Source organism: Dendrobates tinctorius, unplaced genomic scaffold, assembly GCF_039654945.1.
Source record: "Dendrobates tinctorius isolate UK_male_01 unplaced genomic scaffold, ASM3965494v1 ptg000199l, whole genome shotgun sequence".
NCBI lineage: Eukaryota > Metazoa > Chordata > Amphibia > Anura > Dendrobatidae > Dendrobates > Dendrobates tinctorius.
In genome coordinates, this window is record NW_027361866.1 from 8969187 (window position 1) to 9041275 (window position 72089).

A 72089-nucleotide genomic window follows, 5' to 3' on the forward strand; every position below is an offset into this window, starting at 1 on the left:
TGTCTGCCTCCTGAAATAAATACGGAGATTTTGAATGTTGAAACTATACTATATATACCTTGTATATGGTGATACTGTACCCTTTTTCTACTTTTTAGATTGTTGTCGAATCCATACTGGCCATGACAGCGTCTGTGTCTGCCTCCTCAAATATATACGTAGATTTATAATGTTGAAAAATCTTGTCCATGCTCCTAGACTGGAAGGAAGTGGTCCTTGGGGCACAGGAAGTGCAATAAGCCACCTGTGAAGCTGTTTCTGGAGAAGGAAGGACCAGGCCTCATTGGGGAAGGTGGCTCCTGAAGGTAGTGGAGAAATACAGGGCTCAGGTAGAAAGACAGAGGCTGAGGTAACTTTAAGTGCCTCAGTCGCAGCCGCATTCAATACTGAAATAGGCAGCAGTTGGAATAAAGGACCCCGGAGCCTGACCCACGTCGCCCGGTGTGATCAAAGGCTGCCGGCTTGGGACACTGTTTGCGAAGGCGCACAGCAAGAAGGAAGGGAGACATCAGCGCAGAGACAGGGCCTAGAAAGGATACACGAGTCTTGAACAGGTGTTCCTGATCTACCTTGGAGTTTGCCAGACCCCTCTCTTGGATGACAGTACCAAACGGGTCATCTGGTGCACAAAACTTTTGAGGAAAAACTCAGAAAATGCACCCAAGTGCGAAGCTTTCCGAGAGCTCATGGCCTATGCTGTCCCACGCTATGACCTACCCAGTCGGCACTTCTTTTCTCGAAAAGCCATCCCTTCCCTCCACTGGCCTGTAAAAGACCTCATTGTCCATGCACTAAAACAGTCAGTGATTGGAAAGGTGCACCTCACAACAGATGCATGGACCAGTAGGCATGGCCAGGGCCGTTAAGTGCCCATCACTGCGCACTGGGCTAATGTGTTGGATGCAGGCTCCACAGGGGACAGCGGCGGTGGAACAGTGCTGCCTAGCCCACGGTATAGGAAACAGTTGGCTCTAGGTGTTCGACCCTCCTCCTCCTCCAGAAGCAAAAGCTCGTCGACAGAGCGCAGTCGCATGAGCACTCCATCCACATCTGTCAGTGTTGCACACGAGGTGTCCCACTATCGAACAGCTAGTGCTAAGCGGCAGCAGGCTGTTTTAAAAATGATGTCTTTGGGCGACAGTAGACACACCGCGGAGGTACTGGCTGACTACTTTGATCGACAAACTGAGTCATGGCTGGGCAGTCTACATCTTGAGCCAGGGAAGGTAGTCAGTGATAATGGGTGGAATTTTGTGGCAGCCATAGCCCTTTCAAAACTCACACATATACCTTGCCTGGCTCACACCTTGAACCTGGTAGTGCAGTGCTTCCTAAATAAATATCCGGAGTTAACAGCCGTGCTCCATAAGGTGCGAAGACTGTGCTCGCACATCCATCACTCAAACGTCCACTCCAGTCGTATGCAGAAGCGGCAGCGATCACTCAACCTCCCCAAGCACCGCCTAATCATAGACGTTGCTACAAGATGGAACTCCACCATGCACATGGTTGAGAGGCTGTGTGAACAGTGGCAGTCTGTAATGCATTTTTGGGAGGATACACGGGCAGGCAGTTTGAGGGCAGACATCGAATTGTCGGGTGTGCAGTGGTCAAAGCTGAAAGACCTCTGTAAAGTCCTTGAGTGTTTTGAGGAATGCACACGGCTGGTAAGCGCAGACGACACCATCATAAGCATGAGCATACCACTTATGCGTCTGCTCATGCAAACTTTGTCGCATATTAAGGATCAGGCGTCTGCAGCTGAGGAGCAACAGGAGGAGGAGGAGGAGGAGGGAAGCCTTGATGACAGTCAGCCATTGTCTGGTCAGGGAACTAGCGTGGATGAGGTGGAGGAAGAAGAGGAAGATGAGGAGGAGGAAGAGGGGGATGATTATTTTGGGGAGGAGGATGCTTCTCAGGGGGCAAGAGAACATGTGGGCGTGCCATGGTCAGGTACAGGGTTTGTGCATGACTGGAGGGATGTGGATTTGCCAGAAAGTGCTCCTCCACCCTCCACTGGCAGTGCAGCATTGACACCTGGAACATTGGCCCACATGTGTGACTATGCCTTGCGGATCCTAAAAAAGGACCCCCGCATTGCCAAAATGATGAGAGATGATGACTACTGGTTGGCCAGCATCCTCAATCCACACTATAAAGGCAAATTACACAACATCATGTCACAGGAGAACCTAGAGCTAATATTGGCTGACAAACAAGCAACTCTGGTAAACAGGTTGTTTGAGGCATTCCCAGCACACAGCAGCGGAGCTGGTTCTCCCACGAGCCGTAGTGGGAAAAATGGAAGAAGTGTTCGTGGTGCACACAGCCGAACTGGCGTTGGAGACAGGGGTTTCCTGACCATGTTGTGGTCTGATTTCTCAAGTCCCGCGCACACGACAGCTAATACAGAATCGATTCCAAGTGACAGGAGACAGCAGTTGTCAAGTATGGTTACAAACTACTTCTCCCATATCGAGGTTCTCCCTCACAGGTCATTCCCCTTTGATTATTGGGCCTCAAAACTGGACTCACGGCCTGAATTGGCACAATATGCCTTACAGGAGCTCGCTTGTCCTGCTGGTAGTGTGCTATCTGAAAGAGTCTTCAGTGCTGCTGGATCAATCCTGACAGAAAAAAGGACCCGTCTGTCGACCCAAAATGTTTATGATCTAACCTTCACTAAAATGAACCATGCATGGGTTTCAAAAAATTTTGTCCCACCCTCCCCTGATAACACATAGGTTGCCAGAAAAAAGGCTCGCTTTTGTCCTCCTCTTCCTCTGACTTCTCCAATTCCTCCATTTGCAGCAGCTGAAAGTCCAGCCTACATATCAACATCTGCCATTTTTTAAACCACCCTAAATGGGCTGCCCCCCCACCCCAGGCCCAGGGTCAACACCTGCCGCACCCGGGCAAGTGCTGTTGCCCTGAACAGGTGTGTGGGCCCACCCTTGGGCGACGGCACTGGCACAGGGCCTCTCATAGTACAATAAAGTGTCTCTGACAGTGGGGGGGCCCACTCGCCGTCAGACACACTGGCGTACTATGAGGGGCTCTGTGCCAGTACCGGCGCCCATGAGTGGGTCCACCCTGCTTGCTCAGGGACACAGCACTTGCAATACTTACCTCTCCCTGCTCCACTGCTGTGTAGTCTGGCAAGTTAAATCCGTCACAGGGACGGCCACTACAAATTTGGTGCACTGATCGATGATGGTTAAGATGTAGCTATGTCCTGTCCTGCTGGCCTCTACCTTCAGATTACCAATGGCTACCGTTTGTAATGGACGTCAACTCCCAATTGGATGCAGTGGTGCTTTATGATCACCTTTCACATTTTTCATAGTCACAGACGTGACATTCCTGCCACCATTTTTCAATGTCTCCTCTCATGCCAATCCAATAGAATCCCCTACGGCCTGTGGCTTGTGTGTTTTGCACTCCAAAGTGACCAAACAGATCATGATAGGCAGTGAGGACCATGTCTACAGCTCTCCCTGTGATCACAATTTGATGGAGACGAGTAACAGTGATGGGATCGACGCTACTGCGATACAGCAACCCTTTCTTCACTAATTTCCGTTTTAGCTGTATCCACAGTTAAAGTTATTGAGGGTCAGCATCGCCTCTGCGAATTCTCCAGGGAGGTTTTCCCATGATTACTAATTCCAAAACATCTAAAATCACTCGACTTTACGTCTGTACTTTTATCCATCTACCTTCCTCTAGCGGACAGTCTGGACTGGCTGACTGACACTGAAATATAAACAAAGATTTCAAAGTACTCCAACACTGTATACTGGTGTACGTTTCGAATACATTTCCCTTTTTTATATTCGGGTGTAATCCATACTGAGCCAGTGAGAGTCTGTTTCTGACTCTGGAAATATATACTGAGATTTACAATGCCCCCTACACTGTATACAGCTGTACGCTTCTGATCCATTACGCTTTTACTGCTTTTTATATTGTGTAATCCATACTGACCCTGAGAGCATCTGTGTCTGCCTCCTGAAATAAATAGGGAGATTTACAATGTTTACACAATACTATACTGTATGTACCTTGTATCTGGTGATACAGTAACCTTTGTATGCTTTTTATATTCTTGGCTAATGCATACTGGGATTAAGAGCATCTGTGTCTGCCTCATGAAATGTCTACAGAGATTTAGAATGTTTAAACTATACTATATATACCTTGTATCTGGTCATACTGTACCCTTTTTCAACTTGCTACATTATTGTCAAATCCATACTGAGCGTGTGAGCATATGTGTCTGCCTCCTGAAATACATATGGAGATATTTGTGTATTTTAAGTATACTATATATACCTTGTATCTGTTGTGCTCAAAATTCATCCTCCACCCACCACTCAAAGTGCATCATTGACACCTGGAACATTGGCCCACATGTGTGATTATTTCTTATTTTTATATTATGGTGTGATTCATACTGAGCCTGTGAGAGGTTGTGTGTTACTCTTGAAATATATATGTAGATCGCCAAATGACCACAACACTGTATACAGCAGTATGCTTGGGATCCATTCTCCTTTTACTGCTTTTTATATTGTTGTGTAATCCATACTGGGCCTCAGAGCGTCTGTGCCTGAATCCTGAAATAAATACGGAGATTTTGAATGTTGAAACTATACGATATATACCTTGTATATGGTGATACTATACCCTTTTTCTACTTTTTAGATTGTTGTCGAATCCATACTGGCCATGAGAGCATCTGTGTCTGCCTCCTCAAATATATACATAGATTTATAATGTTGAAACTATACAATATATCCCTGTTATCTGGTGTTAAAATGAACGCCATGCAGGGCTGGGGGTTCCTCAGTACCGGGCCTTTCAGGCTCTTTTAAGGGGGAAGTATGTCACGGTGGTGATTGGGACCCGGTCCATGGCCCTGGGTGTCCAATAAAGAAGATGACAGTTCAGATGAGAGGGAAGATAGCATGATAGTTAATATGGAAAAGGGGGATCGTGACGCCACCCGTGGTTCTCGGCTAGGGTAGCCGACGCTGCAATGCAGATCCTCTAGCCCGGTGTTAAAGCAGCCAAGATGATGAAGCTCTCCACGGGCAGAGCTGTATCCCAGGGCAGTTGAGATGGTGTTTGTGAGCCGTTGACGGTGATTGTGAGTGTAGCGTGTGTAGCAGGCGAATTGTAAAAGACACCATGGCCACACTTGGGTGCATTTTCTGAGTTTTTCCTCAAAAGTTTTGTGCACCAGATGACCCGTTTGGTACTGTGTCATCCGAGAGAGGGGTCTGGCAAATTCCAAGGTAGATCAGGAACACCTGTCCAAGATTCGTGTATCCTTTCTAGGCCGTGTCTCTGCGCTGATGTCTCCCTTCCTTCTTGCTGTGCGCCTTCGCAAACAGTGTCCCAAGCCGGCAGCCATGGATCACACCGGGCGACGTGGGTCAGGCTCCGGGGTCCTTTATTCCAACTGCTGCCTATTTCAGTATTGAATGCGGCTGCGACTCAGGCACTTAAAGTTACCTCAGCCTCTGTCTTTCTAGCTGAGCCCTGTATTTCTCCACTACCTTCAGGAGCCTTCCCCAATGAGGCCTGGTCCTTCCTTCTCCAGAAACGGGCTTCACAGGTGGCTTATTGCACTTCCTGTGCCCCAAGGACCACTTCCTTCCAGTCTAGGAGCTTGGACAAGATTTTTCTCTCTTCTCTGACCCTTAGCCCTCTCACAGAAATCCTGCTCTTACTCTGTCCTGTCACCGACTGACAACTCTCTAGAAAGATATATTTACCTCAGACTAGTTCCACCCATCAACTGTCAGCTTGCTCTCTCTGATTGGATGCCCACAATCACTCCACTACCTAAGCTCCTCCCACTGTACCTACCTTCCACACTAACCCCCAACACCCTTTCCTAGTCAGTCTGGGATGAGGCCATCCTCCCGCCGGGTACACCCAGAAAGCTCTGACTAACTAGTGTGTGTGCTGAGTGCAGGGTTAGGAGTCCTGAGTAGTGATCCCTCCTTACCTGAGGGTGGGATACCACACCTTTGGATGAGGTGCAGTACCTCTGTGGCAACCGTACCCTCAGGGGCGCCATAGTACCCTTTCTCAACTTTCTTTATTGTTGTCGGATCCATACTGGGCCTGAGAGCATCTGTGTTTGCCTCCTGAAATGTATATGGAGCTTCAGTATATTTAAACTATATTATATATACCTTGTATCTAGTGATACTGTACCCTTTTGGAAATTTTTATATTATTGTCTTATCCATAGTCAGCCTGTGAACTCCTGTGTCTGACTCATGAAATATATACGGAGATTTACTATTATCCCTAGACTGTATAGAGCTGTCCGCTTCTGAAACAGTACCATATATCTGCTGGTATTTTGAGTCCATTTTCACAAAAATTATTACGTATGGTGGAAGAGGCCACGGACGTGGGTGTGAGGGGGTCAGGTGGTACTGATGGTGGTGGTGCATCTGCTGGCAGTGCCAAAAGCACAATAGCAGCTAAGGCTGGATGTGTTGAGCCTGCATCATCAGCTGGCACAAGAAGGCCTTTAAGGTTCCCTTTTCTGGGAGTAGGTAAACTGCTTTTAAAGCCGGAGCATCAGGAACTGGTTTTGTTTTACATTGCCGAAACAGCCTCCAGCTCTATCGCCTCCTCTTCTGAAGTTAAAAAAATGCAAGCACTGAGTCGTCAGTGCAGGCTTCTGGTCAGGAACCACCCCTTTCCTTGTCTCCTTCAACCCACTAAAAGTGAAGGATGCGGCAGCCCACACTTCAGATTACTCCATGGAGCTCTTTTCACAGGCCATGCCTGTGTTATCAAGTGAAATTCTGAATTCCCCAGTCCAACATGAATCGAAGATGGAGTGCACTGATGCACAGCCACTGCTAGATGATTCTGCTGGTACATTGACCACAGCACTACATTCCCCTCGCACTCTACAGAGCCAGAATGTGACACTGATGAAACTCAGGTGCCCCTTCACGCATACTATACCACCTTACACGGTGACACAGAGGAAGGTGCAGATGAAAGTACCGGTTCCCTGAGCAGGTGGGGGGGTCCTACTCGTGGGCGACGGCAGTGGCACAGGGCCCCTCAAAGTACGCAAAAGTGTCTCTGTCGGTGGGAGGGCCCACTTGCCGTCAGACATACCGTCATACTATGAGGGGCTCTGTGCCAGTGCCGTTGCCCACGAGTGGGCCCCCATGCTTGCTCAGGGCCACAGCACTTGCAATACTTACCTCTCCCTGCTCCACCGCTGTGACGTCTTCCGCCTTTCCTGACAGTGACATTCAGGTTACAGAGCGCGATGACATCATGTCTGTATGCCCTTTCCCGAAACAGTACAAGTGCAGAGAGCTTTAAAATGGCAATGCTGAGGAATCCAGAGTAGAACAGTGCCCAGCGAGGAGAGGTATTTAATTTTTCTAAATGTTGGGAGCATTTTTTAAGGAGCAATATACACTGGAGAATGATATATGGGGCCCATCATATACTAGTGCATCATCCATTTGGCCCATCATATACTGGAACATTCCAAATGGGGGACATCAGACACTGGAGCAGCATTTATGGGGCCCATTATACACTGGAGCATTAGAAATGGGGCCCATTATATATGGAGCATAATTTGGGCACATAACACACTGGAGCATCGTCCATGGGGACCAACATATACTGGAGCATTCCAAATGGTGGACATCAGACACTGGAGCAGCATTTACGGGGCCCATTATACACTGGAGCCTTAGAAATGGGGCCCATTATATATGGACTCGATGGAGCATTATTTGGGCCCATAAGACAGTGGAGCATCATCCATGGGGACCAACATATACAGTAGCATTATGTGGAGCTCATTATATACTGTATGGAACATTATATGGGACCAATTATTCTGTATGGAGAAATATATGGGGCTCATTATTATTATTATTATTATTATTATTATTTATTGTTATAGCGCCATTTATTCCATGGCGCTTTACATGTGAGGGGGGTATACATAAAAACAAGTACAATAATCTTAAACAATACAAGTCATAACTGGTACAGGAGGAGAGAGGACCCTGCCCGCGAGGGCTCACAATCTTCAAGGGATGGGTGATAATACAGTAGGCGAGGGTAGAGCTGGTCGTGCAGCGGTTTGGTCGATCGGTGGTTACTGCAGGTTATAGGCTTGTCGGAAGAGGTGGGTCTTCAGGCTCTTTTTGAAGGTTTCGATGGTAGGTGAGAGTCTGATATGTTGTGGTAGAGAGTTCCAGAGTAGGGGTGATGCGCGAGAGAAATCTTGTATGCGATTGTGGGAAGAGGAGATAAGAGGGGAGTAGAGAAGGAGATCTTGTGAGGATCGGAGGTTGCGTGCAGGAAAGTACCGGGAGACGAGGTCACAGATGTATGGAGGAGACAAGTTGTGGATGGCTTTGTATGTCATGGTTAGGGTTTTGTAATGGAGTCTCTGGGCAATTGGGAGCCAGTGAAGGGATTGACAGAGGGGAGAAGCTGGGGAATAGCGGGGGGACAGGTGGATTAGCCGGGCAGCAGAGTTTAGAATAGATTGGAGGGGTGCGAGAGTGTTTGAGGGGAGGCCGCAGAGCATGAGGTTGCAGTAGTCAAGGCGAGAGATGATGAGGGCATGGACTAGGGTTTTTGCAGATTCTTGGGTGAGGAATGAACGGATGCGTGAAATATTTTTGAGTTGAAGTCGGCAGGAAGTGGAAAGGGTTTGGATATGTGGTTTGAAGGAGAGATCAGCATCAAGGATTACTCCGAGGCAGCGAGCTTGTGGGACTGGGGAGAGTGGGCAGTCATTTACTGTAATTGATAGGTTCGTAGGGGGGGTCACGTGAGATGGGGGAAAGATGATGAATTCTGTTTTGTCCATGTTGAGTTTCAGATATCTAGTGGAGAAGAAGGATGAAATAGTGGACAGACATTGAGGGATTCTGGTTAGTAGGGAGGTGATATCTGGTCCAGAGATGTAGATCTGTGTGTCATCAGCATAAAGATGATATTGAAAGCCATGAGATTCTATGAGCTGTCCCAGGCCAAAGGTGTAAATAGAGAACAGCAGGGGCCCTAGGACTGAACCTTGTGGGACTCCGACAGATAGGGGGCGAGGTGAGGAGGTGGTGTGTGAGTGGGAGACGCTGAATGTCCGGTCTGTTAGGTATGATGAGATCCAGGAGAGGGCCAAGTCTGTGATGCCGAGGGATGAGAGGGTCTGTAATAATAGGGAATGGTCCACTGTGTCAAAGGCAGCCGACAGGTCCAGGAGGAGGAGGACAGAGTAGTGTCGCTTGCTCTTGGCAGTTAAGAGGTCATTGGTGACCTTAGTAAGGGCAGTTTCAGTGGAGTGGTGTGACCGGAAGCCAGATTGTAAGCGGTCGAAGAGGGAGCAAGAAGAGAGATGGGAGGACAGTTCAAGGTAGACGTGTTGTTCCAGTAGCTTGGAGGCGTATGGGAGAAGTGATATAGGGCGATAGCTAGATGCAGAGGATGGGTCAAGAGAGGGCTTTTTGAGGATAGGTGTGATGGAGGCATGTTTAAAGCTTGAGGGGAAAACACCAGTTGTTAGTGATAGGTTGAAGAGATGGGTTAGGGTTGGGATGAAGACTGTGGTGAGGTTTGGGATGAAGTGGGATGGGATCGGGTCGAGTGCACAGGTGGTGAGATGTGATCTTGAGAGTAGAGTGGAGAGTCGATCTTCTGTAATGGTGGAGAAGTTGGTTTTGAAGGTGGAGGGCTGGGAAGTCGGGAGGAAGGGCTCTGGGGGTTGTTGACCAAAACTGTCCCTGATGTTATCAATTTTCTGCTTGAAAAATGAGGCAAAGTCTTCAGCTGAGATGAGTGGGGAGGGAGGAGGTGCTGGGGGGCGGAGGAGAGAATTGAAGGTGTTGAATAACTGTTTAGGGTTGTGAGACAGGGAGGATATGAGAGATGAGAAGTAGGTTTGTTTAGCTGTGGCGAGTGTGGTCTTGAAAGTAGTGAGGGACTGTTTGAATGCGATGAAATGCTCGTTGGAGTGGGATCTTTTCCATCTGCGCTCAGCAGCCCTGGAAGCTCGCCTCAGCTCTTTGGTCAGGCTGGTGTGCCAGGGCTGTCTGTTGATTTTGCGAGTTTTGGTATGTGTAAGTGGGGCAGCGGATTCCAAAGCTACAGCTATTGTGGTGTTATATAGAGCGGCAGCGTCATCCGCATTGTGTAAGGAACTTATATCTGTAAGAGGGAGGAGGGATTCGGAGAATGAGTGTAGGTCAAGGTGTTTAAGATTCCTGCGAGGGTGTGAAAGTTTGTGGGGTGGGGATTGTAGACATGGAGTGAAGAGGGAAGAGAATGTGAGCAGGTTGTGGTCAGAGAGAGGAAGAGGTGAGTTAGAGAGGTTAGATAGGGAGCAGAGGCGGGTGAAGATGAGGTCCAGTGTGTGGCCATCTTTGTGGGTGGCTGTAGAAGACCATTGAGTGAGGCCGAAGGAGGAAGTGAGAGATAGAAGTTTAGTGGCAGCTGAGAGGGAAGTGTCAATGGGGATGTTGAAGTCGCCCATGATGATAGTAGGGATGTCCGCGGAAAGGAAATGAAGTAACCAGGTGGTGAAGTGGTCAAAGAAGGTGGTGGCTGGCCCTGGGGGGCGGTAGATGACAGCCAGTTGGAGGTTGGAGGGGGAGTAGATGCGCACAGAGTGCACCTCAAAGGAAGGGAGGGTAACAGAGGGTGGCAGTGGGATTGGGGTGAAGGAGCAGGTATCTGACAGGAGAAAACCAACTCCTCCACCATGTTTGCTGCTGGGGCGGGGGGTGTGAGAAAGGTGGAAGCCGCCATACGAAAGTGCAGCAGGAGAGGCTGTGTCAGAAGGGGTGAGCCAGGTTTCGGTGATGGCGAGGAAGGAGAGTTTGGTAGTAACAAAAAGATCATGGATGTAGGAAAGCTTGTTGCAGACAGAGCGAGCGTTCCACAGAGCTCCTGTTAGTGGGACTGGGGAAGCGGGGGCTGGGTGAATGGGTATAAGGTTGGAGAGGTTACGGAAGGTTGTGATAGAGCGTGGATGGGAGGTAGAAATGACTGTGGGAATGTGGTGAGGAGGACCAGGATTTGGAGAGATATCACCAGCAGTGAGAAGGAGCAGAGAAAGTGTTAGCAGGTGGGAGCAGGAGAGGGCATGAGGGGGCTGTCTGTGTTTGGAGACAGAGGATTGTATGTTAAGGAACAGTTTTGAGGCGGAGGTGAGGTGGATGGGGAGGATTGAAGAAGAGATGAACAGTTCCTTACTAGGAGTAGGGATTAGGGGAATTAGCAGAAAGTGAAGGATTATTGGGGTGAAAGTGAAAACAAACAGAAACATTGTTTACAGTGACTGTGTCCAGTTACCTTCAGTTCCCTTCTGGTTGTATTCTGGTTTTAATTCTTAAATTAATCTTCACACTTCTAGCACACACTTATAGCAATCACAATGCAGACTGAAGTCTATGCAGACTTGTACTCTGCAATATATGTACAACTAAGTGCAGTCAGGTGTGAAGCAGAGAGGAGTGGTCTCTGCTCATCTTGGCCAGACAATTAAGAGTGGACCAGATGTATATGATCAAGCCAGAGTAAACAAGGTCATAAATAACACTGGGGTAAGCTGGGGTTAGCTGAAAGGCATACCATGTGAATGCTAGGTGCAGAGGCAAGTCTATGTGCAAAGCTGGGTGACGCACTGTGTGTCCTTCATAGACAGACAGCAGGAGAGCAGGAGAGCTGGGTGGATGGACATACCATGTGAATGCTAGGTGCAGAGGCAAGTCTATGTGCAAAGCTGGGTGACGCACTGTGTGTCCTTCATAGACAGACAGCAGGAGAGCAGGAGAGCTGGGTGGATGGACATACCATGTGAATGCTAGGTGCAGAGGCAAGTCTATGTGCAAAGCTGGGTGACGCACTGTGTGTCCTTCATAGACAGACAGCAGGAGAGCAGGAGAGCTGGGTGGATGGACATACCTGTCGGAAGAATAGAGATGCTTGTTAGAGTGCGATGGTGGCAGGTAGCAGGGCACAGTCTGTATTCATCCTTCTGGTTTTAATTCTTAAATTAATCTTCACACTTCTAGCACACACTTATAGCAATCACAATGCAGACTGAAGTCTATGCAGACTTGTACTCTGCAATATATGTACAACTAAGTGCAGTCAGGTGTGAAGCAGAGAGGAGTGGTCTCTGCTCATCTTGGCCAGACAATTAAGAGTGGACCAGATGTATATGATCAAGCCAGAGTAAACAAGGTCATAAATAACACTGGGGTAAGCTGGGGTTAGCTGAAAGGCATACCATGTGAATGCTAGGTGCAGAGGCAAGTCTATGTGCAAAGCTGGGTGACGCACTGTGTGTCCTTCATAGACAGACAGCAGGAGAGCAGGAGAGCTGGGTGGATGGACATACCATGTGAATGCTAGGTGCAGAGGCAAGTCTATGTGCAAAGCTGGGTGACGCACTGTGTGTCCTTCATAGACAGACAGCAGGAGAGCAGGAGAGCTGGGTGGATGGACATACCATGTGAATGCTAGGTGCAGAGGCAAGTCTATGTGCAAAGCTGGGTGACGCACTGTGTGTCCTTCATAGACAGACAGCAGGAGAGCAGGAGAGCTGGGTGGATGGACATACCTGTCGGAAGAATAGAGATGCTTGTTAGAGTGCGATGGTGGCAGGTAGCAGGGCACAGTCTGTATTCATCCTTCTGGTTTTAATTCTTAAATTAATCTTCACACTTCTAGCACACACTTATAGCAATCACTAATGCACAATGCATTATTCTGTATGGCGCGCTAGGTGGTGGCCATAATACTGTATGGAGTAATATACTGTCCGTTCTATGAGCTATTGTAGAATTTAAAATAGATATCAGTCATGTCATGTAAGCAGTGAAGTATTTTTCATTGTACTATACCTATATTTCTTTGCCGTATCGGAGCATTATGATTTGTGGTATGTGTTAAAAGGGCGCACTGACACTCTTTGGCCCAGGGCACACGAAAACCTGCCGCCAGCCCTACCCCCCCACAACTTGAGCCAAATAACCCCCAGTTTTCAATGCGTAACTATTATTATAAAATAAATTAAAGTTGCCAAGCTTAAGTAATAAGAATTGATGTTGTTGGCATTGAAATGGGCACTGTAGGTGTGTTTACTGTCCTCCACTCCCTGCCGACTTTGCTTCCCCATAGACCTGCATTGGGTTTCGTGTTTCAGTCGGACCCTGACTTTTCCCTATAGTCGGCCGATTTCGTTCAACCCGACTTTTAAGAAAGTCGGGTTTCATGAAAACAGACTCGACACGAAAAAAGGAAAAGTCGCTCATCTCTAGTGACTACCATAAAAAAATTCAAAAAGAAGGCAAAAAACAATGCTTTATCATCATACCGCTGAACAAAAAGTGGAATGAAATGTGATCAAAAAGACGAATATAAATAAACATGGTACCACTGAAATGTCATCTTTTCCCGCAAAAAACAAGCTACCGTACAGCTTCATCAGCAGAAAAATAAAAAAGCTCTCAGAATAAAGCGATGCAAAAATAATTATTTTTTCTATAAAATAGTTTTTATTATGTAAAAGCACCAAAACATAAAAAAACTATATAAATGAGTTATTGCTGTAATCGTACTGACCGAAAGAATAAAATTGCCTTACCAATTTTACCACACACAGAGCGGCATAACCCCCCACAAAAAAGCAAAACAAAATCCTGAATTGCTGGTTTTTGTTCTTTCTGCCTCCCAAAAATGGTAATAGAAAGTGATTAAAAAATATCATGTGCTCGAAAATGGTAACAATAAAAACGTCGACTTGTCCAGCAAAAAAACAAGCCCTCACATAACTCTGTGCAACAAAATATGGAAAAATGATAGCTCTCAAAATGTGGTGATGCAAAAACAATTTTTTCAATAAAAACCTGATATAGATCTGGTATCGCTGTAATCGCACAGACCTGAAGAATAAAGTCACCTAATCACTTATACCACACAAGGAATGGCGTAAAAAATAAATAAAACCGATTCTCCTGCTGTTGATTTTTTCATGCTGCCTCCCAAAGATTGCAGTCAGACTCTGTGCACATTTATCATCTGTTCTGTACTGAGCGCTTACACCAGGATTTCCGTGTAAATCTCTGCAATATGTGATTTAGATGGAATCTCTGGTGGAAGATTCCCTATAATGAGTCAGATGGAGACACTGTGGACGCCATCTCCGTATGCATAAAAGTGCCATGGGTCACAGTTTTGTGCACTTCTGAAAAGAAGGACACTGCTGAACAGAGGCTCGACGGAGTCTAGAGTAACTCTGTTGCCTCATTATAGTGGATGAATCCCTTGGAGGTTTCATCTGAATCATGTCCCTCAGAGATTTAGATGGAAAGTAAGTGGTCAGCATAGAGGGTCCGAATAAATGTGATCCCAAACGTTATGTAAAATGTTCCAAATAAAAGCTTCAACTCAAACAACAAAAAAAGCAAGTCCCCACTCAGTTCTGTCATCTGTTAATGGAAATATAGGGAGCTTCCACGTTACTGGCAGCATAAAGACTCTGGAAAAGCAAAATGGCTCCTCACCCGCCAAAAGAAATTCAGCAAATTCTGCGCTCCCAAATCCAAATGCCCCCTTCCTTCTGAGGCCCACAGTGTACCTAAACCGCTTATATCATCCACATTTGGCATTTCTGAAGCGAAGAGAGCCCACATAACATATGGGTGCATGCCTCCAGAAGCATGGATTGGGCATAACGAACTGGTGACTGCAACGTAATGGTCACTTCAGCATACTGGTCACTACAACGGCAGTTTGTAATTTCCACTCGGCAGCATTCATTGCTGCTTGGTTCTGGAAAACACACATTTAAACAAAATCATCACTACACCTGTAGAAAAATTCCCCAAGGGGTATAGTTTCCCAAATGTGGTCTCTTGAGGGGGATTCTGCTCTTCTAGCAATTAGAGGCTCTATATATGGAGTCCGCAAACTGTTTTAGGAAAATCTGCGCTACAGGAGGAAAATAGCACTCTGTTCCTCCGGAGTCTCTCCATATGGCAAAGTAGTACTGTACAGCCACATATGGAGTATTGCCACGTTCAGTAGAAATTTTGGGACAAATTTAGGTGCCATTTTTACCCACTTCTTGTGTGAAATTGTAAAATATGGCGCTAAAACAAAATTTGGGTGAGAAAAATGTAGTTATTTTTTCTTCACTGCTCAATGGTATAAAATTCTGTGACACATCCATGTTGTCAATATGATCACTGCACCCCTAGGTGAGATCACTGAGAGGTGTAGTTTGCAAAATGGGGTCACTTATGGGGGGGTTCTGCTGTTCTGACACCTCATAGGCTCACCCAGTGGGTCATGGCACCTGCAAACCATAACAGAAAAATCTGGCGCTCCTTGCCCTCTGAGCTCTGCACTGTGCCTGAAAAATATTTCCCGATTACATTTTACATTTTAAAAAGTCAAAGGGTGCGCCTTCCATTCCAAGCTCTGCCGTGCGCCCAAAAAGTGGTTTTCTCCATCATATGGGGTATCAGCATGCTCAGGAGAAATTACACAACAACTTTTGGGGTCCATTTTTTCCTGTGACTTCAAATGTGATGTGATCCCTAAAAAATTTGTTTTGTGAACTGTTGTTCCAAAATTGTGCTGATGTAAACATGTGGGAAATGATATTTATTAACTATTTTTTGTGACATATCTCTGTGATTAAAGGGCATGAAAATCCAAAGTTGGACAATTTCAACATTTTAAAAATTGTCGCAAAATTTCCATTTTTTCTACAAATAAACATAAGTCATATCAAAGAAATTTTACCACTTTCATGGAGTACAATATATCATGAAAAAAACAATCTCAGAATCACCGGGATCCGTTGAAGTGTTCTACAGTAGAGTTATAACCACATAAGATGACAGTGGTCAGAATTGTTAAAATTGGCCTGGTCAATAATGTGCAAACGACCTTCAGGGGTAAATGGGTTAATGCTGCAAATTCAACAAATTGCCATTTTAAGATATTATTATTTTTGTATTTTTTTTAAACAAACATGTCACCATATTTATTTGATTTTTGCCAGTTCCGTTCTTATCATGTTTCATAATTGAGTTCTGATATACGGTACTTTTTCTTGCACTTCACGTCCATTTCAGGTTTAATTATTATTATAATTCATTTTCACATCTCTCTTTATATTATATTTACCTTTATTGACAGTATAGTAGATCTTCCTAATATATCCATTTTGAATGTTAGATTACCTAACCATGTCAAAACCCACCTCCTGTGCATATTTATCTTCTTTATCTTGTTGAGTTTTTTCATTTTATATTTTTCTGTTACTTTTGTTACTTAATCAATAAAATGTTATTCTTTTGATATATACACTTGTGCATCATGTTATAGGTCTTTGATCCCATGAGGATACACAACGTAGATGGATTATCACTATTTTGTTTGTATTCAATAAAATAAACCAAGGTGAATCATGTTCTAGCCAGAGAGTTCTTCTGGACCTTAGGATTAGATAGCAGAACGCTCTCTAGCGTGAACTACAAAAATGACCTATTGTGTTTACTGAAAAAAGATTCTTTAAACTATCATATAAGAAAAGGTTAATTATATGTGTTGTATTAACAAGTGTTCAGAAATATTTTTCACTACTAATCTGTATTATACCTTTCTATCTAATGCTTACATGTGTGTCAATCAAGTGACAAGTCTAGATAAAAACAAAGCGGTTTAGTTTTGCAACGATTAATTAATTTTAAGGTATGCTTTTCTTACCGTTCAGTTCACACCATAAGTAAGAACTGTACTAATTCTAAACATGTAGGTTTTCATCCCTGGCTTTTATCTGCTTGTGTGGATTTATCATTCTGAAATAAAGAAGTTACTGTTTTAATGAAGCACTGGATTAAGTGATGGAGTTTGTCCATTTTGCTTGATATCCTGACTGCCGGTTCCTCGCACTCTCTTTGATGACTATAAACGACAGAGAACTTTACATTACTTTGATGTATGCACGTGCCTCACCTTTCTTGTACCTTGAAGAATTCAAATTCTCATCTAGAAATACTGTATATGTAAAGAAATGAAATCTAGAGATACCCACAAGTCATCATATCTCTCGAGAAATATTTCTACTTTTAGGCAAAGATTCCATGATGAAATCTAGAAACTTTTGAAGTACAAATCATGCAAGCTATATATTGCAGACCATTAGGATATTTTTCCTTGTTATTTGGATGGCAACCTGATGTATATTGTGTGACAAAACATTTTCATAGTGGCATACTTTAAGTAGCCTGATACTATTATTTTTTAACGTTTAAATTTTTTTTTTTTTTACGCCATAACTTTAGCCTTCTCTGGTAGGAGGGATTTGATGGGGGCTCATGCTAATTGTTGTCTAATTGTGCTTTTTCCATACTTTTAAAAAAAAGATTGTGTAATTTTTAGGACATGTAGCTGCCTTACCATGGAGTGACATTTTAGATGGTCACTGTATAGTAGAAAATAGACCACCTGGATGTTTCAATTTTTTGGCTGGTCCGCAAGTACAACCTCAATTTCAGAAATGCTTGGATGCTGTGGAAAGCCCAAATGCAATAATTTGTAAAGTCTCTTACAGCCAAAATTATTTCATAACAGAACATAGAACACAGATCAGAAGGTAAACGTTAGACATTTTTACATTTTGTTTGAAAACATTAACTCATTTAGAAACTGATGGCAAGTAGTGATACATCGAAAAAATGTTGGGGCAGGGTTAACAATAAAATGACAGAAATTTAATTGCTATTAATGTCACAGGATTGTGTATAAAAAGAGCATGTTAGAGAGGTAGAGTCTTCCTGAAGCAAAGATAGTCAGAGGTTCGCCAACTGAGTCTAAACATTGTGGAAAATTTTCAGAAAAATGTTTTTCAATGTACAATTGCAGAGACTTTGAATATATGACCATCCACAGTACATATCCTCAAAACATTCAGAGGTTCTGGAAAAATTCATTTATACAAGGGACAATAATGGATGCTTGTCACCTCAGGGGCCTCCAAGTAACACTGCATAAAGGACAAGCATGATTCGGTAGTGCAAATGATTGCAAGGGCTCTGGAACAAAAATCATTGCTGGTGAACTCAGTTCACTGTATAATCCACAAATGATAGTTAAAGTTCTATCATGCAAAAAAGAAGTCATATATTAACACAATTCAGAAAAGCTGCTCAGTTTAAAAGACTGCATTTCTTATTCACTGCATTAGTGCCTATGGAATAAGCAGCTTAAACATCTTAAAAGGCACAATCAATGCTGAGCATTATATATAGGTTTTAGAACACTATATGGTCCTTTTCAAATGTTTATTGCAGAGAAGACCTTGCATATTTCAGCAAGACAATGCTAAATCATATACTGCATCCATCACAACAGTAGTGTAATGTGGCGCGATAGCTGTGGGCGAGGTACTCGTCATTTACACCCCGGCACGTTACGTGAAAGTGGGGTTTCTTGCTAAGTATGTGAATTTGTGCTGTGAGAGCGTTTTGCCCGTGCAGGCCACATGTATCCGACGTTGCTGGTTTGCCAGGAGAAGGTGTTGGACAGTTCACCATTTGAAAATAAACTTTTTACTGAACGGGAACTTTGTATGGAGTATATATATATCAGAGATAGCAGGTACACAGTTTTATGAACATTTGCTTTACAAGTCGACATTTTCCACTCACAGATTCCCTCCTCTTTCTATTATTATCTTCTATTGTTTTCCTTTTGATACTTTTCCTCCTTACCTTCTCTACTTGTCCTCTGTCTCCTTTGTTTCTCATCACTTCTCCACAACCGAGCTCGACCTTACAGTCCTGCCTAGCAAGAGTCTTTAACACTCCTCGTGGTTCAGTATCTTCTTTCCCCTAAGGGTACTAGTCAAGTTCTCTGATGCTCTAGAACTCCCGCCTGGGACTTTCTACTCGTCTCATGTACTGAGTCCTGTCCAGGACGGTTACCTTCAAGAGAAATAAACTCTGGACCTTTCTACTACATGTCATTCCCAGGACCCATCTCCAATTGATTACTCTGTCTCTTAGTCAATTCTGCTCCGGTTCTTGCTATCTCTTTCCTCGGTCTCTTAGGTATGCCCCAGAATGTAGCACTGCTAACAATGAGCCTTGCATCCTCTTTCTATGCACGCCAGGCCCCATATGGCTTCCTAACAGGAAATTGTCACTTTTCATTCAACACAGCTTGATATTATATATCTCTATGCAGCTGTCATGCTTGGGTCAGGAGAGCCGCGGCAAATCCATGCATTGCGGTCCACGGTCTCCCTTATTGAAACATGGGGACTTACACAAGTAATACTCATAACCACAGTAGTTTCTCTATTTTTTTTCTCTCTGCCTTCATCTCTTTTTTTTCTCTCTCTCTCTTTCTTTCTTTCTACTTAAACAAGGTTTCCTTATCTTCCCCAAGAAACCCATGCTCAAAAATTATTAATAGCAGCAAATAGCTATTCATTGCAGAGATGTAGGTGGAACAGCAGGTACAGGGCCACCACACCCGGTGACTGTTCAGTCCGAATGGAGGTGTTGATCACTAGAATCACATGCTGCTGGTTGAGGAGTGGGAGTCATTGTTGGTTCAGTTCACGGAGAACAAGCTATCTGCAACTTCACAAAAGAGAGAAGTCAAGGTGTGGGATCCACATACAACAGATACCTTCCCATGCTATTCACTTAAACAAACTATGGTTACCACATGCTTTGCACTGCAGAGCTTTGGCCCGGCATTAATGAACTTTCATGTGACTTATGGCGTAAGTATGTCATAATGTATCATGTGAGAAGAACCTGACACCAGAATGATATATTGCCCACAGGTAAACTTCTCGTACAGAGGTTATGTGGAATCTAAATTACCAATACTAAAACTCATGGCACCAGTTATTTCACAATCAGGCTTTTTGTAAGTAGTCATAGAATTGTGCTTACACACTCAAAATGAGGGAATATGACAAGTGGAAATGAATTTTAGTAGAAATTCACACAAATCTGCTTTGGTAAAATGCTTATTTTTTTGTAATTTTTTTCTACTAAAATTTGTCAAAATGACACTATATGAACGCCATTTTTCTGAACTTTATAGAGACATTGAAAGGTTGAAAAAAAATGTATTATTCTCACCTTACCACTCGCCTTTTTACCCCCTCACCATCACTTGTCTGGTCCTTGCTACATTTTCTGCTCATCGCTACTTGCTCTGAAATCGCCAGGAAACAAGTGAGTGCAAGGTCATGGTGCACGATGGGACCTTTTACCCACTCGCGCAAAACCCTCCTGGGCCTCATCAGAGCAGGAAGTCCCAGACTCGAATGAGAGGCCTGGAAATTTCAGTTTGAGCAGCAAAAATAAGTAGCAAAGTCGAGGATCGGAGAGGAGGTGGTGAGGGGCAGAGGGTCTGGAGAGGTGGGTGGTAAGGGGACTTTATTATTTATTACATCTTACATTTATTATGATCTGGGGTTTGGATAGATCTAAGAACATAGGGCATAATAAGGGACATTCAATTTCTGGACAATAACTACTTTACAGATCAAATTTCCCCAGAAAATCCTAGCAAATATGTGTATTTGAATTTTGCCTGATTTGTTCATCTCTATTTCACAGAAGTCATTGACTCTAGTACCAAAATATGTTACCATAAAGAACATACAGAAATTATAAAGTGACCTAATCATAGGAAAAGTCATCAATACAATATTGGTAAAGGTCCTACAATTGATACTCCCATCAATCAGCTGATATCTGCCATAGGAGCAGCTGGATGTAAGCAATGAATGAAGCGAAACACCGCAGCTGTTTAGTGTCTGCTGCAGAGTGCAAAAGTTTATCTTCCACTCACTGTTTCTTCTGACTTGTATGCCAAGTAAATGGTGCAGCCAATCACCTGTGGAGTGTGGATAATTGGCTTCAGTGCTTACATGGTACCATCACCGGCAGGCCCGGATTGGCAATATAACCAACCGGGCATTTTCCCGCTGGGCCGCTGTCATGTGGGCCGCGGGCGGCAGCGCCCGAACATCTGGCCGCTTGCCAGCTGCTGCGGCCACTGTTGCTCCTGCCGCCGGCCCTCTGCGGGCATGGCGGTGATAGATTCAAGTTCCTCCCGCACTGCAGGGAGATAAGCTGCCACGCCCCCCCTCACGCACCCCATCCTCGCTGTAGCATGAGACCCCCTCACCCCCGCAGCCACTCACAGCGTCGCACTCGCTTGCCTGCTCGCTCTGTTCACAGGACCTGTGATGAGGTCACAGGAGGGGAGGAGTCAGGGGGGTCACATGATCAGGAGCCTTTGTCCAGACCCCCGATCATATCACCCCTGACTCCGCCCCTCCTGTGACCTCATCACAGGTCCTGTGCGCTCAGCCTTGCCTCTACCGTCTACAAGACTCTGCTTTGCTGTTGTCATGGTGCTGGTTGAGGTAAGTATGTGTGGGGTCAGGATTTACAGTGTGGATGTAGCAGAGCTGTGTGTGTATGAGGTGTACGGAGCGGAGCCGTGTGTGTACGAGGTGTACGGAGCGGAGCCGTGTGTGTACGAGGTGTACGGAGTGGAGCCGCGTGTGCGTGTGTACGAGGTGTACGGAGCGGAGCCGAGTGTGTACGAGGTGTACGGAGCGGAGCCGCGTGTGTACGAGGTGTACGGAGCGGAGCCGTGTGTGTACGAGGTGTACGGAGCGGAGCCGTGTGTACGAGGTGTATGGAGCGGAGCCGTGTGTGTACGAGGTGTACGGAGCGGAGCCGTGTGTGTACGAGGTGTACGGAGCGGAGCCGTGTGTACGAGGTGAGCGGAGCCGTGTGTACGAGGTGTACGGAGCGGAGCCGTGTGTACGAGGTGTACGGAGCGGAGCCGTGTGTACGAGGTGTACGGAGCGGAGCCGTGTGTACGAGGTGTACGGAGCGGAGCCGTGTGTACGAGGTGTACGGAGCGGAGCCACGCGTGTACTGAGCGGAGCAGTGTGTACGAGGTGTACGGAGCGGAGCCGTGTGTACGAGGTGTACGGAGCGGAGCCGTGTGTACGAGGTGTACGGAGCGGAGCCGTGTGTACGAGGTGTACGGAGCGGAGCCGTGTGTACGAGGTGTACGGAGCGGAGCCGTGTGTACGAGGTGTACGGAGCGGAGCCGTGTGTACGAGGTGTACGGAGAGGAGCCGTGTGTAAGAGGTGTACGGACCGGAGCCGTGTGTACGGAGCGGAGCCGTGTGTGTACGAGGTGTATGGAGAGGAGCCGCATGTGTACGAGGTGTACGGAGAGGAGCCGCGTGTGTACGAGGTGTACGGAGAGGAGCCGCGTGTGTACGAGGTGTACGGAGAGGAGCCGTGTGTACGAGGTGTACGGAGCGGAGCCGTGTGTGTGTACGAGGTGGAGCCGCGCGTGTATGAGGTGTACGGAGAGGAGCCGTGTGTACGAGGTGGACGGAGCGGAGCCGTGCGTGTACGAGGTGTACGGAGAGGAGCCACGCGTGTACGAGGTGTACGGAGAGGAGCCACGCGTGTACGAGGTGGACGGAGTGGAACCGTGTGTGTATGGAGTGGAGCCATATGTGTACGGGATGTACGGAACGAAGCCAAGTGTGTACGAAGCATACAAAGCGGGCTTTTCCCACGGACACAGGAGTACACGGCGGAGCCCCGAGGAGCATTTTAAAACACACACATGACGTTCCACCTGAAGTGATGTGCTGGAAGCTGACCGGAAATTAGCTAATTTCTTGAGGAGATTGTGACGGAACCAGGAATGCTTCAGATCCATCACCGTGTCCTCCTCCGACAGCGCAGACAGCAGGATCGCCTTGGAATCGGGGATGCCGGCCATGTGAGCGGATCATGATAGGTCCTGCACCGGGAGGCTCAGGTGGGCACTACAATGGGAGCCGGGCTGCTATAGTATCTTTGTAGAATCTTTCTTTATTTCTTTCTCTCTTTTTCTTTCTTTCTCTGTTCTTTCATTCTCTCTCTGTTCTTTCTTTCTCTCTCTAATCTTTCTTTTTTCTCTCTCTGTTCTTTCTTCCCCTCTTTCTTTCTTTTTCTTTCCTCTCTTTCTCTCTGTTCTTTCTTTCTTTTCTTTACTTCTTTCTTTCTCTCTCTGTTCTTTATCTGTCTCTCTCTGTTCTTTCTTTCTTTCCCCTCTTTCTTTCTCTGTCTCTCACTGTTCTTTCTTTCTTTCCCCTTTCTTTCTCGCTCTCTCTGTTTTCTTTTTTCTCTCTCTCTCTGTTTTCTCTCTTCCTTAGTGCCAGTCAGTGTGCCCATAATGCCAGCCACTGTGCCCTCAGTACCAGTCAGTGTGATCAGCAGTGCTAAATGGGTGCGATTAGGTGTGGACATGGGTGTGACTAGTTGTGAAATGGGTGTGGTTGGGCATGGCCAAAATTTGCAGCGGCGCGCGCAGCGCGTCGCAGTCTTTGTCCGTCTTTCCCTTCTTCAAAAGTTGGGAGGTATGATAGGGGCGGCTATGACCAGGGGGGCTGGTTGCCCAATAGAGAGCAGTTCTGCCAGAAATTCTGTAATCATGCATACAAAAGGGGACAGAGATTTGGGAGGAGTACTGTACCTAAAAGCAATAAATAGGACTGAGCTGAAATACTGGGCACAGCTGTGACTACATGTTATATAGTCGTGTTAATCTCCTCTCACTTCTTGTAAACTACAAGTGTACAAAGATATTATATAGTCACCATGTGACTAGTGGGCCTGTGTAACTTCAAATGCCAGGGCTGAATTTTAGTCCCAGTCCGGCCCTGATCACCGGGTGTTGATGCTAACAAACTGGAGGCAGATGAACCAGTAAGTATGGAGGAGAGCAACAGTCGGGATGTATCTATTTTTTTTTACCCCCTTGGGCCTGTTGATATGGGAGTGTCTAATAGTGGACAGCCACTTTAAAAGGACTGTCTTTATTATTAAAAACCTGACAGCTGATACATGCTGCCTGAACCATGGGCAGCATGTAACAGTCACTGACTATATGCTTTCAGCAAGACATGATCTACTCTGAATCACTGTGGCATTTCATGGAAAACTTAGTAACAGTAAGGGTATGTGCGCGCACAGTTTTTTGAGGTGGCGCGGACAAAATAATAACTTTTCTACTGGAAATTGTAACAGGAAAAGCACCTTTTGAGGGACATTTTTGGAGGAATATTTTCATTCAATTGAAGCTGTTTTTAAGACCTTTGTTTTGCTTCCGTGAAAAGTTTTTTTATCAGATTTACTCCCACTTTCTTTTTTCCCACCAGTCATTTATCAAAACCTGAAAACCAATGCTAAAAAACTGAACATATGAACAGTAAAGTGGTTTTACAATAGAAATGATTATGAAGAGTCATTCTTGCATTTTTGAGCAATTCTTCAGACTTGTTGAAGAAGGCCAGCTGCCAAATAAATTCTCAAAAAACAAATGTGCACCTACCCTTACAGGTGTAATATATAAGCCTCTTGTGTATAGCGCTGCACTATACTGCATTCTCTATTATCAAATGTTAACAATAATTAATATGACATTATATGAAATTATGTTGCTAATTACACAACCATGACCAGAAGTTAAAGAAGTGGAAAAACATGACATACATAAACTATTTTCATATATACCATTAGCCAGAGCAAAGCCCCACTTGAAACCCTAGCTCTTACTCTGGCAGACCCAGCCTTCTCGTATATAGAATGAATGGCTGGAATGTACCACAAATTATTTTTTTTGCCGTTTCATGATGCAATCACATTATGAAACAGTTGTCGAGGATATTCTTCATTGTGCGGTACTGCATTCAAAAGTAAAATAAAAAAATCCACAATGCAAATATCACATTTTAGTGAAAGTGAATCCTCTAGGCCACAACTAGTGTACAAGCGGTAGCTACTACATATACAGTAGTATAATTTTGATCTTTCTGGCCCCACTGATCTCAATAATGATCCTTGTGGTCCCCACTGCTTCCTGTACTGATCTTTGTGATCCCCACTTCTCCCTGTACAGATCCTTGTGGTCCTCACTGCTCCCTGTACTGATCTTTGTGATCCCTACTAATCCCAGTACTGATCCTTTTGGCCCCCACAGCTCACAATACTCATCACTGTGGTCCCCACTGCTCCCAGCACTGATCCTTGTGGTCCCCACTTTTCCCAGTACTGATCTTTGTGGCCCCCACTGCTCCCAATACTAATCCTTGTGGTCCCAACTGCTCCCAGAACTGATCCTTGTGGCCCCCACTGATCCCAGTACTGATCCTTGTGGCCCCACTGCTTCCAGTAATGACCTTCGTGATCCACACTGCTCCCAGTACTGATCTTTGTGGCCCCACTGCTTTCAGTACTGATCATTGTGATCCCCACTGCTCCCAGTACTGATCCTTGTGGCCTCCACTGCTTCCAGTACTGATCTTTGTGATCCCCACTACTTCCAGTACTGATCTTTGTGCCCCCACTGCTTCCAGTACTGAGCTTTGCTATCTCCATGGTTACCAGTACTGATCCTTGTGGTCCTCACTGCTCTTAGTACTGATCCTTGTGGCCCCCACTACTCCCAAAACTGATCCTTGTGGTCCCCACTTCTCCCAGTACTCCTCCTCATTCCCCCACGACTCCAAGTACTTATTATTGTGATCCCCACTACTCCCGGTTCTGATCTTTGTGGCCCCACTGCTTCCAGTACTGATCTTTGTTGTCCCCACTGCTCCCAGTACTAATCCTTGTGGCCCCACTGCTTCCAGTAATGACCTTCGTGATCCACACTGCTCCCAGTACTGATCTTTGTGGCCCCGCTGCTTTCAGTACTGATCATTGTGATCCCCACTGCTCCCAGTACTGATCATTGTGATCCCCACTGCTCCCAGTACTGATCCTTGTGGCCTCCACTGCTTCCAGTACTGATCTTTGTGATCCCCACTGCTTCCAGTACTGATCTTTGTGTCCCCACTACTTCCAGTACTGAGTAGAGTTGAGCGAAACGAGTCGGTCAATTTCAAAAGTCGCCGACTTTTGGCAAAGTCGGGTTTCATGAAACGAAACCCGACCCTAGGATGAGGTCGGCCACGAGGTCGGCGACTTACGCGCCAAAGTCGCGTTTCAAAAGTTTGTTTTGCGCTCTTTTTCAGCCAATCAGGATCCACGGACAATGTGGGCAACGTGATGACATAGGCACGGGTCACCACCATCTTTCAGAAGGGCATGCAAGTGATTGGCTTGCTTTGGTGGGCGTCACAGGGGGTATAAAAGGGCGTGCACGCCGACCGCCATCTTACTTCTGCCGATCTTAGTATAGGGAGAGGTTGCTGCTGATTTTGTAGGGAGAGCGTTAGGCAGGGAAGAAGAAAAAAAAACTGCTTCTGCTGCTAGCGATTGTGCCTGTACAACACACCAGTCACTGTGTGTGCAGTGCAAGGGGAGGCTATATTGTGGTGTATCAGTGGTGTTGGTTGTTGGGCTGCCTTCTAAGGCTTCCTGACAGCTGCATTGCTGTTTACCCACTGCTCTGCAAACTGCTTTTTTAAAAGCAATCCCAATTTTTTTTTTTTGTCCTGCTGAGGTACTGAGCGTGCATTTTTTCACACCATACAGCGGTGTACGCTCCTCACACAGTACCGTGTAACGGCTGTTATCACAGCCACAGTGAAGCTATCTGTGTCACTCTGTGAGAATAAGTCGAAGACATGTTCCGTTCTTACAGACCTGCACTCTAGGGAGATTCCTATTCTGCCCAATTCTACATACACCTTGTAGTTTGTGATACACTAGCCAATTTCTGCCTGTGACATAGCGCTCAGATATTCAGTGGGCCTCACACAATCCAAAAGTGTCCAGTGTCTGCAGAAATTCAAAATCTCACTTATCCTCTAGTCACTTTGGTCACAGCTGTGCCATCGAGCCTGTGACATAGCGCTCAGATATTCAGTGGGCCTCACACAATCCAAAAGTGTCCACAAGTGTCTGCAGAAATTCAAAATCTCACTTATCCCAGTACTGATCCTTGTGGTCCCCACTGCTCCCAGTACTGATCCTTGTGGTCCCCACTTCTCCCAGTACTGATTTTCATGGCCTCACTGCTTCCAGCACTGATCCTTGTGGCCCCCACTGCTCCCAGTACTGATCCTTGTGGTCCCCACTGCTGATTTTATACCACTTATAGAGTGTACTATTTACAACAACTCTATTTCCTGTCCTTTGCCAATTTTTACCCGGGTGCATATGGGTTGCCCTCCCAGGGCCGTGGGGTACTCGGTACCAGGCCGGTCTCTCGGAGGGGAATGTCACAGCAGCCGTGACCCGGTCCATGGCCCTGGGCGCCCATGTAAAAGGGGTTAAGTGATGAAATAAAGTTTATGAGTGGATGGTTCGTGACGCCACCTGTGGTGTTCGGCAAAGAAGATGTTAAGCCGACGCTGCAGACAGATCCTCTGGGACAGATGGTGTGGTGCAGCAATGATGTTGTGGCCCTCCACAGGTAGGGCCGTAGTCCCAGGGCATTGTAGATGGAGAGGTAGTAAGGAGAGGGGCACAGTGTGATGTTAAGCACAGAGATGTAGCAGTGCTGAGTTGGTTGGCGGAGGACACCAGGGCATGTAGTTCCAAAGCTGTACTCACAGTCTGTTGTGCATACAGGTGCCCGCATCCATGCTGTGTCCTCCCGGTCAGGGGCTTAGTCAACTTCCAGGCAAGATGAAGTACTCCGTTCCAACACTCTGCCAACATACAGTGGGGAAAAAAAGTATTTAGTCAGTCAGCAATAGTGCAAGTTCCACCACTTAAAAAGATGAGAGGCGTCTGTAATTTACATCATAGGTAGACCTCAACTATGGGAGACAAACTGAGAAAAAAAAAATCCAGAAAATCACATTGTCTGTTTTTTTTTTCATTTTATTTGCATATTATGGTGGAAAATAAGTATTTGGTCAGAAACAAGCAATCAAGATTTCTGGGTCTCACAGACCTGTAACTTCTTCTTTAAGAGTCTCCTCTTTCCTCCACTCATTACCTGTAGTAATGGCACCTGTTTAAACTTGTTATCAGTATAAAAGACACCTGTGCACACCCTCAAACAGTCTGACTCCAAACTCCACTATGGTGAAGACCAAAGAGCTGTCAAAGGACACCAGAAACAAAATTGTAGCCCTGCACCAGGCTGGGAAGACTGAATCTGCAATAGCCCACCAGCTTGGAGTGAAGAAATCAACTGTGGGAGCAATAATTAGAAAATGGAAGACATACAAGACCACTGATAAACTCCCTCGATCTGGTGCTCCACGCAAAATCCCACCCCGTGGGGTCAGAATGATCACAAGAACGGTGAGCAAAAATCCCAGAACCACGCGGGGGGACCTAGTGAATGAACTGCAGAGAGCTGGGACAAATGTAACAAGGCCTACCATAAGTAACACACTACGCCACCATGGACTCAGATCCTGCAGTGCCAGACGTGTCCCACTGCTTAAGCCTGTACATGTCCGGGCCCGTCTGAAGTTTGCTAGAGAGCATTTGTATGATCCAGAGGAGTTTTGGGAGAATGTCCTATGGTCTGATGAAACCAAACTGGAACTGTTTGGTAGAAACACAACTTGTCGTGTTTGGAGGAAAAAGAATACTGAGTTGCATCCATCAAACACCATACCTACTGTAAAGCATGGTGGTGGAAACATCATGCTTTGGGGCTGTTTCTCTGCAAAGGGGCCAGGACGACTGATCCGGGTACATGAAAGAATGAATGGGGCCATGTATCGTGAGATTTTGAGTGCAAACCTCCTTCCATCAGCAAGGGCATTGAAGATGAAACGTGGCTGGGTCTTTCAACATGACAATGATCCAAGCACACCGCCAGGGCAACGAAGGAGTGGCTTCGTAAGAAGCATTTCAAGGTCCTGGAGTGGCCTAGCCAGTCTCCAGATCTCAACCCTATAGAAAACCTTTGGAGGGAGTTGAAAGTCCGTGTTGCCAAGCGAAAAGCCTAAAACATCACTGCTCTAGAGGAGATCTGCATGGAGGAATGGGCCAACATACCAACAACAGTGTGTGGCAACCTTGTGAAGACTTACAGAAAACGTTTGACCTCTGTCATTGCCAACAAAGGATATATTACAAAGTATTGAGATGAAATTTTGTTTCTGACCAAATACTTATTTTCCACCATAATATGCAAATAAAATGAAAAAAAAAACCAGACAATGTGATTTTCTGGATTTTTTTTTCTCAGTTTGTCTCCCATAGTTGAGGTCTACCTATGATGTAAATTACAGACGCCTCTCATCTTTTTAAGTGGTGGAACTTGCACTATTGCTGACTGACTAAATACTTTTTTTCCCCACTGTATGTGCCTTTTCTGAACGTCTCCCTTTTGCGAGTTACACTGGAGTTCCTCCTGTCAGATGTTCCTATGAACTCTACTTGTACGGCAGACAGCCGTAGCCTGCTACGGGGACTCCTGGTTACCAAGTCCCAGCTCACTCACGTTGCTGTTGTGCCCCCAAGTCTTGTGTGGGAATAAAGTGGTGACAACTTCTATTCCTCCGGTGTCTGTCGCAGGACCATTAGTATCCATACAACCTCGGGGATCGGACTCCAGCCTTGCGCTGTGAACTTGGGAAGGGTTCTGCTCTAACCCTAATCCTTAGTCCTCCTCTCCTTACGTTCCGTACTAATCCTTCCTTCTTATGGAGAGAGAGTCAGGCTTTCTATCAATGTTCCTTTCTTGTGCCAGCGGACCCAGGTCACTGAGGTCGGCTGCAGCACTTCCTTCCTTCCCACTCAGGGGATCTTCACTCTTCCACTGACTCTGTCAGACTGACTAAATCCTAAACTCTTCCTGCTCTTTTTGTGCAAATTAAGCTCCACCCACCTCCCAGGACTCTTCGTGTTCCAAGCAGTGAGCCATCAAAGGGTGCTTTGCTACACTACTATGTTGTGTGGGATGCAGGTGTTGGAGTGTGGTCAGGTGTCTCCACCTTACCTGAATGGTGGGGTACCACACCTCAGGAGGAGGTGCAGTACCTCTGTGGCGACTGAACCCTCAGGGGTGTCACACATACAGTATCCCCCAGTTTCTGCTTCTGAAGCTTCAGTGCAAGGCTGTTGTGTGCTATACAGGTACGGACTGGGACTGAAATTCAGCACTGGCATTTGCAATCACACAGACCCATGTTGTTGCCGTCTCCAAGCACCAGATTGGAGTATATTACTAATATTACCCTGGATGGAGGAAAGCAAGCTTTACTACAAGACCAATATTTCTAATGATACCTGTGGCCTGCTGTGGTGACAGTCAGCGACTTTGTGCTCCGTCATAACTGTTAACAGTATGGGTATCTTGATAACACCGATTCTGTTAGCAAGATAGCAGACAAGGCAGCCCACGACCAGACAAGACCTTCTGGCATTTGTCAGAATTGCCAGAGGGCCAGTCCGGAACTGTAGTGTGCTATAGAAGCCTGATCCTTGGTCCAAAAAAAAAAATCTTTTTTCTGTGACTAATACGATACAGCATGCCATATTTCAACTTTGAATTTACTGTCGCTGAAATTCAGCTGTTTGCAGAGGTGGTTGTTAAACCTGTGCTCCTACCACATTATCTGAACAACATGTTTTGGAAAAAGCGAGGCCATGGTGGAAGGGGAATTAGGCTTGGTGATCAAGGTGTACATGGGGTAGGTGGTAATGTTCGTGAAAGCACTAGTGAAGCAACATCACATACTATCCAAAGATAACTGACAACTTATGTTACTAGACAGGCTACACCACTACCTTTCTTTGGCAGCCGCACAGTGGTACGCCTTGTCGATGATGCCCAGAAATAGCATGGACTTGAGTGGATAGCAAGTGCAGCTTCAAGTGGCCTCTCCTCCTTTTCCTCCACCTCAACATCACACCCAGTACAGCCCACAGATGTGTCACCCATATTCCCCTTGCTTAACTCTGCGTCCCAACTATCCAAACGTTCAACTCACTGTACAGAACCACAAATGGGTGAGTCAGAAGAGCTGTTCACACATTCTATGCCATGTTCATCAGAAGTGTACTCAAAATCTTCGCAGAGTCAAGAGGAGGAAATCTGCACCGATGCCCAAATTTTTTAGCTTGGATCCAGGGCAGGAAGAAGTATGGTCCGAATAGCATCCTGACCCTCGTCATCAGACGTTAACCCCTGGGGGGAGGTGATCCTGATGAGACTCAGATATCTGAGGCTCACGCTGACTGTACTGTGCAGTCAGGGCAAGAAGAGGAGGAGGGTGACTCCAATGGTGAGGAATATAATAAAACAGAGGATGATGATGAGGTGTTAGATCCCAGTTGGTGTGAACATAGAGGCACACAGCTGAGTAGATCAACGAGGAGGTTACGTTGCGCCATCCATCGCAGACACATAGTAATGCAGCCACGATGAGTGATGCATCCTCAGCCACAACTGTGCCTCTGACCAGAAGCATCCATGGGTCTGCAGCTAGCAAAGGTGGCAAGGGTTGCCAAGCCTGGGCCTTAATTGACACTGCAAAGGATGAGCCAACTCACGTAATCTGCCATCTTTGCAAAAAAAAACTGCAATAATTTGACTACTACATGTATGATCCTTCACATGCGCAATCAACATGCTTTAGTGTGGGAATCCGACTGCGCAAAACTGCGGACCAGTGGACATCAACCACCATCAGCTACCCCATCAATCGCATCTGCTGTTTCTTCCTCCTGTTCTGTTACTGTGCCAACTATTCAGACGCAGGTCTTTGACCGCAGAATCAAGTCACGCTGACTGAGAGGCCGCCTTCAGCTGTAACGGAAGCGGACATGCCTGCTGTTTTTGACCAATCACTGAGAACGATCACACCACAAGTTTCTCAATCCACAGTAACATTTCCGCCTGCACCTCTCTCTTGGTCCAGCAGTTTGTTTACCGAACTCAGCCCTCTCACAGCACTGCAGCCAGCCCACGGTTCTGCAGTTGTGGTCACGTAAAAGATTGTTTCCTCCTACGCATGACAAAGCTAAGAGGTTGCACTCTACCATCTCCAATTTGTTGGCCACGGAAATGTTGCCTTTCCGCCTGGTGGATATTGATGGTTTCCAAAAGATGATGGCCGTCGCAGTCCCCCAGTACTAATTACCCAGTCGCCATTACTTTTCTAAGAAAGCTACACCAGCATGTCACAGACAACATCACCCATTCCTTGACAAAATCTCTGTCTGCCAGGGTGCATTTCACCACAGACACTTGGATGAGTAAGTATGGCCAAGGGCTTTTACATCTCACTGACTGGGCACTGGGTGACTCTGGTGGCTGTTGGGACAGGCGCTGCTCCACAAGTCTTGGAATCCCCAAGGCTTGCAGGCCAAACCTCTACATTAAACACTTCCTCCACTGCTTCTGCCTCTATCTCCTCTAGGGCCTCCACCTGCACCCTCAACCTCTGCCTTCATGAGACATGCGTTCCAACAGTGCATAGTGAACCCCCACCACCTCCATACCGCACAGTCAGGGCTCACCTTAAGTGTTTTTATATGGCGTTGTTCTTTTATATCCAGTAAAATATGTGTTTATATTTTGGTGATCCTTCTTATAGTCTGCAGCTTTTTTCTTCTTCTATTTTTACATTGTGTTGATACAGACTTCAGGTGTATCCCTCAGTACTGTGTGGTATCCTCCAGCTTTTCAACATTTAATAAAACATGTTAAAACGCATGAATGAAAGCGCAGAAGTGTCTGTGCAATAAAGGCACCACATAGATTCCTGACCTCTAGTGGTCAATCAGAATAGGGGAGAAATTTTAATGCTAAAAAAGCTGAATAACACGAAAACAAGTTTGTGAGAGGCCCAGTGCAAAAAAGGTTTTGTTAAGATGAAAAGATGGAGATAATGCAAGTAATAAAATATCCACTTCATAAATATAAAGTGCTCGTGCATTAAAAATATAAAACATGCCTAGAAAAGTTATTAAAGGGAAACAAAGACATATACCTCCAAGAAAATAATATGGTATTCAAAAGACTAGGAGAATAGTTAAATCTGCAATGACAGTGACAGGACATAGAAAGTATTACCTTTAGTGGGACTAAGCAAACAAGACACAAGTGTCATGATCCAGGACGGGATTTCGCTTTGGCCCGCCCTGGTCAGACTATGGGTTAATTGTGCTGCCTCTCTCTGGCAGAAGGCGGCTATTTAATGCTCACTGGACCTAGGTCCGGTGTCAGTTATACTCCTGCCCTCGGCTGAGTTAGTTGACCTCTTGTATACGTGTGCCTTGTGCCTGATTACTTGTTGCTTGTTTGGGTCTGATCCGGTTCTGTTCCTGTTACGAGTTCTGCCTGCCCCTCTTGTACCGCACCACTCTCTCGTGTATGACTCTCTGCTTGTGACCCGACTACAATCTGCTCGTCTCTTTTGGTACTGCACCGCCCTCTTGTGTATGACCTTTGGCTTTGTCTGACCTTCTGTCTGTTTATCCCTCCTGTACCTCGTTTGCCCGTACTGTGTATAATCTCCGTTTTGCCCGACTCTGAGTTTTCTACCATCTCTGAAAGCAGGATGCTAAGCCACGCCTCCTTTCGGTCACATGACCAGAGGTCCGGTGCCTGCTTGCTAAAGCTTCAGCGTTCAGGTCCCGTGCATCTGTACTTTCCGGCTATTCCAGTCCCCGGGGCCCCTACAGTACAGGTGAGTCCCTGCTCAGCGGAGGCTGCATGCCGGCGCTGTGAGGAACCTGATAACAAGAACCCGATGTACGTTTCACTATAGAGCTTCTTCCTGGCGGCATGTAAGTAAGGAGAGGGGCTGGATGGTCCTTAAATAATACATGTCTGTAATCAGCTAGTTAGCGGCGCTTGCCGCAGCTGTGTCGGGCACCGGAAGCGGCTGATATGGCATCCCACATCCTATGTCATCGCCCACCAATGACGCGTCAGATGGTGGGAAGGGAGGATGATGCTGGAGGGACACGTTGCCTAATGGATGTGAACAGGTATAGATAAAGAGTAGGGGAAATGACTCCACAACAGTGTTATACAGTATATAACAGCATTAAAATCCAAAAGGTGGACATGAAAAACTTAATTTTTTAACATATTACATAAGGGTGTCCAGTAGTAAAGAAGAGCTGGCACTTCAAAACAGATAACCCAAACTTATCATACTAACATAACAAGTTGCCGAATGAAGAGATCCAGAAAGTAAAAATTAAAATTACAATGGTTTATTCATATTATTCATAAAAACCATATTGCATGATAAAATCATAATAGTAGACTATCAGAGCACCCTAACTAGGAGGGATATTGAACTATGTGCTAGACATCCGGCAAATCAAACACCCATACTATATGCCTATGGCCAATTCAATTAAAGTCCAATGACTTACTAAGAACACATAAAATTGCACAAAGCATTAAGCTGCCTAACTAGGTAATTATAATAATGGTATACATTCAATCAAGAATAAGCAACACATATTACCAGAACAGCAGGTATACAGGTGGAGATTGCAGCCACACAGCAGTCTCAGCGTCCCTCCTCACCCCAACGCATGTTTTAGTCCACCTTCTTCCAAAGGCATGAATCTTTCTGTATCTTCCCAGTGCCCATCTTAAACCCTTCAGCTGACACAATGCACCTCAAGAATGATATTTCCTGAACAGAAAAAGTATATTTTTCCAAATTAGCAAACATAGAATTTTCCCTGAGTTTCTGTAAATCAAACTGAACGTGCTCATAATGAGATTTCAGATCAGGTGAAAAAATTAGAATGTCATCAAGGTATACTACAATAAACTTTCCAATAATATCATAAATAAATGTCATTCATAAAGTTTTGTAAGACTGCAGGAGCATTGGTTAACCCAAAAGGCATGAGAACATTTTCAAATAAACCTTCCGACATTCAAGACGCTGTTTTCCACTCATCACCCTTCCAGATACGTATCAAATTATAGGCCCCTCTAAGGTCAAGTTTAGAAAACCATTTAGCACCTGTAAGCTGAATTATATAGGTCAGGGATGAGTGGAAGTGGGTAAATTTTCTTAACGCTAATTTTGTTTAGTTCACAGAAATCAAGGCAAGGACAGAAGTCACAATCTTTCTTTTTCACAAAAAAAACCCCGCAGCTACAGGCGAGGAGGAAGGACAGATATGACGCTTCTGTACCTTTTGTTTCATGTTCTTTCATAGCAGGCCGTTCATGTCCCGCCAAATTATACAGGTGAGCTTTAGGCAACTTGGCATTAGGAAAAAGATTTATAGCACAATCATAAGGATGATGGGGAGGTAGTATCGCTGTCTCTTTCTCCAAGAACATTCCGAAATCTTTCATATAACCCTCTTGAATAGCTGAGAAAATTTGTACAGAATTAAGACATTGTTATGACAATAGGAACTCCATTTAACAATATCCTTCTGACCCTATCAATAACAGGCTTATGGATACACAGCCATGGAAATCCCAAAACTAACCCAGCAGGTAAATTATCCAACACATAGCAGGAGATGGACTCAGAGTGAAGAGTTCCCATAGGAAGTGTGATTTTCACTCTTACCAGCTGGACAAAGTTCTGACGTAACGGTGTACTGTCAATGGCGACCATTTGAATGGGTCTATCCAATCTAACTGTCCCTAAACCTAATTTAAGAACCAGTCCAGAATCAATGAAATTGGTGTCAGACCCACAGACAAGGAAAGCAAGAACAAATAACCACAGGTTCTGGAAACAAAGTTGCATATTCAGGAGTACTTTATCTCATGAGTAAAAGGCTGTCTGGAAGTCTAGGTGATCTCCTCGAATATCACCCAGACTAAAGGCCCCGTCACACAGAGCGATCTCGCTAGCGAGATTGCTGATTTTGTGACACCACAGCGATCTCGCCAGCGAGATCGCTGTGTGACGGGGATCAGCGACTGGCCCCCTGCCGGGTATCGCTGATTGTGCTCGATCGGCCTGGGCCATTTTTCGATCGCTGGTCTCCCGCTGGCCAGCGCGCATCGCTGCATGTGGCAGCGAGAGACCAGCGATCAGCGACGCTGGACGCTGGCTTCTAATGTAAACATCGGGTATCAAGGAGCCGCGGCTACTGGATACCCGCTGTTTACCTTGGAAACCAGCGTACATGCTGGTTTCCAAGGTAAACAGTGGGTATCCAGGAGCCGCGCGGCTCTTAGATACCCGATGTTTACCTTGGAAACCAGCGTGTATACCGGTTTCCAAGGTAAACAGCAGGTATCCAAGATCCCGGCTCCTGGATACCCAATGTTTACATTAGAAACCAGCGTCCAGCGTCGCTGGTCCTGATCGCTGGAGGGGATGTCTATGTGACAGCTCACCAGTGATCAGCCTAACGATGTCCCAGCGATCCCATCATGTCGGATCGTTGGTGGGATCGCTGGTGTTAGGAACGGCGTAACGCACTAAATAAATAAATAATAAAGTGCGTTCGCCGCTCGGGTCCACCATGCAGTAGGTGTTAAAACCGCTGCTAAACAATGGCAGACGCGCTATATGGCGGTATAATGCGCTTGGGTTCAACATCACCCAATGAGCGTGGAGCAGACTCTGTGAAACTCACAGAGGCGCTGTAACAAAAACATACAAGTATAAACTGAGCCAGTTAGACTTCACCGGACTCAGTGAAATTGCACGCATGCGGACGCCGGTAAGTGCTGCTACATGCAGCGCGGCGGCAGTCACAGCCGCTAAGCGATGGTGCCTTGAGAGACGTGACACCACCGGACGCTAGTGTAGAGGTGAGGTGTGCACAGTGGCCTATGGCTTGCCACTGACTGGCGCGGACTCTAACTATAGTTCCCTACCCACATGCGTAATATGAGAGGGAGGGGAATCTTAATGAGTCAGTCACCAGAATCATACATCCATCACCATTCACACATCTAGCAAGAATAGCCTATACTAGCGCATGACCGAGCGGCCATGCAGACCTTTTCCTTTTATAGTCGTGCTGGACCTTCCAGATCTCTGAGATGGACCAATGAGATCAGGAGAAGGACCTGAGCACGTGACTCCCGATCTCCAATGGGAGATCGTCTCGTGATCATGTTCAGTAGAGCGGCGGAGGGACTTAGCCCAGGGCCGGACTGGGACTAAAATTCAGCCCTGGCATTTGAAGTTACACAGGCCCACTAGTCACATGGTGACTATATAATATCTTTGTACACTTGTAGTTTACAAGAAGTGAGAGGAGATTAACACGACTATATAACATGTAGTCACAGCTGTGCCCAGTATTTCAGCTCAGTCCTATTTATTGCTTTTAGGTACAGTACTCCTCCCAAATCTCTGTCCCCTTTTGTATGCATGATTACAGAATTTCTGGCAGAACTGCTCTCTATTGGGCAACCAGCCCCCCTGGTCATAGCCGCCCCTATCATACCTCCCAACTTTTGAAGAAGGGAAAGACGGACAAAGACTGCGACGCGCTGCGCGCGCCGCTGCAAATTTTGGCCATGCCCAACCACACCCATTTCACAACTAGTCACACCCATGTCCACACCTAATCGCACCCATTTAGCACTGCTGATCACACTGACTGGTACTGAGGGCACAGTGGCTGGCATTATGGGCACACTGACTGGCACTAAGGAAGAGAGAAAACAGAGAGAGAGAGAAAAAAGAAAACAGAGAGAGCGAGAAAGAAAGGGGAAAGAAAGAAAGAACAGTGAGAGACAGAGAAAGAACAGAGAGAGAAAGAAAGAGGGGAAAGAAAGAAAGAACAGAGAGAGACAGATAAAGAACAGAGAGAGAAAGAAAGAAGTAAAGAAAAGAAAGAAAGAACAGAGAGAAAGAGAGGAAAGAAAAAGAAAGAAAGAGGGGAAGAAAGAACAGAGAGAGAAAAAAGAAAGATTAGAGAGAGAAAGAAAGAACAGAGAGAGAATGAAAGAACAGAGAAAGAAAGAAAAAGAGAGAAAGAAATAAAGAAAGATTCTACAAAGATACTATAGCAGCCCGGCTCCCATTGTAGTGCCCACCTGAGCCTCCCGGTGCAGGACCTATCATGATCCGCTCACATGGCCGGCATCCCCGATTCCAAGGCGATCCTGCTGTCTGCGCTGTCGGAGGAGGACACGGTGATGGATCTGAAGCATTCCTGGTTCCGTCACAATCTCCTCAAGAAATTAGCTAATTTCCGGTCAGCTTCCAGCACATCACTTCAGGTGGAACGTCATGTGTGTGTTTTAAAATGCTCCTCGGGGCTCCGCCGTGTACTCCTGTGTCCGTGGGAAAAGCCCGCTTTGTATGCTTCGTACACACTTGGCTTCGCTCCGTACATCCCGTACACATATGGCTCCACTCCATACACACACGGTTCCACTCCGTCCACCTCGTACACGCGTGGCTCCTCTCCGTACACCTCGTACACGCGTGGCTCCTCTCCGTACACCTCGTACACGCACGGCTCCGCTCCGTCCACCTCGTACACACGGCTCCTCTCCGTACACCTCATACACGCGCGGCTCCACCTCGTACACACACACGGCTCCGCTCCGTACACCTCGTACACACGGCTCCTCTCCGTACACCTCGTACACACGCGGCTCCTCTCCGTACACCTCGTACACACGCGGCTCCTCTCCGTACACCTCGTACACATGCGGCTCCTCTCCATACACCTCGTACACACACGGCTCCGCTCCGTACACACGGCTCCGGTCCGTACACCTCTTACACACGGCTCCTCTCCGTACACCTCGTACACACGGCTCCGCTCCGTACACCTCGTACACACGGCTCCGCTCCGTACACCTCGTACACACGGCTCCGCTCCGTACACCTCGTACACACGGCTCCGCTCCGTACACCTCGTACACACGGCTCCGCTCCGTACACCTCGTACACACGGCTCCGCTCCGTACACCTCGTACACACGGCTCCGCTCAGTACACGCGTGGCTCCGCTCCATACACCTCGTACACACGGCTCCGCTCCGTACACCTCGTACACACGGCTCCGCTCCGTACACCTCGTACACACGGCTCCGCTCCGTACACCTCGTACACACGGCTCCGCTCCGTACACCTCGTACACACGGCTCCGCTCACCTCGTACACACGGCTCCGCTCCGTACACCTCGTACACACACGGCTCCGCTCCGTACACCTCGTACACACACGGCTCCGCTCCGTACACCTCGTACACACGGCTCCGCTCCGTACACCTCGTACACACACGGCTCCGCTCCGTACACCTCGTACACATGCGGCTCCGCTCCGTACACCTCGTACACACTCGGCTCCGCTCCGTACACCTCGTACACACGCGGCTCCGCTCCGTACACCTCGTACACACACGGCTCCGCTCCGTACACCTCGTACACACACGGCTCCGCTCCGTACACCTCGTACACACGGCTCCGCTCCGTACACCTCGTACACACGGCTCCGCTCCGTACACCTCGTACACACACGGCTCCGCTCCGTACACCTCGTACACACGCGGCTCCGCTCCGTACACCTCGTACACACTCGGCTCCGCTCCGTACACCTCGTACACACACGGCTCCGCTCCGTACACCTCGTACACACACGGCTCCGCTCCGTACACCTCGTACACACACGGCTCCGCTCCGTACACCTCATACACACACAGCTCTGCTACATCCACACTGTAAATCCTGACCCCACACATACCTCAACCAGCACCATGACAACAGCAAAGCAGAGTCTTGTAGACGGTAGAGGCAAGGCTGAGCGCACAGGACCTGTGATGAGGTCACAGGAGGGGCGGAGTCAGGGGTGATATGATCGGGGGTCTGGACAAAGGCTCCTGATCATGTGACCCCCCTGACTCCTCCCCTCCTGTGACCTCATCACAGGTCCTGTGAACAGAGCGAGCAGGCAAGCGAGTGCGACGCTGTGAGTGGCTGCGGGGGTGAGGGGGTCTCATGCTACAGCGAGGATGGGGTGCGTGAGGGGGGGCGTGGCAGCTTATCTCCCTGCAGTGCGGGAGGAACTTGAATCTATCACCGCCATGCCCGCAGAGGGCCGGCGGCAGGAGCAACAGTGGCCGCAGCAGCTGGCAAGCGGCCAGATGTTCGGGCGCTGCCGCCCGCGGCCCACATGACAGCGGCCCAGCGGGAAAATGCCCGGTTGGTTATATTGCCAATCCGGGCCTGACTTAGCCTCTGGAGCGATTTGCTACTGAGCAGTCTACATTGTTAATGCTGACCCAAAGGTGGCAGCAACAGCCAGACCCATAGAGCAGGTCTGGGCAAAGTGTCTGTGACGCTGGGATTGCTGAGCAATCTCCTCTGCGGTCGCTAAATAATGGGAGACCACAGAATGTGAGGCTCTGGATTCTTGCTGTGTAGCTGCAGTAATCCGATGCCTAACAGCTGTGACATCGTTATGTGTAACGGGGCCTTTAGACACTGTGACAGTCTAGGGGAGGGGGGCCTCAAACTGTCCCTGGAAATGGTACCATAACTGTCCCAGGGGTACTCTTTATGACAGCGAGGACCAAGTCTCTGACCTCACTATGCTCCTGTTAAACCCTGGTCTGTCCCCTTACCCACCCTATGGAGTCTGGGATAGAAATGTAATGTAAACAAGCCACATAAAACAGGGATAACAGAAATCCTCTATCATACAAAAGCACCAACCAACAATAGGAAGGAGGATAGGGAGAGAGAGGAATAAACTAAATGGGAACATTGTACAACAGAAAACCTCTACAACAACTTGTCTCCAAAACACTTAGCTTAAGCACACAGCACAGGAAGACGAATCTACAAAAGCAACAGCAAACTCCTATTCAGCACAGAGTCTCCTAAGAGCAAGGAAGCAGAGCTTTCACTGCCAAGGCAGAAAGGGTCTGACCGGGTGTTATAGGAAAAGTTAATGACCAGATCAGAAGCCGCTTAAATAGAGCTGCATGTTTCTGACCAGCAAAGAAAGGGTCGATAACCTCTTCAACACCAAAGGAAACCAAATTCATTTAATATGGGATCCAAACACACAGGCTAAATGGAAGATCTGTGATTCACAATACACAGTAATCTTCAACCCCCAGATCTCCCAGGTTAGCGTGACACACTCATGACAGTATCGCGCAGTCTTTGGGAAAATGTCCAGCACGACTACAATAACGTCAGAGTCCGAGATAACGCCAACACCTACTCTCCATGACCCGAAAGAGGGCTGCTCCAAACTCCATTGGTTCTGTCTCTGGCAGGTTAACAGACTCAAGCAGAATGACTGAAACCCCCGTTGTTTGTCACATCTCAAATTCTGCGATCCATTTGTATGTTCTGAGTCATGGCCTCCTCCAGGGAGCAGGGTGGAGTATGCAGAGCCAGAACGTCCTTAACAGTATCAGAAAAAACACAGTAAAGCTGACACCTGAGAGCTACATTATTCCACATAATCTCAGAGCACCATTGCTGGAACTCAGAACTATAGTCCTCTGCAGTGAGACTCCCCCTGCATCAGGTTCATGATCTTCGCCTCTGCGACCTGGACCCTATCAGGTACGTCATAGATCATCCCTAAGGTGTCAAGTAAGGCGTCAACAGGAGACCATTCTGTGGCTCATGAGGACAAAGAGAATGCCCAAGTCTGAGGACCCCCTCGCAATAGTGACATAATTATTCCCACCCGCTGGGACTCACCTCCTAAAGACTGGGCTCGTAAGATAAAAAATAGTCTGCAGCTCTCCCTGAATACCCTAAACTGATCCATGTCTCCCATAAAACTTGTCAGGAAATGCCAATACTGGTTTGGGGAAGAACAATTGCATATCAGAAGGTACAGTTGATAGTGGAGAGCTTTGGGAAACAGTCATAATACTAGAAAACTGACCCTGCAGTTGGCACTTAGAAAATTCTAGTCTTTGGTGTACCCTGGCCAGATCCTGAACCATGTCGGACAGATTCAGCACCTGATCACAGTGTATAAACTGGATCCATTTGTGAGGAAATCAAAAGTATTGGGCCAGTCAAAATGTGACGCTAGTCCCAACTCACAAACAGGCCGTGAGACAGAGAAGTTAGACGTTCTGGGGTCAGTACCAAGAGAGCAAGTAGTAAACTAAGGGAAAATTTAAGTCAGGTCACATTCTAAGCTCAGAATACCAGAGAAATCGTGGATAAGCAAAGGGGCAATAAAAAATGGGTAGACAGAACATGGTCCAAAGGTCAGCTACAGTAGATCAGAAGAAAAGGGGCAATAACAAACAGGTGGTCAGAACACAGTCCAAAGGTCAGCAGCAGTAGATCAGGACTCACAGCACAGTAATAAGGCAAACACACACCAGAGAGCTTAAGCTTTTAACTGGCAGTGATCTGGGCCAGACAGCTCACCTAAATAGCAGGGCAATTACTAAAAACAGTGAGCACCTGTGGAAATCTCTGAACCTCCCAGTCTTAGATAGGTCAACTGAACTGTCAATCAAAGCACTGATAGCTCAGAACGCCCCTGCACAGGATTAGCTGACAAAGCTGTCCCTCACTGAGTCCCCGACACTCTGAGCGGAGGAATCGTGACATTTTCTGATTTGTATTTTTTGGGTTGAGTTGAAGCTTTTATTGGTAACATTTTGGGATAGAGTACATTTTGTATTAGTTCACATTTATCTTGTGATCTACGTTGAGCACTTACATCAGGGTCTCCATCTAAATATCTAAAACACATGTTTCAGATGAAACCCTAGATGGATCCATTCACTAATGAGGCAGACAGAGTTACTGCGGACTTCATTTTTGGAGGTGCACAAACTGTGGACGACCGCACTTTTGTGCACACCTAAAAAGCACTTCTAGGTGTGCATTTTTGTGCACACCTAGAAAGGTGTACTTCACTGGATCCTAGGCCTGATGGCATCTGAAGTGTCTCCATCTGCCTTATTATAGGAATCTTCTGTCTGGGGTTCTGTCTGAATCATGTATTTCAGAGATTTACACGGAAAACCAGGTGTAAGCGCTGATCTTTACTGCAAACTTAGGGAGGCAGAATGAACACATCAACAGCAGGTTAAGAACTGGTTCTGTTTATTTTTCATGATGTTCCTCGTGCGGTATAAGTGATAAGATGGCTTTGTTCTTCGGGTTAGTGCGATTACAGCGATACCAGATTTATATAGGTTTTTATGTTTAGTTGCTTTCACATACTAAGGAACACTTTTTTTTACTAAAAAAAGTTGCATTGCCATATTTTAAGAGATATATTGTTTGTATTTCTGCTGCCAGAGTCATGTGAGGGCTTGTTTTTTGCAGGACAAGTTGCCATTTTAATTGCCATTTAATTTTAATTGCCATTCTCGGGCACAACATTTTTTGTTCACTTACTATTATAATTTTTGGGTGGTAGAAGAAACAAAAAATGTAATTCAGGAACGGTTTATTGGGTTTCTTTTATGCAATTCACTGTGTGGCAAAAGTGATAAGTCAGCTTTATACTTTGGGTCAGTATGATTACAGTGATACCACATTTATTTAATTTTTTATGTTTTGCACAATAAAAACTATTTTATATGCTTTGCATCACTATATTCTGAAAGATATAGATTTTTTTATTTCTCTGCTGACAGAGCTGTATGGCGGCTTGTTTTTTGTGGGACAACATGACATTATCTGGATACCATTTTTATTTACATTAGTTTTTTTCATCACGTTTTATTCCACTTTTTGTTTGGTGAAACAGCATACTTTTTGCCAAGTTTTTTATTTGTATTTTTTACTGTGTTCACTGAAGGAGATAAATAGTATGAAAATTTTATAGATCGGGTTGTTCTGGACGCGGCGATACCAAATACGTGTGCTTTTTTTTGTTTGTTCTCCTTTTTACATAAATATAAGTATTTAATTTTATTGGTGTAATTGGTTAACTTTTATTTTTCTGATCTAGTATATGCATTGCAAAGCAACAGCACTGCAATGCATTATACCTGACAGTGAGAAACTGACAGAACACCTTTTGGACCATGCTCTTAGCATAGTCTAACAGGCACGCCGAAGCTGGCTGACGTGGAAGTCATCATGTGACATCGAGTTGCCATGGTAATGATCAGCAGTCCATGGTGATCTCGCGGGGGTGCCAATCGTTCGTGAGAGAAAGCACCCTCTCCTCCCAGTCTACTAAATGCTGTGATCGCTATTGATAATGGAGTTTAAGGGATTAAACAGCTCAGGGCGGTTCAGGCACTACTGTGGCCATGACAGCCGGGGTTCAGCTATCACTTAAGCCAAGCTCCCAGCAGCGATCGAGAGGGGACAGCTCCTGTGTGTCACATGATCGCCATGACATACCCAACTGGCAGAAGTTGTGAACCCTCACCCGACCATGGTGTATGGTTACGTCAAAGGTCTTGAGAAAGTTAAAGAATACCTGTCATTTGCTTAAAAAAGTTGAGTTAAACACAATGTAAGAAACTCTGAGCTGCCATGATTGTGACATTTTTTTTTCTATTTTGTGCTCTGTCACTCGATTGCAGAGATACTCACATTTGTTGTTTTTGTAGCACAGTATGTGAAATCTCTGCTTGTAGTGCAACTGAACGTTTCTTCAGAGTATTCTCTGAGGTTATGGACTTTCACCCCTGCCTCTTAGGTGCCACCAATCATGGCTGGGCAGAGTCTGAATCTGTTAGATCAGCTACTGAGCTGTGATTGACAGTATGGGAAGAAAAGGTGAAATTGTACTCACCCAGAGAATACTTTTTAGGAAACGCCCAGTTGCACTCCAAGCAGAGCTTTCACATAATCAGCTACAAAAGCAATAAATGTGAATATCTTCACAGAAGAGTTATGCAACGGAAAACAGAAAAAAAGCATCAATGTCAGATTTTTACAAGGTATTTAACTTTATTTTTGGATCAAGTGACAATTCCTCTTTAAAAGGATTCTGTCAGCAGGTTTTTGTTATGTAATCCGAGGACAGCATGAGGTAGGGGTAAAAACACTGAACCCAATGATGTGTCACATGTCCTGCTGTTTGATATTGTTTACTTAGACTGAAGCTTTAATCATCTTGTGATTAACACCTTAGTGACCAGGTCAATTTTTTGAAATCTGATCAGTGTCACTTTATATGGTAATTATATGGTTTATTTATAAAAAAATGTCAGAATTTTGAGAAAAAATTTTTTTAAAATTGCAATTTTCAAATTTTGAATGATTATTCCTTTAATCCAGATAGTGATACCACACAAAAAAATTAATAAATAAAATTTCCCTCATGCCTGCTTTATATCAGCACCATTTGTAAAATGTTATTTTATTTTGTTAGCCTTTTAGGAGGTTTAAAAGTGTAGCAGTAATTTCTCTTTTTTTCAAGGAAATCCACAAGATTTATTTTTTTGAGGGAACTATCCAGGCTTGAAGTGACCTTTGAGGCCTATATATTGGAAAACCTCCAAAAGTGATACCATTTTAAAAACAGCCCCCCCGATCTGTTGAAAATTGCTTTAAGGTACTTCATTAACCCCTTAGGTGATTTTCAGGAATTAATGCAGAGTGGCAAGACAGGAAGGAACAAGTGTATTTTTACCACCTAAATGTCGCTGACTTCTGAATGGGCAGCTGTAGCAAGCCACTGTTTGGCCGTGAATTGCCATGGCAAACATCAGGACCACACAATCATGATCTCAGGATGCCGATTGGGATAAAGAGGAAGCCCCCACACTCTGTTAACCATTAATAATATGTAATCACTATTGACCGCAGCATCTAAGGGTTTAAACAGATATGGTTAATGCCAACACTGATACAGCAAGTTGTCAGCTATAGTGTACAGCGGATAGCTGCTGGCTTGTCACCTGTATGGAGATGCTAGTCTCTTATATCTCAGGTCAGTAAAAAGGCATATTGACCGTCATTAATTGGTTAAAATGCTTGAAAGTCAGACTCCACCCCCTTCTGTGATAAGCAGCTCAGGGTTTATAGCTATGTATACTGTGGGCCTGGTTTGGCAAGGTTAGCTAAGGCTCTGCTGCATTGCTAAATCTAAAATTCTGATTGTGCCAGAACGACTGCACCCAGTAATATTATTGATACATCATTGGTTTCAGAGTCTATTTGCCTACAGCAGGCTGCTCTCAGGTGAGATAGAAAAAAAACTGTTGACAAATTCCCTTTAAGTGTGTGTGGGGATGAGCTCCAAAGATTGATCAAGCCAGTGTGTAGTTGAGGTGCCAATTCAGGGAAAAAAAACATTTTCTTTTTTTTTTTCTTTTTATTAAATAATCTGATAAACCTTTCTTTATGCTTTTCTGGAAGTAGTAAAGCAGCTGTGTTGTTCATCCTTCACAGCAGGGAATTTTAATAGGCTTTAATTTTCAGGAAATGAAATCAGGTTGCAGAAGTCTTTTACACATTTGAGTCGCAATTAATGATTTATTGCATAATCAGGAATCCATAGATGCAGGTGTCAATGAGAGAATGTAAAAAAATAACTTCGCTCCTTTCTCTGACTTCTCTAGTGTTAGCTATCCCTCCTAGCTTTGCATCATCTACAAATTTGATCAGTTTACCTTCAGTTACCTTATCTAGATCATTTATAAAAATGTTGAGCAGCACTGGGGCCCATAGAGAGCCTTGTGGGACCTCACTTGAAGCACTTTTCCAATTGGATGTGCAACCATTTATTACCGCTCTCTGAGTACGAATGCTTTGCTAAAGTCAAGCTATACTACATCTACCGCATTTCCCTAATCCACCCATTCAATGATTCCCTCATCCCCCATCCTGGTATAAAGTTATGGTCAAAAGTGTTGGCACCATTGAAATTGTTCCAGAAAATGAAGTATTTATTCCAGAAAATTATTACAATTACACATGTTTTGTAATACACATGTTTATCTCCTTTGCGTGTATTGGAACAACACCAAAAAACAAAGAAAAAAGGCAAATTGGTTATAATCTCATACAATCCAAAATCAAAAATGGGCCAGGCAAAATTGTTGACACCCTCAACTTAATATTTGGTTGCACACCCTTTGAACCAAATAACTGCAATCAATCACTTCCCATAACCATCAGCAAGCTTCTTATTCCCCTCAACTGAAACTTTGGACCACTCTTCTTTCGCCAGTGTGGTGCAATACTTTTTGTCTGTTCCTCTGTATCAACTTGTGCTTTATTTCAGCCCACGGACGTGCTGGGTTCAACGGGGGGGGGGAGTGTGGCATCCCTGAGGGTCCAGTCGCCACAGAGATGCTGCACCTCAGCCAGAGGTGTGGTATCCCACAACCATGTAAGGTGGAGACACCCGACCACATTCCATCCCACATCCCTCACACACCAGTAGTGTAGCAGAGCGCCCTTTATGGCCCCTGCTTGGAACACGAAGCGTGCTGGGAGGTGGGCGGAGCATAGATTGTTAGCGGGAGTATTATAGGAAGTAAGATGGGATTCCCTCAGAGGGAGGGAAGGAGAAGGAAGTGTCTGGAGCAGCTCTTGTGATTAGAGGCTACTGGACTGATTGGATTATAAAGAAAGCTCCCTAAAGGGAAAGGTGGTTCTTCTGAGACACGGCTGGAGCATAATCCCCGTGGGTCTCTTATCCACGCTGACTGACGTCAGGTGGAGGAAGAAACTGGTCGCAAAGGCTCACAGCCCCTAGCCTAGTGAGCGTACTTCAGGGCGCTACTAGCAAGCCGATAGCTTTGGTTACTTTATGGACCATAGGCCCTACCACAGTTATTCTGACTGGAAAGGCAGTTACATAGGATCATAGAAATGGAAGGTTATGCGTTATCTGACAGGATTCGCAGCTGCTGGCGTGGAACGATAATTGTGAAGTGCTGGAAAGGAAGGAAAGTGGAAAAGCAGCATATTGTCGCCGTCAGACACAGGGACTGCTGTTTCTGCCTCAGCCACTGGGAGGTGCCGGACTGTCACGTTGCCATCAGACACAGGGACTGCTGTTCCTGCCTCAGCCACTGGGAGGCACCGGACTGTCACGTCGCCGTCAGACTCGAGGACTGCTGTTCCAGTCTCGGCCACTGGGAGGCACCGGACTGTCATGTCTCCGTCAGACTCGGGGACGGCTGTTCCTGCCTCGGCCACTAGGAGGCACCGTGGGTCGCCCGTGGGTGGTGATGACAGAAGGGGCTCCTGCGCAGGCATCTGGTGGGTGCAGGCTCCGCTTCTCTGTCAGTCATGAAGGGGTTGGTGCATCACCATCTGGCCTGGTCCTGGGGGCGGTCCAAATGAGGTCATCAGACTGTGAGCCTGTGACGAATAGCCTGATCCTTCAAATACCTTGGGGCCTGTCTTGCAGGCTGCCAGATATAGTCTTGGTTTCCCCAGTGTTCTAGTGTGTTATTTGCTATTGCTATCCCTGACCTAAGCCTGGATTTTGACTCTGCTACTGCCTGCCGATTTTGTACCTCTGCCGCCCACCTGGTTTAGACTACGCTTTTGGTCCCGTTAATTTATCCCTTGCTGGCGATCGTCCTGCTCTGGTCCGCTGCTCTTATACAGACAGCTACCTCCTGGGCTCTGCTGTAACTCCAGATCCCTGTATAGGGGTAAAGGGTCTCGGGGTTGCTCGGGATGCTGTCTCAATTGCAGTCCAGACTCGCACCAGACGGACGTCACCTTATATCTGGCCCAAAAAAATCATTTTTTATATATCCAGCGTATATATAAAAGCATTAGCCCTGAACTTTTTTTTTCCTCTCCTGCCTCACTGCCTGAGCTGATTCTTTGGCTAAAAGCACCTGTTACCTGCCTCATTGCACAGCCTGGAGGAACACTCCCATTCTCCTACACAAGCATGCTGCAGTCTGGAGACTTCAGGGAAAACGCTGGACGTCAGAAGTCTTCACTCCCGGGACGTCAGCCCCTGGGCAGCTCTGGTCATGCCTGCCCAGGGACCCAGGTACTGCCCGCAGATACGGCTAAAGTTTTTTTACCCATCTCTCTGTCATACCTTAAGAAATCTCTGTGTTTGGAGGCTTATGTGGATAGTGGTTCTGAGGGAAACTTCATGGATTTCCTGGTAGCAAGGAATCTTGGTGTACCACTGCTAAGGCTTAATGCCCCTATTAAAACCATTGCGATTAATGGCACATCTATTATCCAGGGTGGAGTAGAGTTTGTTACTGCAGAAATTGCAATGTCAGTGGGGACACTACATACAAGTGTCATTTTTTGTGATTGATAATTTATCAGCCACAGTTATTTTGGGTATGCCATGGTTGCATAAACATAATCCGGTCATAGACTGGCACCTTGGTGATATTGTGCGCTGGAGCCCACAGTGTCAGGACAACTGTATATCGCTATCGGTGAACCAAGTTGAAATCAAACCTCCCTTTGTACCTTATGCATTTAGAGATTATGAGGATGTTTTTTCCATAGTGGAATCAGAGAAATTACCCCTCCACAGAGGATACGATTGCCCCATAGACTTGATACCAGATTCTCGTCTCCCAAAGGGGAAAATATTTAATCTCTCTGGTCCAGAGTGTCAGGCCATGAAAGACTACATAGCAGACAGTTTACATAAGGGGTTTATTAGACCATCCACCTCAACTGTTGGAGCCGGATTCTTTTTTGTGGAAAAGAAAAATGGTGGTCTCAGACCTTGCATTGATTACCGTGAGTTAAACGCAATCACTGTAAAAAACCAGTATCCGCTTCCACTCATCCCTGATCTTTTTAATCACCTGTTGGGAGCCCTTTGCTTTACTAAGCTTGACCTCCGTGGAGCATATAATCTTGTCCGTATAAGAAAGGGAGATGAGTGGAAGACCGCGTTTAACACACCCCTTGGCCACTTTGAGTACCTCGTAATGCCGTTCGGGCTCAGTAACGCACCTGCCGTGTTTCAGAATTTTGTGAACGATATCTTCAGTGAAATTTGGGGAGTATATGTAGTCGTTTATTTGGATGACATCCTCATCTACTCTGCTGACCTTATGACGCACGTCCAACATGTCTGTTCTGTTCTCCAGAGACTTAGAGAACATTCTCTATTCGCCAGACTAGAGAAATGCATTTTTATGGCTGAGGAGGTACAGTTTCTGGGGTACATTGCCTCAGCTAAAGGGTTTCGCATGGATCCTGCCAAGATCCAACCCATTAAGGAATGGGTACAACCCAAGTCTCTTAAAGCGCTGCAGCGATTCTTACGGTTCGCTTACTATTATCGCAAATTTATTAAAGGATTTTTGTAGCTCGCCAAACCACTCACGGATTTGACCGGAAAGGGGCGGATGTGGTTAATTGGAAGCCTGAGACACATCAGGCATTTTCTGTTTTAAAAGAATGTTTTGCTTCTAACCCGATATTGATTCAGCCTGATCTAGACCGCCCCTTTGTTGTAGAGGTTGATGCCTCTGAGGTTGGAGTAGGAGCAGTGCTATCGCAAGGCACGGCATTCCTCAACTTCGTCCATGTGCCTTCTTTTCCCGAAAATTCTTTTCCACTGAGAGGAATTATGATATAGGGAATCGGGAATTGTTGGCAATAAAATGGGCCTTCGAGGAATGGCGCCACTTCCTCGAAGGTGCGAAACATAAGATCACCGTGATCATGGATCACAAGAACCTGACCTACTTGGAGTCAGCAAAAAGACTGAATCCTAGACAGGCAAGGTGGGCCTTGTTCTTCTCGAGATTTGATTTTGTGATCACTTTTCGATCAGGTACTAAAAATGTAAGGGCTGATGCCCTCTCTCGAAGTGGTTGCCCCTCCCAGGCTGAGGACTCTGAACCAGCTCCAATATTGGCCAACAGGATTGTTGTTTTGGCTGTGTCTTTGGATCCTCTGGAGGAGATCCGTAGATCCCCAGAACAAGCCCCTGAAACTACGCCTCCTCAAAAATTGTTTGTTCCGGCCACATTCTGCCTGCAAGTTCTGAAGGAATCACATGATTCTGTCCTTACAGGGCATCCAGGTATCAATAATACCATCAGACTGGTGACCAGGAATTTTGGTGGCCAACTGTAGTAAAGGATTGTAAGGACTATGTACTGGCTGGTGAAATCTGTGCTCGCGCTAAGTCTCCCCATAATCGCCCTGCCGGCTGGCTCCAGTCCTTGCCTACCCCTGATGGTCCATGGACCCACATCTCCATGGACTTTATTACTGACCTACCGCCCTCAGAAGGGAAGACGTGTATCTGGGTGGTGGTGAATAGGTTCAGTAAGCAGTGTCATTTTGTTCCTCTGTCTGGACTACCTAATTCCGAAACCCTAAGCAAACTGTTCATTATTCATGTTGTACGACTGCATGGCGCTCCTGTAAATATTGTGTCCGACAGGGGTATCCAGTTCGTTTCAAAATTTTTGAGGGCGTTCTGCAAACGCATTGGCATTGAATTGTCCTTCTCCTCTGCCTATCACCCTGAAACCAATGCTCAAACCGAGCGCACCAACCAAGCTCTGGAACAATATTTCCGTTGTTATGTGTCTGAGCATCAGTCCGATTGGGTGGAACATCTGCCGTTAGCAGAGTTCCCCTGAATAATCAGTACCAGGAGTCCATCAAGACTACCTCTTTTTTCTGTCATCTTGGGCTGCACCCACACTTTAGTTCATTCTCTACTAAGATGTCAGAGCTCCCTGGGGTACAAAGATCTATACATCAGTTAAAGACAATTTGGTCAGAAGTGAACACAAACTTGAAAGGGGCTCAGGTTAGACAAGCTTCGGCTGCTAACAGACAGCGATCCAAAGGGCCGCACCTGGGAGTTGGAGACAAAGTCTGGCTTTCTACCAGGAATATTAGGCTTAAAGTGCTGTCTGCCAAACTGGGTCCCAGGTTCATTGGTTCGTACGAAATTATTAAGGTGATTAACCCAGCAGCTTTTTGTCTGAAACTCCCTCAGTCATTCAAACTGCCAAATGTTTTCCACAAGTCTCTTCTCAAATTTTACTGCTCCCCAATTCATCCTGTCCAGTCCCCTCCTCCTCCAGTTTTGGTCAGGGGTGCCTTGGAATACGAAGTCCAGGGTATCCTTGACTCCCGCTTAGTGAAAGGGTCCGTGCAGTATCTGGTGCACTGGAAGGGCTACGGTCCAGAGGAGAGGTCCTGGGTTCCTGCTGGTGACATTCATGCCAAGGGGTTGATCAGGAAATTTCACCTCCTTCACCCTATCAAACCAGGTTTTGAGGGTCCTGAGGCCCCTCTTAGAAGGGGGGGTACTGTCACTTTGCCGTCACACACAGCGACTGCTGTTCCTGCCTTGGCCACTGGGAGGCGCTGGACTGTCACGTCGCCATCAGACACAGGGACGACTGCTCCTGCCTCGGCCACTAGGAGGCACCGTGGGTCGCCCGTGGGTGGTGGTGACAGAGAAGGGGCTCCTGCGCAGGCATCTGGTGGTCGCAGGCTCCGCTCCTCTGTCAGTCATGAAGGGGTTGGTGCATCACCATCTGGCCTGGTCCTGGGGGCGGTCCAAATGAGGTCATCAGACTGTGAGCTTGTGAGGGATAGCCTGATCCTTCAAATACCTTGGGGCCTGTCTTGCAGGCCGCCAGATATAGTCTTGGTTTCCCCAGTGTGCTAGTGTGTTATTTGCTATTGCTAACCCTGACCTTAGCCTGGATTTTGACTCTGCTACTGCCTGCCGATTTTATACCTCTGCCGCCCGCCTGGTTTAGACTATGCATTTGGTCCCGTTAATTTATCATTTTCTGGCGATCGTCCTGCTCTGGTCCGCTGCTCTTATACAGACAGCTACCTCCTGGGCTCTGCTGTAATTCCAGATCCCTGTATAGGGGTAAAGGGTCTCAGGGTTGCTCGGGGTGCTGTCTCAATTGCAGTTCAGACTCGCACCAGACGGACGTCACACATGTGTGGAGACGGCCAGGAATGGTACATGCTGACAGGGAGTGCTGGAAGGGTGAACTTCATCTTATCTGGAAGTTGTCTGGACCCCTCACCTGGAGAACGCAGCCCTGAAGCGGGCATCTGGTGCACCAGAATTGTAAGTAAAGCCCTTGGAACTGCATTCAACTGAGTCATTTGCCTCCTTTCTGCGCCTCTAACCCAGCACCGCTACATCCTCCACTCCATATTACTTTACCATCTACAAACTCATCTCAACTTGCAAGGATGCCATTATAAGGATAACAATTGAAATATGCCAGACGAATAACTCCCTGCTATAGATGCTTCATTGTTGTTGTCACTATGCTTCAGTATTGGTATCAATCTGACAATCGATCTGCTTCATCCTCAGGTATGTCCCGTGGCTACAATACCTTCAGCACCCATCTCTCCTGAACCCCAATCACCCCTGTATCTGTCTGCTATCAATCGTCTCTGTCCTTTTGGATCTTTTTTTTTTCTCAATTCCTTCCTGACTTCTAATTAATCCCCTCCTGTGTGTGCAAGCAGCGTCCCTGCTGCTCCTCCCTCCCGATCACCCCTGGGCCTGTTTGATGTGCATTTGAGCTGTTATAAATTCTTAGAGATTGGTCTGCCTAGACCCTGGTCTGCCATTGCATGGATGCCATTATAAGGATAACAATTGAAATATGCCAGAAATGAGCCAGAAGAGACCAGAAGGTACGACAGAACTCTGTTTAAATATACCAAATTTCTTTCTGTCAGCTCCACACTTACTCTTACCATGTTGAAATATGCTCTAATGGTTTTGCCTCCATTACTCCTGAATCTCCTTCACCATCCACAGACCCCAGCACCCTCTAACCAAGTAATAATCTCTCCTTCCCTCTTGCCCACCCATCTGACCTCCTCCGCTGACCTGCTCCTCAACTTCAGATCGCTCCTAATAACACACAAAACACATCTCCCACTCTTCTCCTCCCACCTGCTCTGCCTCTTTCTGCTTCTCCTCACTGCTGGCGACATATCTCCCAATCCTGGACCCCCACAGCTCATACCTCCCATTATCACCCCCTTCTATCACTCCCAATCCAAAAAAACACCCGAAATCTTTCCAACCTCTACTCCGTTCCTTTGTCGCCCACCACCCTGCTCCCTATTTCTGGATCACTCTGGAATGCCCGCTCCATCTGCAATAAACTCCAGGTGATTCATGACCTCTTTACCTCTTGCAATTTTTCCTTCCTTGGCCTCACTGAAACATGGCTGACACCCTCCGACACCACCTCCCCTGCTGCGCTATGCTATTGCGGCCTACACTACACCCACACGCCTCGCCCTGGCAACATACATGGTGGAGGAGTGGGCCTTCTCCTTTCTTCCAACTGCACCTTCAACCCAATCCCACCTCTTCCCTCCCTTGTCCTCCCCTCTTTTGAAGTCCACTCTGTCCGCATCTGCTCTCCCTCCAATCTCCAAGTGGCTGTCATATACTGACCTCCATGCCCCACCACTGCTTTTATTGACCAATTCTCCACCTGGCTCCTTCACTTTCTCTCTGCTGACATTCCCACCATCATCATGGGTGACTTCAACATCCCCATTGACACCCACCAGTGAGCAGCTTCCAAACTCCTGTCCCTTACTTCTTCCTTTGGAATTACTCAGTAGTCCTCCTCAGCCACCCACACAGAGGGACACACATTAGACCTGGACTTCACCCATGTCTGCCCCCTGTCTAACTTCACAACCTCACCTGTCCCTCTATCTAACCACCATCTACTCACTTTCTCATCCCTGTCCTCCTCACCTGTCACCCATGTCCAGCAACACGCGCACCCCCGCAGAAACCTTGCTCATCTAGACACTCACACTCTCTGACTCTATCCTACCACTGTCCTCCATATCCTCACTCCATGACACAGACACTGCCACTAGTTTCTACAATGCCACTCTTGCATCAGCCATCGACTCGGTCGCCCCTGTCATGCATAACAGAGTGCGACGAATCAATAGACAACCCTGGCACAATAACACCACTAAAAAGCTTCGGCAAGCATCCAGAATTGCTGAACAGTGCTGGAAGAAAACGCATTCCCAAGACGACTTCACTGCACTCAATCAAGCAACACTTGCATTCAAATCAGCTCTCACCTCTGCTAAACAGGCCTACTTTACATCCCTTGTATCTTCCTTATCCCACAACCCTAAACAGTTGTTCAATACTTTTAACTCCCTCCTCCGCCCACCACTGCCCCTCCATCTTCCCTAATCTCTGCTGAGGACTTCGCCATGCACTTCAAAAACAAGATAGACCAAACACGGCAAGTCTTTATTATTCAACCACCACAACCTCTTTGTATACCAGACCAATGCCCAAACCCCATAACCTCCTTATCCAACATCACTGAAGGGAGCTTGCCCATCTTCTCTCCAAATCACACCTCACCACTTGTGCACTTGACCCATCCAATCCCACCTCCTCCCCAACCTCGCCACCATTCTTATCCCATCTCTAACCCACCTCTTCAACCTATCACTAATTTCCAGTACCTTCCCTTCTGCTTTCAAACATGCTACAATCACGCCTATCCTCTAAAAGCCAACCCTCGACCCAACCGCTATGTCCAGCTATCGCCCAATATCGCTGCTCCCATTCGCTTCCAAACTCCTGGAGCAGCATGTCCATGCTGAACTTTCCTCCCATCTCTCATCTAACCTGCTCTTTGACAATCTACAATCTGGTTTCCGCCCCCATCACTCCAATGAGACAGCCCTAACCAAAATTACTAATGACCTACTTACAGCCAAAGCGAACGGACAATACTCTATACTCCTCCTTCTAGACCTGTCCTCTGCCTTCGACACAGTTGACCACTGCCTCCTACTACAGATCCTCTCTTCCTTTGGCATCAAAGACCTTGCCCTATCCTGGATCTCCTCATACCTCTCCAACCGCACATTCAGTGTCTCCCACTCCCACACTACCTCCTCATCCCACCCTCTCTCTGTTGGAGTCCCCCAAGGCTCTGTTCTAGGACCCCTACTCTTCTCAATCTATACACTTGGCCTGGGTCAACTCATAAAGTCCCACAGATTCCAGTACCACCTATATGCCAATAATACTCAGATCTACCTCTCTGGCCCAGACGTCACCTCTCTGCTCTCTAAAATCCCGGAGTGTCTATCAGCCATATCCTCCTTCTCCTCCCGCTTCCTCAAACTGAATGTGGACAAATCTGAATTGATCATCTTTCCCCCATTTCACAGCTCTTCCTTACCTGACCTATCTATAACAATTGACGACATCACGCTTTCCCCCGTACCGGAGGTCAGCTGCCTCAGAATAACCCTTGACTCTGCCCTGTCCTTCAAACCACACATCCAAGCTCTCTCCACTTCCTGCCGCCTCCAGCTCAAAAATATTTCCAGAATCCATCCATTCATCAACCTTCACTCTACTAAAATGCTTGTGCATGCCCTCATCATCTCCCGTCTCGACTACTGCAACATCCTTTTCTGTGGCCTCCCTGCTAACACCCTCGCACCTCTCCAGTCCATCCTTAGCTCTGCTGCCCGACTAATTCATCTCTCTCCTCGCTACTCCTCCGCTTCTCCCCTCTGGAAATCTCTTCACTGGCTCCCACTCCCTCAGCGTATCCAATTCAAATTACTAATACTGACCTTCAAGGCCATCTATAACCTGTCTCCACCATATATCTCTGAATTAATCTCCAAATATCTTCCCTCACCTAATCTACGATCCTCCCAAGACCTCCTTCTCTCCTCCACACTTATTCGCTCCTCACCCAACCACCTCCAAGACTTCTCCCGAAAAGCCCCCATCCTCTGGAATTCTTTGCCCCAACACGTCCGGCTATCAACCACACTCGGATCCTTCAGACGGAACCTGAAAACCCATCTCTTCAGGAAAGCCTACAGACTGCAATGATCCCCACTGCCCCCTCACCACTACTGGAGCCACTGCCTCACCATTACTGGAGCTGCTGCAACCCCCCAACCTACTGTCTCCTTCCCCACCATCCTGTAGAATGTAAGCCCGAAAGGGCACAGTCCTCTCTCCCCTCTATATCAGTCTGTGATTGTTAGTTTGTTTAATGTAAGTGATATCTTTAATTTGTATGTAACCCCTTCTCATGTACAGCACAATGGAATCAATGGCGCTATATAAATAAATATTAATAATAATAATAATAATAACTGCACTGGGACTACAGCTCTGCCTGTGGAGAGCTTCACCAACTCTGCTGCATGATAACATCTGTCCCAGAGAAGCAACACTGCAGCGCTGGTCACCACTGACCAGAATACCACAGGTGGCATCACAAATTCATACAAACTCTATTCTCATCTAATTACACGCATTTTACATGACCGCCTGGGGCCACGGACTGGGTCACTGCCACTGTGACACATCCCTTTAAGATGACCGGCCCGGTACCGAGTATCCCACGGCCCCTGGGGCGCGTCACAAACTGCTCCAGGTCTTTCATATTTGAAAGGGTAAATGATGTGCTTTACCAAAAAGCTCTATCTTGGTCTCAGCTATCCACAAGTTGCTTTCCCAGAAGGATTTTGGCTTACTCACATATATAAAACCTACATAAGAAACAAGTCCTCCAAAATGACTTATTCATATAAGAACAAATTTTATTGAACAATGTCATTACAATTAAAACAAGGGATGATGACACACAGAAGAACGAATGCAAAACATTGTGCGGTAGGAAGAGTTTGTTTGCCCTGTATATAATAATAAACAACAAAGACCCAAGTTCCCTGGAAAATGATAAATGCAATATTTGAAAGGTAGACCAGGTGGGATTAGGAGTTTATACAAATAATTGTGGGCACAAAAAACAAATCCAAAGGACAAATGGGAGGATTAAATATTTGTGCAGGCTTACAAAAGAAAAAATACACAGATTAATATTGAATCACTATAATGAAAAGCCTCAAAAAAATTCCTCAAACTGGATTTTTATGCACACCATGGCCAAACCATAAATAATTAATCCAAATGACACATATGGAAAATATATAACAGCTTAAATAGTAAACAAAAGGCTAAAGGGTGCTTTTATTTACCCAATGTCCAGGACCGCCATAACGTACCCCTTGATGCGTTTCGAATTCTTCCTCATGTGTGGATGTGAAGAGGAGCATGGGAATAGACCTCCCAAAAAAAGACACTGGATTTGCGTTTATGTTATACTGCTATCATTCGGTGGTGTTGAGAATTCTGGCCCAATCTAGTTCTTTTTCATTTTGATAACAATAAGCCTGTCAGCAGTTTCAGTTGACAGGCGGATGCGCTTATCAGTTATAATTCCACCAGCGGCACTAAAAACCCACTCTGACAAAGTGCTAGTAACAGGGCAGGCCAGGACCTCCAAGGCGTAGAGTGCCAGTACATGCCATGGGTCCAGCTTGGATACCCAATAATTATAAGGCACAGAGGAATCATGGAGGATGTTGGTATAGTCAGCAAGGTACTCCCTCAGCATCTTCCCAAACTTTGCACTCCTTGTAAGAGTACCCCGCGCCTCAGAGTTGGTGCGCGATGGGAGGGTCTGAGAAAACTCTCCCAGAACTTTGACAGTGTTCCTCTGCCTCTGCTGGATTGGAGTTGTATCTCTCTCGCCTGTACTCCTTGTTTGTTGACCTCTGTCGCCAGCGTTTTCAGATGGGAATTTTTTTAATAATTTGGCAACAAGAGCCTTCTGGTACTGCCCCATTTTAGTAGACCTGTCCACCTTGGGGATAAGAGATAGAAACTTCTCCTTGTAGTGGTCTAGAATTGTCACCAACCAGTAATGACTGTCACCCAAAATTTTGAGAACATGAGGGTCACGGGAAAGGCAGCATAACATAAACTCAGCCATGCGTGCCAGACTACTAACAGGCAAGACTTCCATGTCCTCACCAACAGGATGAATGACCATGCTCTCCTCCTCCTCCTCCCTATCCTCAGGCCATCTACGCTGAACAGACGGTATGACAGTTGTGCAGGTAGTACCGTCTATTGCGCATGAAACTAGCTCCTGTTCTTACTCCTCATTGTCACCCATACATGTTGGGATGAGATGAGGCTGGGCTGTGTGTAATCACCCTATATGGTTCCTTGTTCCATTTCATCGTGCTCCGCCTGCAATGTATCATCTTTATGAGCAGAGAGCGTTTCAGAACACAGAGAAGCAGAATGGTGATGCTAATTATGGCATCATCGCCGCTCACCATCTTGGTGGATTCCTCAAAGTCTGACATCCATGTCCACTCCTGAGGTCTTATGTGTGGAGTCTGAACTGAATACCGAAGGCCTTGTTGATGCTGGTAGTCAACAACTGCCCTCTTCTGCTCACAAATCTTTCCAACATCTGCAGTATAAACAGATACAATGGATGTGATAGCTTAGTTGAATACAAAATCCATTCAAGATTATAAATTATCCTCAGCATATTTGAACTTAACAATGAATAGCTGACTATTCAGAGATATTAAAAACCGAAAGAAACTTGGGTCATGGAAACTGGCATAAAAAGATCATGGAACACAAAAAGTAGTTTGGAAATAAAATGCCTTTATTAAATAGTGAATGGCAAACAATTGGCACTATAAACAAGAGTGCCCACACATCTTGCAAAAATGCTAATCAATATAAAGTCACACAAAAGAGGTAAAACATTTTTTGTTAATCTAAATGACCGGGGACCACCACAGACATATAAAAATCAGATAATCAGATATGATACATACTAAAGTGCATGAGGATATCACAAATAGGCAAAAAATTACTACAGGAAGATGAAAAATTGATATAAGGTGAAATCTTACATAATGAAATCAAGATGGGGTATAAAAAGTGGTGGGCATGTGATTTGATCATATGAGAATCAAAATTATCAATAACAGATACAATATCATAATCAATGTATGATAATCAACATGCCCCACATTGTATGTATAGGTAATTAGGCATTAAAGACATCCTGCAACTCAAGGATGTCTCAGATATCCCATGTCTGAGGCACTCACTTAGGTAGGAAGGAAGGATCAACCCCGCGCTGCGGCAAGAATTCCAAAAATTATAGAGGTTTCAACGTGGTTTATTCTACGCGTTTCAGGGTCCAGGTGACCCCTTCATCAGGACATACCACAAATATTGTACAAGAGTCATAGGCATACAGGGTTTAAGTACACATCAGCATTTGAAAACGACGCCCAATGGATCAGATGACACCCAGTGTCAAATTTAGGCTCATCAGAAAGTTCACATGACAAGATTAAAAATCAACAGAGAAATACAAATTAATAATTTTATGCAGTAGGTCACGGGTCAAATACTCTCACCTTGTGGGCCACATTTCACCCGCAGGCCTGAGGTTGACATATTTGCCATAGAATGTATTCACAAGCTGCTGGCATGTAGCGTTTTGGCAGCGATTTTTTTTAAATCACAGCAAAACTGTGCATTTTTTAAAGAGCATTTTGACAACTGCATGTAGACACAACCTCAGGAAAGTAAGCATTGCCTGTCTTCAAAATCAGAACACTGTTTATATTTTGCAAAGACTGGCATGATTTTCTGTCACAATTTTAATGTTTATGAGCAGTTGGCCTTGTACATAATTAGATTGTAAAAGGTTGTCCACAACTTATATCAAATGTTATTTTACCTAAGTAGAAAGCAAATCCTGCAATGATGGACTGAACTTTATGGGTGAAATTCATATGCGGCAAATTTGGCTTTTGCATCCATCAGATGGGAGCTTGCAGAAAGTTATGAGATTGCAGCCAAGACAAATCCCTGTTATGAATGAGTCACCGAGGAGGAAAAAACAAAAAGCAAGCTAAGCCCAGAAAACCGGAGAGGTTGGTGACTAGCGGATTGCAGACCCCTGATCCTATCCACACAACTAGCAGTAGCCGTGGAGCGTGCCTACGGTGGTCCTAGACACCTCGTCATGGCCGGAGAACTAAATAAGCCTAAAGAAAGAAAGGGAAAATCTAAACTGCCCCAGAGCAGACCCCAAAGCAATAGACAGCCCCCAACATGTATTGTCGGTGAAACAAGATGAAAACACAAACACAGATAGAAAGATAGGCTGAGCAAACGATGGGGCCCTCACTAACTAGAAAGGACAGGAAAGAAAAGCTGCTGTCTGCAATCACAAAAAAAACCCTGCCAAAATGTCCAACATGACTGATAGAAAAAAGCCATGAAGTCGCTAGACTTCAATTCCCTATATCAGCACTCAGGTATATTCTCAAGACAGAGCAAAAGAGATCAACTGATCAGAGACAAAATGGGGATTCAGCCCAGTCCCAGCCAGGGCTGGCTGAACACAAAAACTAAGTAAACCAGACAAAAACTCATATGAACAATAGCAGAGAAAGCTTAGCTTTAAGAAGGCAGGAACCAAACTGGAAACCAGAAGCCACAGTCAGGAAAAATCACCAGCAAGAAACTAGGGAGTCGGCTGCCTTAAATCCAATCAGAAACTACTGATATCCAATCGCAGTCCTCTTCCTCAGGTGGCCGGTCTCTGCCATTTAGATCAGCTTCATTACCTCCCTTCACCAACAGAGGGAGTCCAGATAGAGAACTCACTACTCCTCTGTCAGCACAGCCAGCTCCATAACCCTCATCAGAAGCCAGAAGCAAACCCGAAAATGAGCTCACAACAAATCCCCTTCACAGGGGCGCGCTGGACCGGGTGGCAGAGAGTCAAATGCCCCCCCGGCCACTCACCCAGCAGCTGTACAAGGCCGGCCCGGTCGCCTGATAGCTCCGCTGCGGACAGCAATTTGTGCACGGCCGTGTCCGCTGTACTGTGACACAGCCGGCAGCAGAACCAGCCGCATCACAGTCTATCAGCGTACACATCTGCACGAGAGCCTGGGCTGGGAGCTGTGCACAGCCATCTACCTTAACGGTTGTGCAGCTCCGGCTCCGTCCATGTTCTGTACTTCCGGGTCAGGCGTCGGGCGTGCATGGTGACATCATCGCGCACACGCCGACATGTCCCGGCGGACCCTGGATGCATAGAGGCGCTGCAGGGAAGCGACTGTGAGGTAAGTATGGAAAACTTTTATTTTCTTTATAAAATGAATTCAATGGGTGAGGGGTGAGGGTAACTTCAAGTGATTAAGGGGGATGTAAGGAGGACTGCACATGATGGAGTAGGGGGTATGTGGGGCTGCACATGATGGAGTGGGGGGTATGTGGGGTGGCACATGATGGAGTTTGGGGGTTAAAGGAGGCTGCACATGATGAAGTGGGGGGGTAAGTGGGGCTCCACATGATGAAGGGGGAGTGCGGCTGTACATGATGGAGTTTGGGGGTTAAAGGAGGCTGCACATGATGGAGTGGGGGGTCAGTGGGGCTGCACATGGAGTTTGGGAGCTAAAGGAGGCTCCACATGATGGAGTGGGGGGGTATGTGGTGATGCACATGATTGAGTTTGGGGGTTAAAGGAGACTTCACATAATAGAGTGGGGGGTCAGTGGGGCTGCACATGATGGAGTTTGGGGGTTAAAGGAGGCTGCACATGATGGAGGGGGTAAGTGGGGCTCCACATGATGAAGGGGGAGTGCGGCTGTACATGATGGAGTTTGGGGGTTAAAGGAGGCTTCACATGATGGAGTGGGGGGTATGTGGGGCTGCACATGATGGAGTTTGAGGGTTAAAGGAGACTGCACATGATGGAGTGGTGGGGTAAGTGGGACTGCACATGATGAAGGGAGAGTGGGGCTGTAGATGATGGAGTTTGGGGGTTAAAGGAGACTGCAAATGATGAAGTTGGGGGAGTGGGGCCGCACATGAAGTGGGGGTAAGGGGGACTGCACATGATGAAGTGGGGGAGAGTAAGGGGGACTGCACATGATAGGGGTGGCGTTGCACATGATGAAGTGGGGGTAAGGGGGACTGCACTTGATTAAGTGAGGGTAAGGGGGACTGCACATGATGAATTAGGGAGCAAAGGGGACTGCACATGATGAATTGGGGGTTAAGGGTGGGGTGGGGAGAGCAAATGATCAATTGAAGGGGGTGAGGAGAACAAATGATGATCTAGGGGGAGAACAAATAATGAATTTTGAGGGTGGGGGAGTAAATGATGTATTGAATGTGGGGTAGAGCAGATGATAATGAACAGAGGGTGGGAGAGAAAGACATGACAATGAATTGGGGCGGGAGGGGCATGTAGATATAATGAATCTGGGTTAGGGTTAGAGCAGGAGGTACATAGTGGGGTTGTTGAGGATGAAGTGCCTTGTAATGAATTGGGGGAAAGAGTACAGGTGCTAAGTAATTTATATATTAAATGGGGAAAGTGGCTATTTATAGTTAGAGGGTGCACAGTGGCAGATTATAATTTATGTTTGAAATGGTGGGTTAATAATAATAATAATAATAATAATAATAATAATATTTGTATAGCGCCAACATATTCTGCAGCACTTCACATTTTAGAGTGGACTTGTACAGACAATGGACATTAAGCATAACAATAAACACATAGATCAACAGATGCCAAAAGGAATGAGGGCCCTGCTCGCAAGCTTAAAATCTATGAGGTTGCATAATAACCAATTATATATTGATTGTGGGTGCACCTCTGTATTCAGATGTGTAGTGTAGAAGAAGGGGAAAAAGTGGGGAATGTGCTCTGAAAGCGGTGCTCTAGGTAACTATGTTATTTCATGCAGAGACGAGTCCTGGCTGGAAGAAGTGATGGCGGTCTGTGCTGGATGAAAAACAAAAGCAAAGATGAAGGACATCACTGGTGAGTCAGTGTGTTACCGGTACACTGTCACTATAAACTGTATATTATATACAGAGCTCCTGTGTATAATGTCACTGGCAGTGGTGATCACTGTATTACCTGTACACTGACACTATATACAGAGCTCCTGTATATAATGTCACCAGTGATCACTGTATTATCTGTACACTGACAGTAAATACAGAGCTCCTGTATACAGTGGCACTTAGTATTGTGTATTTTTTTTTAATTAATGATCAGTATTGTAGTATTCAGTCACTATGTGGTGGTAATATGTGGTCTGGTCATGGTGTGGCGGTATTTGTTCCTTGTATGTGGTATTATTTCGTCTGGCCATGGTGTGGCGGTATTTGTTCCTTGTATGTGGTATTATTCGGTCACTATGTTATGGTAATATGTGGTCTGGTCATGGTGTGACAATATTTGTCCCTTGTATGTGGTATTAATGGTTGTTTAAAAAAATGTAAATGTATGTCACTCATTCCCTTAAAGAAAAATACATAAAAATATTTTTATGTCTAATAGTTTAGAGTAGAGTAGGGCCCGGCCGAAAGAGTCTACCGTGTCATGGTGTCAGCTTAAAAATTCTTTTGGCCAGAGCAAAAGCTGCTGGTTATGAATGTGATCTGGTGTTTGATGGGAACTGTTAATATCTGATCGGTAAGGATGTGATGTTTAATTTTTCCAAGAGTGAGCGGTGGGACGGTGGAGGCAGAGCTGGTGTGGAGCCTGGGTGGAGTCTCAAGGGAAACTGAAAATTTTGCCAGTATGGGGCCCCGAAATTCCTAGTGGAAGCCCTGGTCTGTCTCATAAGCTGCAGACCACAGCTTCCTGAGACTTCAGTGTGCTCACGCAGAAAGTGCGTTGACATTATTGTCTCATGCTGCTCTGCGGGCCGGAAGAGAAAATGGAGGCTGCAGTGTCGGGTGTTATGAAAGAGTCACTGTAGGAGGCAAACACAAAAATAGAAGCTACGTCCAGAAAACCAGAGAAGTTGGCCGCTATCAGATTGCAGACCCCTGAACCTATCAACACAACTAGCAGTAGCCGTGGGGGGTTCCTACGGTGCCCTAGACCCCTCGATCACAGCTGGAGAGCTAAATAGCCTAAAGACAGAAAAGGAAATCTAAACTGCCCCAGAGCAGACCCCAAAGTAATAGGCAGCCCCCAACATATAATGACGGTGAAGCAAGATGAAAAACACTCACACAGATAGAAAGATAGACTGAGCAAATAATGGGGCCCAAGCTAACTAAATAGGACAGGAAAGGAAGGTTGCTGTCTGCAATCTGCCAAAACCCTTTCAAAGACCAACAGACTGATATGAAAAAAGACCCTGAAGACGCTAGGCTTCAAAAATACTATATCAGTACTCAGGTATTTTCTGAAGACAGAGCAAAAAGGAATTCAGCTCACCCCAGGAGAGAATGGCAGAAATCCAGAAAAACAAAGTAAAACCAGGTCAGAACACAAATGCAAAAGCAGAGCAGAAAACTTAGCTTTTGAGGAGCAGGACTTCAGACTGGTCTCAAAGAATCCCACAGAGAAATCACCCGCAGGGCAGAAGGGCGTCGGCAGCCTTATATCCAGTCCGTAACTCCACTCAGCCAGTCATCCTCATTAGGCTCAGGTGCTTGATAATCAGGCTCACTACCTTCCTTTACCAGAAGAGGGAGTTCACCAGACCTCAGTAGCAAAGGGGAAAATGAACTCACAACAGTCAGGAATCAGGATGAGGTGAGTATAAACTTCATTATTTTTAATATGGAGAATTGGGGTCAACATAATCTATATATATACATATATATATATACATATATATATATGTATAACTGGGGCCGTCATATTATACATATAGGAAGAACTGGGGCCGTCATACTATATATATATGGGGAGAACTGGGGCCATCATACTAGATATTTGGGGAGAACTGGGGCTATCATACTATATATGGGCAACTGGTGCCATCATACTATATTTATGGTGGGAACTGGGGCCATCACACTATATATACTATATGTGTGGGGACCATAATACTGTATATGTGGGGCAGTTGGATACCTTCATACTATATATAATATACCGTACATACTCGTGTATAAGCCGAGATTTCCAGCCCATTTTTTTGTGCTGAAAGTCCCCCTCTCGGCTTATACGCCAGTCATATAACTGGGGGTCAGCGGGGGGATGGGGAGCGGGGGTGTTACATCATACTGACCACTCCTGGCGTGGTCTCTGCAGCCCCCCTGTTTCTCCCACGGTTTCCCTTCCTTCCTTCAGCGGTCATGTGGTACCGCTCATTAAAGTCATGAATATGTGCATACTTATGACTTTAATGAGCAGTACCACTTGACCGTTGAAGGAAGGAAGGGAGACCGTGGGAGAACGGGGCTGCAGAGACCGCGCCAGGAGGGGGTGAGTATATCCAATATTTGTCCCCGTTCCAACGCTGCTCGCCACTGTCTGCTGCGTCCTCTGTTAATGACATTCAGGCAGCAAAGGGCGCAATGACGTGGTTAGTGCATGCTGAGCCCTCTGCTGCCTGAACAGTCACTGACAGATGACACTGCAGACAGCGGTGAGCAGCGATGGACCGGGGACAGGTGAATATCTCAGGTGCCGGGTCCTGAGCCAGGGGTGACACCAGCACCTGTCCCCCAGCGACGGAAAGGTGAGTATGTCATTTTTTTTATTTGCAGCAGCAGCATATGGGGGATAATCTATGGAGCAGCATATGGGGCCATTACTAACCTTTGTGCAGCATTATATGGAGCATTTTATGGGGGCATAGTCTATGGAACATCTTATGGGGGCATAATCTATGGAGCAGCATATGGGGGCATAATCTATGGAGCATCTTATGGGGCATAATCTATGGAGCATTTTATGGGGCATAATATATGGAGCATCTTATGGGGCCATAACCTTTATGGAGCAGCATATGGAGCATTTTATGTGGCCATTATTAACCTTTGTGCAACATTATATGGGGTGTATTTTGTATGGAGCATCTTATGGGGCCATCATGAACTGTATAGTCAGATTTTATGTCTATTTGTAAGTAAGCTCCGTTATGGCACCATATCTAAACAGTAAGCTTGGCTCTGGTACTGTATCAATGTAGTAATCTAGATTATGGTACCGTATGTATGCCGTAATCTCGGTTCTGCGCCAGTTTCTATTAAGCAGGCTTGGTTCCATGTAGTAGACTTATTAAGCTTGGTTCTGCTTCCTTATCTCTGTAGTAAGCTTGGTTCTACTCCCATATCTCTGTAGTAAGCTCGGTTCTGCTTCCTTATCTCTGTAGAAAGCTTGGTCCTGCTCTCTTATCTCTGTAATAAGCTCGGTTCTGTTCCCATTGCTCTTTAGTAAGCTCGGTTCTACTCCCATATCTCTGTAGTAAGCTCGGTTCTGCTCCCATATTTCTGTAGTAAGCTCGGTTCTGCTCCCATATTTCTGTAGTAAGCACAGTTCTGCTCCCATATCTCCGGAGTAAGCTCTGCTCTGCTCCCATATCTCTAGAGTAAGCTCCGTTCTGCTCCCATATCTCCAGAGTAAGCTCCGTTCTGCTCCCATATCTCTGGAGTAAGCTCTGTTCTGCTCCCATATCTCTAGAGTAAGCTCCGTTCTGCTCCCAAATCTCCAGAGTAAGCTCCGTTCTGCTCCCATATCTCCAGAGTAAGCTCCGTTCTGCTCTCATATCTCTGGAGTAAGCTCCGCTCTGCTCCCATTTCTCTGTAGTAAGCTTCGTTCTGCTCCCATATCTCCAGAGTAAGCTCGGTTCTGCTCCCATATATTTGTAGTAAGCTCGGTTCTGCTCCCATGTATCTATAGTAAGCTCGGTTCTGCTCCCATCTCTGTATTAAGCTCAGTTCTCTCATATCTCTGGAGTAAGCTCGGTTCTACTCCCATATCTCTGGAGTAAGCTCCGTTCTGTTCCCATATCTCTGGAGTAAGCTTGGTTCTGCTCCCATATCTATGCAGCAAGCTCAGTTCTGTTCCCATATCTATGTACCAGCCAGTTTTTAAAGCCTGTTATCTCTACTGCTTTAATGCAATGGCCAGAGATAAGCAGGGAAAAGAAGGGCCACCGCAACTCAAGGGCCACTGCCTTATGATTGCCCCCCAGGCTGAAAAGTGCCAGCCAGCCCCTGCCCCTTCACATGAATTGAACTGATTTTCAGTCGTAAAAATTACAGCAACAAATTTGCCTTTTGTGCGTCTACCCTCCATGGTTTGCCCAACAATAAAAAAATAATCTATTTTCTTTCTTCAGAAACACTGACACTTTTGTCCATGATTTTGTCTGGTGTCCTGGCTCATCTTGAATTAGAATAAAATAGAATCTTATTTCTAAGCCTCAGCAACCACTTAAATTCAATTACATCTCCTATATACTGTATATAGGGTTAATTAAAATGTGATATGCGAGTGGGGACAGCAATGCTCAGACTGGCTTTGGATCTCCAGAGCCAAGCGTGACAGCTTCATATTATTTATCTTTATGCAGCTGTCACGCTTGGGTCAGGGGAGCCGTGACCAGTGCATGCATTGCGGTCCGCGGCCACCCTTACTGAAACATGGTGAATTACACAAGTAATACTCATAACTAGAGTTGAGCTAATATGTTTGGAATCGGTCGTCGAATTTGAATTTGCCATAGATGTGCCATATTGGTACCCTATTCATGCCAAATTTATGTTTGATGATCGGTTCTGAACATATTAGGTCATTTCTACTCCCATTGACTCCAATGATGTTTGGCTGTGTTCTGCAAATATTGAAAAAACAATATTCGCCACTGACCATAATCGGAACCGAATTTTGAAAAATTCGCTCAACTCTACTCATAACCAAAATAATTTCTCTTTTTTTCTCTCTCTCTCGTTTTCCTTAGACAGGGTTTCCTTATCTTCCCCAAGAAACCCATCCTCAAAAATGATTAATAGCTATTCATTGCAGAGATGTAGGTGGAGCAGCAGGTACAGGGCCACCACACCCGGTGACAGTTCAGTTCGAATGGAGGTGTTGATCACTAGAATCACATGCTGCTGGTTGAGGAGTGGGAGTCATTGTTGGTTCAATTCACAGATAACAAGATATCTGTAACTTCACAAAAGAGAGAAGTCAAGGTGTGGGATCCACATACAACAGACGCCCTCCCATGCTATTCACTTAAACAAACTATGGTTACCACATGCTTTGCACTACAGAGCTTTGGCCCGGCATTAATGAATTTTCATGTGACCTATGGCATAAGTATGTCATAATGTATCATGTGAGAAGAACCTGACACCAGAATGATATATTGCCCACAGGTAAACTTCCTGTACAGAGCTTATGTGGAATCTAAATTACCAATACTAAAACTCATGGCACCAGTTATTTCACAATCAGGCTTTTTGTAAGTAGTCATAGAATTGTGCTTACACACTCAAAATGAGCGAATATGACAAGTGGAAATGAATTTTAGCAGAAATTCACACAAATCTGCATTCGGTAAAATGCTTTTTTTTTTGTAATTTTCTTCTGCTAAAATTCGGCAAAATGACAATCTATGAACGCCATTTTTCTGAACTTTAGAGAGACATTGAAAGATTGAAAAATTTTAAAACATTTTTATTCTAACCTTACCACTCGCTTCTTTAACCCCTCACCTTCACTTGTCTGGTCCTTGCTACATCTTCTGCTCATCGGTGCTTGCTCTGAAATTGCCAGGAAACAAGTGAGTACAAGGTCATGGTGCACAATGGGACCTTATGCACTCACGCAAAACCCTCCTGGGCCTCATCAGAGCAGGAAGTCCCGGACTCAAATGAGAGGCCTGGAAATTTCAGTTTGAGCAGCGAAAATAAGTAGAAAATTCGAGGACCGTAGAGGTGGCGATGAGGGGCAGAGGGTCCGGAGAGGTGGGTGGTAAGGGACCTTATTATTTTTTGCATTTTAATTTATTATGATATGGGGTCTGGATAGATCCGAGATCCTAGGGCATAATAAGGAGCATTCATTTTGTGCACAATAACTTCTTTACAGATGGAATTTCCCCAGAAAATAGGTGAATTTGAATTTTGCCTGATTTATTCATCTCTATTTCACAGTACTCATTGATTCTAGTACCAAAATATGTTACCATAAAGAACATACAGAAATTCCGTTTTTTCAGATAAAGTCTGAAAATAAAGTGGTTGTCGACTGTTAACACAATGATGACCTAATCATAGGAAAATCATCAATATAATGTTGGTAAAGGTCCTACAATTGGTACTTCCATCAATCAGCTGATATCTGCCATAGCAGCAGCTGGATGTAAGCAAAGAATGAAGCGAAACACCGCAACTGTTTAGTGTCTGCTGCCGAGTGCAGAAGTTTATCTCCCACTCACTGTTTCTCCTGGCTTGTATGCAATGTAAATGCTGCAGCCAATCACTTGTGGATAATTGGCTTCAGTGCTCACACGGTACCATCACCGGATGTTGATGCTAACAAACTGGAGGCAGATGTACCAGTAAGTATGGAGGAGAGCAACAGTTGGGATGTATCTATTTTTTCTTACCCCCTTGTGCCTGTGTCATGATCCAGGTTGGATGATGACAGTTAAAAGCACATGTAACTTTTTTTTTTTCCTTAAGCTGTGTGCTTAAGTTTGGTTTTGCCCCTGGTGGCCATTAGGGTCATTGCACAGTGGTGTCTTTTGTTCTAGTTTGCCCCCGGTGGTGGTTAGTGTTATTGCACATGATAATTAAGCAGGTGTGATTCCTTGGGTCCTGCCTGTAAAGGTGTAGCAGGTGGTTGCAGGTGGTTGGTGATATTGCTCATTTCCAACCAAGTCTGGTGGAGGAAGGAACAACTGAGAGGAGTTCCTTGCAGCTCAGGCAGAGCTCTGGTGTAGTAGCTTCAGGTGGAAGCTGAATTCTGGTGGTGGACTTTGTTGCTTGGAGCAATAGCAACAGAGCAAAGCTAAGTGGTGTGATCCTTGTTTGTGACTTCCCTTATGTGTGTTTCAGTGCAGTGGTGGGATTAGTTTCTGCACCGTCTATTACACTAGTAAGGGATAGGTGCAGGGCGAGCTAGGGTGTTAGGCGTCTGGTTTCTGCGTCTGCTCTGCAGGAATCCAGGGCCTTACATTCTGCGGTCTCCTGCTGTCCATCTACTGCAGAGAAGATTACTTTGCAGCAGACCGCTCCAGAGACTAAGTTCCTCTGTGCTCCTACTGAGCATGCTCATGAGACGATCTCCCATTGGAGATCGGGAGTCATGTGCTCAGGTCCTGCTCCAGATCTCATTGGTCCATCTCGGAGATCTGGAAGCTTCCGGAAGGTCCCGGCTGCTATAAAAAGCGCGCATGGCCGTTCCGCCATGTGCTAGTATAGACATTACTTGCTAGATTTGTGAACGGTGTCGGATGTATGATTCTGGTGACTGACTCATTTGAAACCCCTTCCTTCTGATATTACGTATGGTGATAGGGAATTAAAGTAGTTTAGCAGTCAGCGCCAGTCAGTGGCAAGCCTTAAGCCACTGTGCACACTGCACCGCTATGTTAGCGTCCGACATCGCGCTTGCTATCTGGCTTTGTCGTCGAGCGGCAGTGTCCTACGCCACGCTGCAGTTGCAGCCCTTCTTGGCGTTCGCAGCAGCGACACCGCACACACGGTAGGTCTAGAGGGACACAGCTCCTCTGTCTTGGGTCCTGCTCCTGTGACCAGATACCGTGTGTGCATTTACCTGAAGCCTGTGTCACTAACAGGTTCAGTGTTTTGTAAGCTATCTGAAGCCTGTGTCACTAACAGGTTTAGTGTTTTGTATGTTTTTGTTGCTGCACCTCTGTGTGTGAACAGAGCCCGCTCTGCGCACTCCGGGTGAAGTTGAACCCGTGTGCATCATACCGCCATACTGCTCCTCTGTCATCACTCAGCAGCGGTTGTTACACCTACTGCACGGTGGACCCCGAGTGGCGAACGCACTTTATTATTTATTTTTATTTAGTGCGTTCCGCCGTTCCTAACATAGGGTTCCTAGGTTCCAGCTCGGCGACAGGTGTGGAGTCTGTATAGGGACTGTTAGGAGTGTGGAGACTGGCTCAGGGGAGTGCAGGAGGTCTCCACATCCCGTTCCCTATTGCAGGGCCGTCCATTGTATCGGTTTCCCTGGTGTTTCCCCTTATTATTTAAATTCGCCCTGCTGGAGGCGGTGTATCCAGTTTCACATGTAATTTTGAAATTCGCCTGCTGGAGGCGGTGTATCCGGCTGCACGTTTTATTATTTAAATTCGCCCTACTGGAGGCGGTGTATCCAGGGTCGCGTGTGTCATATAAATTCGCCCTGCTGGAGGCGGTGTGTCCAGTCACACATGATCATCACAGCCTGTTGATATGGGAGTGTCCAATAGTGGACAGCCCCTTTAAAAGGACTGTCTTCATTATTAAAAACCTGACAACTGATACATGCTGCCTCAGCCATGGGCAGCATGTAACAGTCACTGACTATATCC